Source organism: Bos grunniens, chromosome 1 (assembly GCF_055505025.1).
Source record: "Bos grunniens cultivar Pamir isolate PY7600 chromosome 1, Bosgru_T2T1.0, whole genome shotgun sequence".
Lineage (NCBI taxonomy): Eukaryota > Metazoa > Chordata > Mammalia > Artiodactyla > Bovidae > Bos > Bos grunniens.
Genome location: NC_141165.1, coordinates 151,832,382 through 151,904,470, shown reverse-complemented (window position 1 = coordinate 151,904,470; position 72,089 = coordinate 151,832,382). Strand labels below are relative to the sequence as shown.

Genomic DNA, 72,089 nt, shown 5'->3' with positions numbered 1-72,089 from the left:
CGTGTTGTACCCCAAGCTCTCCATTTGCCCCACCCTAGCCCTGGCCCTGATTTGCAAATAACTCTAATCTCCAATCATGCCCTGTGTTGAATGTCACAAGCATGCCACTTAAGCAGCGCTGCCATTTACAGTCCCTACCAAGCTGATGATATTGTGTCTAGGGACGCAATAGTTACCCCTGTGGGTTGTGGGCTCTCTTTCTACCACCCAACCTACTTTCCCTTTTAAGTTAATTTTTATTGGAGTATAGTTGATTTACAATGTTGTGTTAGTGTCTGCTGTACAGCAAGCAGAATCAGTTATATATACACGTATTTATCCATTAACAGAGTTACAAAGGAAGAGATAAAGAAGGTAACAAGCTGCTGCATGATCTCATTTTTTTCTGAAAAGACTACATGAGCTTCTATCATCAAATATGAACAGTCTCTTACTGGACTGTGGCCTTTTCCCTGGGTCAACTGTACTTATTCTAAGACATCCCCTATAATAGGACAAGCAGCATCTACCTAGAGAAAAGTCATCTTTGTCCATTAACTCTACCATTTGATTAATTAATTTGAAAATTATTAAATATTAGTGATGTTTTATTTTAAGGCTTATTTTTTGCAACAAAGGAGATCCTTACAGCAAGTAGAAAATGATAGAGAAAAGCAAGATTGTGGAGATTTAACTCACTGGCACTAACATTGTCATTAATGTGTATGTTCTGGTATGTCTTTTGAATGCTCTGGATTTTACAAAATATTCATTTTCCTGTGAAATATACATTAAATTTTCAACTTATAAGACTGTGGTCATATATAGGATTACTATGGGTAGATTTGGGGCTTCCCTCATAGCTCATTTGGTAAAGAATCTGCAATGCAGGAGACCCGGGTTTGATTCCTGGCTTGAGACAATTCCCTGAAGAAGGAAATGGCAACCCACTGCAATATTCTTGCTTGGACAATCCCATGGACAGAGGAGCCTGGAAGACTACTGTCCATAGGGTCACAAGGGTAGGACAAGACTTAGTGACTAAACCACCACACAGGTAGATTAGAGTTCTGAAATCTCTTAATTTTCACTTTTTTTTTTTAATGTCATCAAAAGGAAAATAAAGTAAAACCATATGTTAAGAGTTAAGTTCTATTTGTGATTCTCCCACTAGCAAGATTTTGATTTTATACACATCACAACTTCTTTGAGTATCTTTCTTACATGTTAGATGAGATGGTCCTTGATGATTTGTGATCCCTAAGATTCCAACAACACTGACCTGCACGTGTGTGCCCAGTTGCTTCATTTGTGTCCGACTCTTTACGACCCCAGTGATTGCAACCCGTCAGGCTCCTCTGTCCATGGGATTTCCCAGGCAACAGTACTGGAACGAGTTGCCATGCCCTCCTCCAGGCGATCTCCCTCACTCAGGGACTGAATCCACATCTCTTCATCTCTTGTACTGTAGGAGTATTCTTTATTCACTGAGCCACCTGGGAAGCCCATTACTGACCTATCCATATATTATTTAGTAATAATACTAGGTTAATAGCAGCATGTGAAAGATAGGCTGTTAATTCCTCCTGTAATAGTATAATTTTTTCTCTGTGGACTGGGAAGGGAAAAACAGAAGGAAAATGTTTTAAAATATTATACAATATAAAACATAATAGTGTTAAGAGAGACTTTTTTTAAAAAAGTAGAGTTATGATCTTCATGCAAATAAAACAAAACATACTGAGTATTTTATTTAGCTCATTAATGAATAAGGGGATCACTGATAAGAAGTCACAACTGGCTTAAAGGAGAACTTGAAGAACACACTTACATAGGCTATCAGAGCCTATGAAATGAATTTACAAAGAGAGATGCAAAGCTTTCACTGTACACAGAGGGAAAAGTCAATGGAACTCCAGCAGACAGAAATCATTTTTACTTCAATGAACCAGAACCATTTGCGTTATTATCAATTTTCTACAATGTATAGAATTATATAAGAGAAGAAAAGCAATGACAAGTGGAGATACCCTGAAGAGTGAACTAGATAAGCTACAGAATTACTCATTCCAATGCCCCTTATTTCAAAGTCTAGGAAATTTTTTCTGACAGCAGAATGTGGGGTCAGTAATGTTCATTGTAAAACAGCAATACATGATCTACAACTGTGCGAGCACCATTTTTTCTTTAATGTGGAAACTAAGAAGAAAAAAATTACACAGTATCATAGAAGGATCTGGTCTGTTTTATCAGTGTATGCTTTTCTAGGGTCACTGCATCTGCTTGTAATCTGAAGGAAAAGATTATTACATTTGGTACAATATTTTGACTTCGTCTTTCTTCCTTCTCTGCTCCATTCTTCATGTCACCTCAATTGCTATACCACTACTATGACCTTTGCGTGCATGCTAAGTCACTTCAGTCGTGTCCTACTCTTTGTGACCCTAGGGACTGTTGCGTGCAAGGCTCTTCTGCCCATGGGAATCTCCAGGCAAGAATACTGGAGTGGGTTGCCATACCCTTCCCCAGGAGATCTTCCCAACCCAAGGAATGAGCCTGTGCCTCCTGCATTGCAAGCAGATTCTTTAACACAGAGCCACTGGGGAAGTCTACTATGAACTTGACTTTTCTTTAAAAACCTCAGATTTGTCTCTTCAGTAAATGGTGCTGGGAAAACTGGACAACTATGTGTAAAAGGTTGAAATTAGAACACTTCCTAACACTGGACACAAAGATAAACTCAAAATAGATTAAGGATGTAAATGTAAGACCAGAAACTCTGTTAGAGGAAGCCAAAAACTGTTAGAGGAGAAATGTCTTTGACATTAAATCACAGCAAGATCCTTTATGACCCACCTTCTAAGTAATGGGAATAAAATAAAAAATAAACTAGTAAGACCTAATTAAACTTAAAAGCTTTTACACAGCAAAGGAAACTATAAACAAGGTAAAAAGACAACACTCAGAATGGGAGAAAATAATAGTAAATGAAAAAATTGACCCAAAAGATTAATCTCCAAAATATTCAAACAGCTCATTAAACTCAATACCAGAAAAAATACAAACAACTCCAATCAAAAAGTGGGTAGAAGACCTAAATATACATTTCTCCAAAGAAGACATCAGATCAGATCAGATCAGTCGCTCAGTCATGTCTGACTCTTTGTGACCCCATGAATTGCAGCACACCAGGCCTCCCTGTCTATCACCAACTCCCAGAGTTCCCTCAGACTCACGTCCATCAAGTCAGTGATGCCATCCAGCCATTTCATCCTCTGTTGTCCCCTTCTCCTCCTGCCCCCAATCCCTCCCCGCATCAGAGTCTTTTCCAATGAGTCAACTCTTCGCATGAGGTGGCCAAAGTACTGGAGTTTCAGCTTTAGCATCATTCCTTCCAAAGAAATCCCAGGGCTGATCTCCTTCAGAATGGCCTGGTTGGATCTCCTTGCAGTCCAAGGGACTCTCAAGAGTCTTCTCCAACACCACAGTTCAAAAGCATCAATTCTTCAGTGCTCAGCCTTCTTCACAGTCCAACTCTCACATCCATACAACACCACAGGAAAAGCCATAGCCTTGACTAGACAAACCTTTGTTAGCAAAGTAATGTCTCTGCTTTTGAATATGCTATCTAGGTTGGTCATAACCTTCCTTCCAAGGAGTAAGCGTCTTTTAATTTCATGGCTGCAGTCACCATCTGTAGTGATTTTGGAGCCCCAAAAAATAAAGTCTGACACTGTTTCCACTGTTTCCCCATCTATTTCCCATGAAGTGGTGGGACTGGATGCCATGATCTTCGTTTTCTGAATGTTGAGCTTTAAGCCAACTTTTTCACTCTCCACTTTCATTTTCATCAAGAGGCTTTTGAGTTCCTCTTCACTTTCTACCGTAAGGGTGGTGTCATCTGCATATCTGAGGTTATTGATACTTCTCCCGGCAATCTTGATTCCAGCTTGTGTTTCTTCCAGTCCAGCGTTTCTCATGATGTACTCTGCATGTAAGTTAAATAAGCAGGGTGACAATATACAGCCTTGACGTACTCCTTTTCCTATTTGGAACCAGTCTGTTGTTTCATGTCCAGTTCTAACTGTTGCTTCCTGACCTGCATACATTTTCTCAAGAGGCAGGTCAGGTGGTCTGGTATTCCCATCTCTTTCAGAATTTTCCACAGTTTATTGTGATCCACACAGTCAAAGGCTTTGGCATAGTCAATAAAGCAGAAATAGATGTTTTTCTGGAACTCTCTTGCTTTTCCCATGATCCAGCGGATGTTGGCAATTTGATCTCTGGTTCCTCTGCCTTTTCTAAAACCAGCTTGAACATCAGGAAGTTCACGGTTCACATATTGCTTAAGCCTGGCTTGGAGAATTTTGAGCATTACTTTACTAGCGTGTGAGATGAGTGCAATAGTGTGTAGTATTTTGAGCATTCTTTGGCATTGCCTTTCTTTGGGATTGGAATGAAAACTGACCTTTTCCAGTCCTGTGGCCACTGCTAAGTCTTCCAAATTTGCTGGCATATTGAGTGCAGCACTTTCACAGCATCATCTTTCACGATTTGGAATAGCTCAACTGGAATTCCATCACCTCCACTAGCTTTGTTCGTAGTGATGCTTTCTAAGGCCCACTTGACTTCACATTCCAGGATGTCTGGCTCTAGGTCAGTGATCACACCATCGTGATTATCTGGGTCGTGAAGATCTTTTTTGTACAGTTCTTCTGTGTATTCTTGCCATCTCTTCTTATCTTCTGCTTCTTTTAGGTCCATACCATTTCTGTCCTTTATCAAGCTCATCTTTGCATGAAATGTTCCTTTGGTATGTCTGATTTTCTTGAAGAGATCCCTAGTCTTTCCCATTCTGTTGTTTTCCTCTATTTCTTTGCATTGATTGCTGAAGAAGGCTTTCTTATCTCTTCTTGCTATTCTTTGGAACTCTGCATTCAGATGTTTATATCTTTCCTTTTCTCCTTTGCTTTTCACTTCTCTTCTTTTCACAGCTATTTGTAAGGCCTCCCCAGACAGCCATTTTGCTTTTTTGCATTTCTTTTCTATGGGAATGGTCTTGATCCCTGTCTCCTGTACAATGTCATGAACCTCATTCCATAGTTCATCAGGCACTTTATCTATCAGATCTAAGCCCTTAAATCTATTTCTCACTTCCACTGTATAATCATAAGGGATTTGATTTAGGTCATACTTGAATGGTCTAGTGGTTTTCCCTACTTTCTTCAATTTAAGTCTGAATTTGGCAATAAGGAGTTCATGGTGTGAGCCACAGTCAGCTCCTGGTCTTGTTTTTGCTGACTGTATAGAGGTTCTGCATCTTTGTCTGCAAAGAATATAATCAATCTGATTTTGGTGTTGACCATCTGGTGATGTCCATGTGTAGGGTCTTCTCTTGTGTTGTTGGAAGAGGGTGTTTGTTATGACCAGTGCATTTTCTTGACAAAACTCTATTAGTCTTTGCCCTGCTTCATTCAGTATTCCAAGACCAAATTTGCCTGATGGCTAATAAAAAACATGAAAAGATGTTGAACATTGCTCATTATTAGAGAAATGCAAATCAAGACTACAATGAGGCATCAACTCATTCGGGTCAGAACGGCCATCTTCAACAAATCTACAAACAATAAATGCTCGAGAGTGTTGAGAAAAGGAAACCCTCTTGCACTGTTGGTGGGAATGTAAATTAATATAACACTCTGAAGAATAGTATGGAGGTTCTTTTGAAAACTAGGAATAAAACTAACATATGACCCAACAGTCCCACTATTGGCCATATACCCTGAGAAAACTTAAAAAGATACATGTACCCCAATGTTCATTACAGCATTATTACAATTTACCATAGCTAAGACATGGAAGAAACCTAGATATCCATCAACAGATAAATGGGTAAAGCAATTGTGGTGCATACATACAATGGAATATGACTCAGCCATAAAAATGAACACATTTGAGTTAGTTCTAATGAAATGGATAAACCTAGAACCTATTATACAGAGTTAAGCTAGTCAGAAAGAGAAAAACAAATATCATATATTAACCCATATATATGGAATCTAGAAAGATGATACTGATGAACCTATTTGCAAGGCAGCAAAGGAGACCCAGACATAGAGAACAGACTTGGGGACCCACTGGGGGAAGGAGAGGGAGGGACGAATTGAGAGAGTAGCATGGAAACATATATATTAACCCATGTAAAACAGACAGCCAGTGGGAATCTGCTCTGTGACACAAGGAGCTCAAACTGGTGCTCTGTGACAATTTAAAGGGGTGCAATGGGGGTTGGGTTGGGAGGGAAGTTTAAGAGGGAGGGGGCATATGTACACCTAAGCTGGTTCATGTTGATGTATAGCAAAAACCAAGAAGACATTGTACAGCAATTATACTTCAATTAAAAATAAATTTAAAAAAACTCAGATGTAATTAAATTGAACATACTTAAATATACACAGATGTATAGAACAGTCTTTTGGACTCTGTGGAGGGAGGTGATTTGGGAGAATGGCATTAAAACATGTATAATATCATATAAGAAATGAATCGCCAGTCCAGGTTCAATGCAGGATACAGGAGGCTTGGGGCTGGTGCACTGGGATGACCCGGAGGGATGGTATGGGGAAGGAGTTGGAGGCGGGGGGGAGTTCAGGATGGGGAACACGTGTACACCCGTGGCAGATACATGTTGATGTATGGCAAAACCAATACAATATTGTAAAGTAAAAAAAAAGATAAAAAGAAAAAAATAAAAATAAAAAAGCAAAATGATGGCCCATATATCTGATTCATTACAAATGCTAATTTTTCTAACGTTGAAAAGTTAACCATTGATGAAACACTTCTTCACCTGCATTGTGGCTATGGGTATGGAAGACCTTGACATAAAGATACGGGTTTTCCCGATGGATCAGATGGTAAAGAATCTGCCTGCAATGCGGGAGACCTGGGTTTAATCTCTAGATTGGGAAGATCCCCTGGAGGAGGGCATGGCAACCCACTCCAGTATTTTTGCCTGGAGAATCCCCACAGACAGAGGAGCCTGGTGGGCTACAGTCCATGGGGTCACAAAGAGTTGGACATGACTGAGCCCCTAAGCACACAGACATAAAATACAATTACATAGAACTATACACATATGGGCTTCCCTGATGGCTCAGTGATAAAGAATCTGCCTGCAAAGCAGGAGATCCGTGTTTGATCCCTGGGTCAGGAAAACCCCTGGAGGAGGGCATGGCAACTCACTCCAGTATTCTTGACTAAAGAATCCCATGGCCAGAGGAGTCTGCTCAAACTCATATGGGCAAGAATATCTGAATTTCCAGATGAAGAGGGGATAATTATTGTTTCTGTCCCTCTCTTCTCCATGGTAGAGATGAAAGAGACCCAACATGAGTTTTTCTAAGTTTTTAGGTCCAGATAATATTTTAGTCAAAATTAATTTTAATCAAAACCTGTGCATGCTGTCATTCAGTTGCGTCCAACTCTTTGAGACTGCGTGGACTGTAGCCCGCCAGGCTCCTCTGAACATGGGATTCTCCAGGCAAGAATACTGGAGTGGGTAGCCATTTCCTTCTCCAGGTATTCCTCACCCAGGGATCAAACCAGGGTCTCTTGCATTGCAGGTGGATTCCTTACCATCTGAACCACTAGGGAAGGAATGAGTTATTGCTCTTATTTCAGGGAATTTCTGCAAAGGGATAATAACTAAATTTGCTTTTGATATACACCCTTTTTGGTACTTTACCAGCAAAATAACTCCAGTCAGGTAATTGAAGAGGAAGCTGTTATTACACTTATAATCATAAAAAGAAGTGAATAGCAGCTGATTCTGTGTTTTTAACAGTTTACTCTTCCTGCTGAGCAAATGACCATGGAGGTTAATGTCTTGACTATAAAATTGATTCCAAGGGACTACACTTCCTGTGTCCGATGATATTGCAAGGTGAAATGGTGTCATTGATTGTTCATTTTCTCCAGCTTATAAACCAAATTTGAAAAATGCTTTTGCTTCAAAAATTTTAGGGTGATTTTTCACGGTCTATTATTGTACAAGGTAACTCAGGAAAAACAAACAGTCAAACCACATTTAGTACATCCTCAGGAGCTGCAGACTTCATTCTGGGAGAGTGATGTGGAAATGTTCTCTTAATCGATTGTCAACACATGGGAAGGAATGCTTTGTACAGCAAGCCTGTCTTTACTGAAGTCACAAGATGGAATTCTACTCAGCAAGTTTTTCACTTTCAAATTCTAGACAAGTATGTGATGTGAATTCTAAAATGACTTGCTTTTCCCTTTCCTACCCAGTACCTTTTGGTGTGTGGGTTAGCACTTTGCCTGGGATAGTATCATCCTCTTTTCCATTTTAATCCTATTTTAGAGGGGTTCTTAAGTGCTAAAGAGCTGAGTAATAAAAATTCGACACATCTATGTCACACATTTGGTTCTCAGCATTTGTTAGCTTATTGTTAGCTATTGTGGCTTAACAAACCAGAGAGTGCTGGTGGTGGTGATTTTAGTCACTAACTCATGTACATGGACTTGTATGTGTCCATGTACAAGTCACTAAGTTGTGTACTAGTCACCAAGTCATGTACATGTACACCAGTCACTATGTGACTTTAGTCACTGGGTCATGTACATGTACACTAAGTCATGTACACGGACTGTAACCCAGCAGGCTCCTCCATCTATGGGATCCAGGCAAGAATATTGGAGTGGGTTGCCATTTCCTTCTCCAGGAGATCTTCCCAACTCACGGATTGAACTTGTGTCTCTTACACTGAGCCACCTGGGAACCCTAACAAACAGAAGATATGGGTAATGAAATATTTGAAGGCAGAGAGATTTTATCTAACCTTTTGCTTTTATAAAGTGTTTTATTAAAATAATTTGTACACATTGTTTAACATATCAATATGCTTTATTCTGCAAAGTGAAAACAATACTAGTTAATTCATTGAGCTATGATGAGGACCAACTATGAGAATTAGATAATTAGAATAGGAGGCTTTAGGTTTCAGTTTTAAGAAAGATATTGTGTCTCAGTCATCTTTGTCTTCTAAACCCATTTCCTTGATATATGGTGTGATTATCATACGTTTGGCAATTAGTGTCAACATATGACTCTCTTTTAGCAAGAAGCAGTATACAGTAGGCTTTGGTCTGCATTACTGAGATTAAAAATATATTCAAAGAGCATCACTATTTCAAGCATAAGCAAAGCAACTACTGCTTTCTCAAATATGAAGAAAAATAAATGTGCATTCCAAAGTTTACTTGTAACTAGTTTAATATCTTTTTTGCCTAAATACTCACTGATTGCTATATTGTCTGAGAGAAAAACAGCCTAAAAATGTGCAAACCTTCCTTAAAAGCATTCTCACCTGATGAGACACTACGTTGCATAATTCTATATAAATCACTATCAGTTCAGTTCAGTTCAGTTCAGTCGCTCAGTTGTGTCCGACTCTTTGCGACCCCATGAATCGCAGCACGCCAAGCCTCCCTGTCCATCACCAACTCCCGGAGTTCACTCAGACTCACGTCCATCAAGTCAGTGATGCCATCCAGCCATCTCGTCCTCTGTCATCCCCTTCTCCTCCTGCCCCCAATCCCTCCCAGCATCAGAGTCTTTTCCAATGAGTCAACTCTTCACATGAGGTGGCCAAAGTACTGGAGTGATGAAAGACACCAAAAAGTCAGAAAACATGGCTAGGGAAACAAAGTTCCACCTGGCACCCTTTAACCTACCAGATTCTATTCTGGGAGTAACAGTATCAGTTATGCCAGTATCATGATTCTTTTGGGAATGCCAAACAGAAAACTGCTTACTAATGGTCTTAAAATTTGAAACAAATGTGTACCATAAGTTATTATCTTTGTTTCTTAAACTTTGAAATCTTGCTGATATGAGTAGAGAATGAAGGTCCATTGTCTCCAAGCTGCTAAAACCATGAAGAACTGATGCTGTCCTAAGAATTCCTGTCTGTTATTAGGCACATGGATCCTGAACGGTGAGTGTCTTTAGTCATAATTAGATTATCAGCAGTGACTCCTTCTTCCAAAAATGCAAATGGAACTTGGAGAGCTATCTGATATTAGGTACAGAGTTGTCAGGGTCAAGCCCAATAAGACGAAAGAGTCAGGAATGTTCTGTGAGACAGCTGGGCCTGAGCTCCCATGCCACCCTCCAGATAATGAGATCACTTGATCTTTAGGGCGCTTCATTCTGGGTCCCCACTTTGGTTTCTCCACCTAGAGAATTTCTGAATTTTCATGTTTCAGCATGTGTCCTTAGACTGTGTAAGCATTTAGATTTTTTTTTTTTTCACTTGGACATTAGTTTGTCTGCTGTGAGAATGAACTCATTTAAACTTTAAACTACATTTAAGAAGAAACCCTGTATATTTAAAACCTCTAATTCTAATACTTAATGGCTATTTGCAGAACGTCTCAAAAATTAAATTTCCTTAAATGTAAAAGGGAGATAATAATATTTATATCACGATAAGAAGAAAGTGATATGTGAAGTAACTAGAAGTGTTCCTTGAATACAGAAATCATTCTATAAAGGTTAACTATTACTAGGCTAGATGCATGTGACTTATATCCAAAAAATTTTGATGCCTATGGATTCCTTGACCTAACTATTCAGTTCAGTTCAGTCGCTCAGTCATTTCTGACTCCTTGCGACCACATGAACTGCAGCACACCAGGCTTCTCTGTCCATCACAAACTCCTGGAGCTTACTCAAACTCATGTCCATTGAGTCAGTGATACCATCCAACCATCTCATCCTCTGTCATCCCATTCTCCTCCCACCTTCAATCTTTCCCAGCATTAGAGTGTTTTCTAAGGAGTTGTTTCTTTGCATAAGGTGGGCAAAGTATTGGAGCTTCAGCTCCAATATTCAGAATATTCAGGACTGATTTCCTTTAGGATTGACTGGTTGGATCTCCTTGCAGTCCAAGGGACTCTCAAGAGTCTTCTCCAACATCACAGTTCAAAAACATCATTTCTTCTGTGCTCGGCCTTCTTTATGGTCCAACTCTCATATCCATACATGACAACTGGAAAAACCATAAGTTTGACTAGATGGAACTTTGTCGGCAAAGTAATGTCTCTGCTTTTTAATATTCTGTTTAGGTTTGTCATAACTTTTCCTGCAAGGAGCAAGTGTCTTTTAATTTCATGGCTGACATCACCATCTGCAGTGATTTTGGAGCCCAAGAAAATAAATCTGTCACTGTTTCCATTGTTTCTCCATCTGCTGAGTTTTAAACCAGCTTTTTCACTCTCCTCTTTCACCTTCATCAAGAGGCTGTTTAGTTCCTCTTCACTTTCTGCCTTCAGGGTGGTATCATCAGCATATCTGAGGTTATTGATATTTCTCCCAGCAGTCTTGATTCCAGCTTGTGCTTTGCCCAGTCCGGCATTTAGCATAATGTACTCTGCATATAAGTTAAATAAGCAGTGTGACAATAAACACCCTTTTCATACTCATTTCCCAATTTGGAACCAATCCGTTGTTCCATGTCCAGTTCTAACTGTTGTTTCTTGATCTACACACAGATTTCTCAGGAGACAGGTAAGATGGTCTGGTATTCCCATCGCTTGAAGAATTTTCCAGTTTGTTGTGATCCACACAGTCGAAGGCTTTGGCATAGTCAATAAAGCAAACTATGACCTAACTAATGTAAGCCATAAACATCAAACTCTTTCATTTGACCTAAAGCCAAATATTTATACTCTCAATCTGTAAACATTTTAAATACACAGTAACGTAGACAATAGTATACTCTGTTCCCTCTCAACCTCACAAACATGCAAATAAAGATGTTTTAATCCATTTTCTTTATAATTTTTTACCCTGGGAGTAACCTAATTTGGCATTTTCTTATGTACACAAGTATATAGATATATTTATGTATTTATTTAATGTTTCTTTTATGCTGTGGTTTTTCTGGGCAGTCTTATCTCTGTGTGTTGAACTTTTGGTCTTCACGAGCGTCTGTCTACCCTTCAAGCCACCACATTACTATAGTTAGGTTAATCAAGAGTCTTTAGATGTAATGCCCACTGTCCCACACAATAGAAATGTGATTATCTGTAACATTGCTTTGGAACTTTTTATCTGTTCAGCAATTTTCAATGTGCTGGAAGAAAATAATTTGGTATTTGCTTTACTGCTTATAAACATAGCCTCTAAGGGGCCATTAAAAATTTACACGCTATAAATTTGATAGTAGATTACTTTTTAAAAGTATCTGGGCTAACATCTCCATCTTCTTAGCTAATATAATTTAAGTCCACTTATATGAGGCATTCCATATTCATCCAGCTGGTAAAAAGAGAGCCGAGCAAAATTATTTTTCCATAAAGCTGATTTGATTCTTACAGAGTATCATGATCAGGCAATGATATCATTGTCTTTTATGCACCATTTATATCATACATATCAGTTGTTACTAAGCATAAATACACACTTTATAATATGGCAAACCACATCAGGGATGGCTGAGAAAAGAATTGCAGTAAAATATAATGCTGAATGCAGGGAGGAAAGAAAAGAGCCATATCTCAACATCCTTCAAATGACCCTCTGAGTCACAAATTAAACCAGGGATGATGACCAACTGTTCTGAGCATACAATGATGCCTTAAATCCAAGGCCATATAAACTATAAACTGTCTTCGACTGTAAAATACAAGTAAGCCTATTAACCATGCTGCTAATCTATCTGATTGTAATTAGACAACACATTAAAGAGATTGTCTTCTTTTAATTTTTAAAACTTATTTATAGATAATTTTTGACTGGGCTGGGTTTTGTCACTATGCCAGGGCTTTCTCTAGTTGAGGCCAACAGTGGATTACTCTCTGGTTGCCTAGTTGCAGGGGCAGGCTTCTCATTGCCATAGGTCCTCTAGTTGCTCAGATCTGCTCTAGGGCATACAAGCTTCAGTAGTCATGGTGCTCAGGCTTAGTTGCTCCATGGCATGTGGAATCTTCCCAGACCAGGGATCAAACCCGTGTCCCTTGAATTTATTGGTGGATTCTTTACCACTGGACCATCAATGTATTCCTAAGGAGATGTTCTTATACAACTTGTAGTGTACAAAGACATTGAGATTGGCTGTCAAGAACATCTCTCCCACAGGTGCAGTGCACATAAGCCTTCTAGGCCAGCAGGGATATTTAGATCTTCTCTGATGCTGTTGGGCTTCCCTTGGGGCTCAGCTGGTAAAGAATTCGCCTGCAAATGCAGGACACCTGGGTTTGATCCCTCGGTTGGGATGATCCCTCGGGGAAAGGAAAGGCTACCTATTCCAGTTTTCTGGCCTGGAGAATGTCAAGGGGTCACAAAGAGTCAGACACAATAGAGCAACTTTCCCTTTCACTGATACTGTTAACAAATGAAGTAGATATAGTGATAACATGTTATAGCAGCTAGACTGGAAACTACTTCTCCGGCTTTCTTAAAGACTTCCTGGTCTACCCACTCTTGTCCTGTGGTGCCTCTTATCTCAGCCACTTCTCCCCCACTGACCTCTGTTCTCCCAGTCTCTTCCAAGATGCGTTTCTGTCTAATGACTCTCTGGGGGCTCAGTCAGTAAAGAATCCACCTGCAATGTAGGAGGCCTGGGTTTGATCCCTGGGTTGGGAAGATCTCCTGGAGAAGGAAGATACCCCAGTATTCTGGCCTGGAGAATTCCATGGACAGAGGAGCCTGGCAATCTAAAGTTCATGGGGTCACAAAGACTCGGTCATGACTGAGCAACTTTCACTTCACTTTACTTCTAATGACTCTCAAAAGACATGCTAGAAGCCTATCAGCAACCAGAAATCATCTTTTTTCCAAATAATATGAATTAAATGGCTTCCAATTTTTAAATTCATCCTCTAATTCCCAAAATCTGAATTATCTTCCCAGGTTCTATTATGAAAACTACTTTCTTATTAAAGTATCCTGCCAACTTAATAGAGACCAGCCTAGAGGCCTGAATTCTATAGAGCAGTTTAATGCCTCTTCGTGCCTACATGAAATACTATTTTCTATTTTTTTCATTTACTATAACCCCCACTTTAGGAATTGACTGACTACTAACTACTTTTTTTTTCTCTCAGATATAGATGTTCTGTCATCATTACAGAATCAGAGTAGTCAAAATTGGGAAACTATCTTTGAGTTTTATATCCTGTATATTAAAAAAAATGAAGCTCCAATAGTTTGGCCACATGATGTGAAGAGCCGACTCATTGGAAAAGATCCTGATGCTGGGAAATGTTGAGAGTAGGAGGAGAAGGGGGCGACAGAGAATGAGGCGGTTGGATAGGATCACTGATTCAATGGACATGAGTTCGAGCAAACTCCAGGAGATGGCAAAGGACAGGGAGGCCTGCTGTGCTGCCATCCGCAGGTTCGCAAAGTGTTGGACATACCAGAGAGATTGAACAACAATTCATAAAAGAAATCAGAAGGTTATTTCATATATTCTTGCTATCCTGCAATGTGATAGAAATGTTGCTCTTGAATAAACTAATCTTTTAAGGAATTCCAAATACAATCATATTTCCTTGAATTTTTAAAGAGTTCTTGGCTTCCTGGGGTTGCATATTTTAATAAGATGAATAGTATATGGATAACTTTGGTTATTGATTTTGTAAAAAGCAACCCATAAAATCAGAGCTAGCATAATCCTTCTGCAGAAGTAGTAAAATATTCTAGTCTAAGAAAACTTCTAATCAGAGAATTATTATTTCCTGTGTAAAACATAAAATTCAAAATAGTTCACATTATGTAAATAAAAGGGCATATGATTTTATTCAGCTTTGTGTAGTTGCTGAGGTATCTGAAGGAAGAACAAAAGTTATTGGATTTAATTGCCTGTGGTGTTGGAGAAGACTCTTGAGAGTCCCTTGGACTGCAAGGACATCCAACCAGCCCATTCTAAAGGAGATCAGCCCTGGGATTTCTTTGGAAGGAATGATGCTAAAGCTGAAACTCCAGTACACTGGCCACCTCATGCGAAGAATTGACTCATTGGAAAAGATTCTGATGCTGGGAGGGATTGGGGGCAGGAGGAGAAGGGGACGACAGAGGATGAGACGGCTGGATAGCATCACTGACTTGATGGACGTGAGTCTGAGTGAACTCCGGGAGTTGGTGATGGACAGGGAAGCCTGGCGTGCTGCAATTCATGGGGTAGCAAAGAGTCAGACACAACTGAGCAACCGAACTGAACTGAACATATTCTAAAGTCACTTATCTTCTCTTGATATACTTCTCATTTTCTAGAGTTTTAACTTTTTAAAAAAAACCTTTTATTTTCTATTGGAGTATAGCTGATAACAATGTTGTGATCTCAGGTGGACAGCAAAGGAACTCAGCCATACATATACATGTATCCATCCTTCCCCAAACTCCCCTCCCATCCAGGTTGCCACACAACATTGAGCAGAGTTCCCTAGGATCTTATTGGTTATGCACTTTAAATATAGCAGTGTGAGCATGTTGATCCCAAACTCCTTAACTGTCCCTTCCCCTCATCCTTTCCTGCAACCACAAGTTCATTCTCTAAGACTGTGAGTCTGTTTCAGTTTTGTAAATAAGTTCATTTATCATTTCTTTTTAGATTCCATAGAGAAGTGATGTCATACAATATTTCTCATTCTCTGACTTACATCACTCAGTATGATAATCTCTAGTTCTATTCATGTTGCAAATGACACTATTTTATTATTTTTTATGGCTGGGTAATATTCCAGATTGGGGGCAGGAGGAAAAGGGGACAACAGAGGATGAGATGGCTGGATGGCATCACAGACTTGATGGACCTGAGTTTGAGTGAACTCCAGGAGTTGGTGATGGACAGGAAGGCCTGGAGTGCTGCAGTTCATGGGGTCGAAAAGACTCGGACATGACTGAGCGACTGAACTGAACTGAACTGAACTGAATATTTCAGTGTATATATGTACCACTTCTTCATCCATTCCTCTGTCATCAGTGGACATCTAGGTTGCTCCCATAAGGCATGGATCCTTTGGATAAGGCCCTTTCCTAGTTCCCTCCTCATCCTCACCATCGGAGAAGGCAATGGCACCCCACTCCAGCACTCTTGCCTGGAAAATCCCATGGACGGAGGAGTCTGGTGAGCTGCTGTCCAAGGGGTCGCTAAGAGTCAGACACGACTGAACGACTGCACTTTCACTTTTCACATTCATGCATTGGAGAAGGAAACGGCAACCCACTCCTGTGTTCGTGCCTGGAGAATCCCAGGGATGGGGGAGCCTGGTGGGCTGCCGTCTGTGGTGTCGCACAGAGTTGGACACGACTGAAGCGACTTAGCAGCAGCATCCTCACCATCCAGGACACGCCTTGTCCTCTAATATGTGCTTGCTGAATCGACTTGAAATGAATCTCTTTAGGTTCAAATGCCATGCTAGTATATTAAGAAAGTTGTACAAGATGGTTTAGTTTAACAAATGGGTTTTTTAGCATCTATTGCTTAAAAAAATAGCTAATCTATATTTAGCAAGTTTTTTAACATCTGAAATAGCACTGGGCACTATTTAAATGGTGGTCATTTCCAAATTAAATTACAACCCCCCAAAATAAATAATATAGATACAGATATAGATATATAATATGTGATAATGAGATGCTTAAGATCTAGGAGGACCATCTAACTTGACCGCCCTCTAATGCTGGATACTTTTGATTGCTTTTGTTTATTTACAATGCATTAATAATGACTTTGTTAAACTCCCAGTTTTCTTTAAACTTTACTGGCTATTCCTTCTCAGTCTTTTGTGGGCTGCCTTTAAACTTTGCCAATTCTTTAAATGTAAGTTTTTCTCAGGGTTCCATCTGAGATTCCCTTCTCATTTTACACATATTTCTGAGTTTTAATAATCATTTTTATGGAAGACAGCCACTCACTGTAGTTAAGAATACAGGCTATTGAATCACACTGTCAGGGTCTGAACCTGGGGACCCACTCTAACTCCTATGTGACCCTTCAATCCATCACACTGCCGCCAGAGTCATTTCCTTAGGAGGCAAATTTAATCTAGTTATGTCCATATTTATAACCTATCTGTGGCTTCTCATTGTTACAGGTCTCCATTCTCTTGTCTAAGCCAAGGGGGACGGAAGATTTTTGAAATCCAGTTTTTCAGATTTTAGAATGATAATAGAATGCATAAACTGTATGTAATATTGTGAAAGCACCCTATAATCAAACATATTGATCTATTCCTGAGGCACAATATATCTACACTAAGAAGAGAAAGAAAAAGAAGATGCACAAATACCATTCATTTGATCACATCATTCCATCCAGAGAATAGATAATGCCTTTTGTCACCACCAAATTAGTTTTAAGGGAAGTTTTTGATTTTCAGAGTATTTTGGACCTTTGAAGAATGTCCAGGAGCCGCTTGTCATCTAGTTCCTGTCTGTCTCCAGCCTCACCTTTCATCTCTTCTCTTCTGATACTCACTGTGGATGCTGAGCTTGAAATAAGACCTTCTCACCTAACTTTTTTGCTTTCAACCTTAAGCTGCATGGAAGCAATCTGGTATCTTTTGAAGATTCAAATTAGGGCATGGAGATACCAAGTATGAGATAATTGGGGGTCAAATCATAGGATGACTCGGATCAAAGACTTCAGAAATTGAATTTGAGTTTGAAAAGGCCAATATAGACTTTAGAAAAAGCATTCTGATAAATGTATAGGACATGGACCTCACTAGTCTCTCGGATGGTAAAGAATCTGCCTGCAACAACAGATAGGACATAGGCAAGACCAGAGACTCTGGGGACCACCTGCAATAACAGATAAAATGGCTGAATTATGGCAAAATAGAAAAACAAAGGTTTTATCATTTTTCAGATTTAAAAATAGCAAGGTATGCTTATCAAGACATAGGAAATGAGGAAAAGGAAGGTCATACATGTCTCCCAGACCCTGCTTAGAGGGTACACAATAACTACAGTAGTGTGCAAAGGAATTAGAAGCTGGTCTAGTTTAGAAGGCTTAAGAGAGCAGTTGAGCTTCTTTGGGTTTCCTGTTTTGTGAATCACCCAAGGGGATATGAGGATCAAGCAAAATTATGGATTTAGAGAGACAGACAAAAGATGGGTGATGATAAAACCATCAAGTCCCTGATATATCCATTGTGTTCATGCTTAGTTGTGTCCGACTCTTTTCGACCCCATGGAATGAAGTTCTTCAGGCTATTCTGTCCATGGGGTTTTCCAGGCAAGAATGCTGGAGTGGGTAACCATTCCCTTCTCCAAGGGATCTTCCCAACCCAGGGATTGAAGCTGCATCTGTTGTATCTCCTGCATTGGCAGACAGATTGTTTACCACTGAACCACCTGGGAAGTCCTAATTTATCCACTAAGTAAATATTTATGGGGAAACAACTATGTAACTTTGATTGTTCTTAAGCTGAGTATTCACTGTTGAACAAGAAAGAATGTAGTTATTGTCTCTCCCAAGAGATAACAGTCAGAGATGTGCCACTAACAGTGGGTCGTACTCACAGATGTAGAGAATGAATTTATGGATCCCAGTGGGGAAGGATGGGGGAAAGGATTGTTAGGGAGTTGGGGATGGATGCATACACTTTATTATATTTAAAATGGATAACCAACAAGGAACTACTGTATAGCATATGGAACTCTGCTCAAAGTTATGTGGCAGCTTGGATGGGAGGGGAATTTCGGAGAGAATGGATACTTTTATAAGCTGATAAAGAATCCACCTGCAATGCAGGAAACCCCAGTTCGATTCCTGGGTCAGGAAGATCTGCTGGAGAAGGGAAAGCCTATGCAGTCCAGTATTTTGGGGCTTCCCTTGTGACTCAGCTGGTAAAGAAACAGCCTGCAATGTGGGAGACCTGGATTCAATCCCTGGATTGGGAAGATCCCCTGGAGAAGGGATCCCACTCCAGTATTCTGGCCTGGAGAATTCCATGGACTGTATAGTCCATGGGGTGACAAAAAGTCGGACAAGACTGAGCGACTTTCACTTTCAATTTCTGTATGCCTGGCTGAGTCCCTTGCTGTTAACCCAAAACTATCACAACATTGTTAATTGGCTATACTCCAATAGAAAGTAGAAGTAAAGAATAAAAGAGTGGGTTATAGACCAGGTGAATCAATGGTGTTACCAAGCCTATAATTTAGTTAAGCTGATACTTTTAATTATGCCAGAGTTCTTCATGAAGGAACTAATGCACTAATTTACTTGATACACATTATTTATCTCACGGCAGCCGGTAACAGACTCTCACAGGATGGTTCATTAAGGTTACACTGCTCTAGCTTAGAGGACAATGTACAAAATAAATATATAAAAATATATTTAAAAATAACTATTATAAAAATAATAAAATTAATTATAGGGATGATAGTGATCATAACAGGGGAACCTAATTTATCCTGGGATAAAGTGGTTAAGTAGTGAGGAAAGGCTTAATTATCTTAATTATCCAGATGAAGAAAGAATATTCAAGGTAGAGGAAAGAGCAAGTCCCAGTAGGGAAAAACTTGAGCTGTGTTAATTGCAGGGCAGAGACAGTGTGTTTGGAAGAGAGGAGGAGTAAGGTGTGAAGATGAGGTTAGAGACAGGGGCAGAGACAGGTTAAGGCAACCTTGCAAGTCAAGTAGAGGATGTGTGTTTTATTGGACATGTGTTAGAAAGCAATGGGAAAGCTTTCATTGGGACAGTGATAGGGCCAGTTTTTTTGTTTCAGAAGATTGATCAGACAGGGATAGAAAGAAAAGATTGGAGGAGACATTTTCTTTTTGAAAATAAAATAAGCCACGTTGAGCTGATCTCAGGTGACCTTGGCTTGTAACAGCTTGAAGCACAGCTTTGGTTTCCGGCCAGAGACAGAAGTCAAGATCAAGGCGGGGGGAACGCTGAATCCTAGCCGCTAAACCACCAGGGACCAGGGATCAGTGACCAGTGACAAGGCCCTGGCCTGCCAGCTGTGTTGAAATGAATTTCCACATAGAGATGGGAAATAGTGAAACAACTATTTATTAAGAAAGAGAGTACATGTAGATAGACACATGGGCTGACTCAGAAGATCGCACCCTCATGGTAGTTTGAAACACCAATGTGGGGCATTTCTTCTGGGCTCCCTTTGACCAGTCATCTTGCTTTGCCTGGTTCTGAATCCATATTTGCTTTATCTTAAGGTCTCCTGTGTGTGCACATGCATCTCTGAGCCATGGTGGATTCTAGCAAAGAGGCCAATAGTTAGTTTCCATCACTTACTATGAGGTGAGGCCCACCACTCTTTAGATCTCCAAGGAGCCCTTCTGTGCATTTGTAGTTGAAAAAGTCTCCTTCTCCCTGAGAATGAGGACTATGTGGTCTTTCATCTCTTCTTTGGGCAGGAATTTCTATTATGGAATTTCTTTCCACAGGTGAGAAACTGGTCAGTCTGGAGTCCATTTATCTCCTGCCTCAGAATCTTTCAGTAGTTCCACCAAGAGAGGAGATTTCCTTGCTCTAGAATAATGGTTCTGCACCAGAACTGCTTAGCCCTCAAGCAATTTTTGGAGACATTGTTAACTGTTATAGTGTGTGTGTGTGTGTGTGTGTGTGTGTGTGTGCGTGCGTGTGTGCGCGCGCGCATGCGCACAATAGACATCTAGTGGCTAGAACCAAGGACACTGCCAAATACCTCCTAAATGAACAGGATACTCCCCACAACAAAATGAGATCCAGTTCAAGATGTCAGTGATGACAAGGTTGAGAAGCTCTAGATTAGAAAGAAGACAGTAAGATGACTGGGGAAATTTATGATAAACTTGGAAGACAGAATGGGTAGTATTTAGAGAAGACACATATATTAAGAGGATTCCACGGTTTCTGAGTTTAACTACTATGTGGTTCAAAATGCTGCTTACTCAGATGAGAAAAAGTATTTTTTATTCTTCCCTAGGGAAGAGAAAAAGTTCAACTTTATACACATACAATTTTGACAGTCTTATTAAATCTCCAAGTGGAAATGACTAGTGACTGGATATCTGGGTCTAGAATTTGAATTAAAAAGATATTTGTGCTGGAAATATACATTTGATGTAGACTATGGATAGTATTTTAAGGCATAATGGCAAAGTGTCTTCCCCACAGATAGAACCAGCGATGAGATCAGTGCCAAGCCTCAAGAAACATTATATACAGGAAACCAAACTAAGGACAAATTGAACTAGGGGAAAGTTAGATAGAAAATCAGGAGTGTGCTGCGGCAGAAGTACGTAGACGAACATATTTCAAGATCAGGGACACAGTTACCTAGGTTGAATGTAGTTAAATATTTACATCATTTCAGTTCAGTTCAGTTCAGTTGCTCAGTCATGTCCGACTCTCTGCAACCCCATGAATTGCAGCACGCCAGGCCTCCCTGTCCATCACCAACTCCCGGAGTTCACTCAATCTCACATCCACTGAGTCGGTGATGCCATCCAGCCATCTCATCCTCTGTTGTCCCCTTCTCCTCCTGGCCCCAATCCCTCCCAGCATCAGAGTCTTCTCCAATGAGTCAACTCTTCGCATGAGGTGGCCAAAGTACTGGAGTTTCAGCTTTAGCATCATTCTTTCCAAAGAACACCCAGGACTGATCTCCTTTAGAATGGACTGGTTGGATCTCCTTGCAGTCCAAGGGACTCTCAAGAGTCTTCTCCAACACCACAGTTCAAAAGCATCAATTCTTCAGTGCTCAGCTTTCTTCACAGTCCAACTCTCCCATCCATACATGACCACAGGAAAAACCATAGCCTTGACTAGATGGACCTTTGTTGACAAAGTAATGTCTCTGCTTTTTAATATGCTATCTAGGTTGGTCATAACTTTCCTTCCAAGGAGTAAGCGTCCTTTAATTACATTTGCATAAGATCATCCTAAAACTGTCCACATTTAGTAGCATAAAGGCCACTGCTGACCACGCTAGTGAAATTTCAGGAGAATGTTAAACCAGAGAAAAACAGTATGTTTATTGAAAAGGCCGTAAGAATTTAGATAGTTGACAAACTGATCACACAAATCTTTATAGAGAATTTGGTCCTCAAAAACAGAAAAGCTATATAATCATGAAAGAAATGACACTAAGATTTTTTAATTGAAGAGGTTGACTATATGTGAAGTCTGAGAAAACAGAACGATTAGAATGGGTTGGACAGAGAAGCTTTTGGAGAGAGAAAGGAATAGTTACTGATCAAGGCCACAAAGTCAACTTTTCTTGGGTTGGAGGTGAGGGACAGAGATCTAGGGTCACCTCAAGTACTAAACTGGTTATTATTAACTTGGGGATTATATTTAATTATGAAAGAAATGTTTATATTCACTCAATGTTATATTAAAGTTAACTTCTAAAAGATAAGCAATCACTGTCATACAAGGATTTATGCAGAGTGGTTTAGTCACTAAGTTGTGTCTGACTTTTTCTGACCCTAAGGATTGTAGCCCACCAGGCTTCTCTGTCCTTGGAGTTTCCCAGGCAAGATTACTGGAGTGGGTTGCCATTTCCTTCTCCAGGGAATCTTCCCAATCCAGAGTTCAAATGTGCATCTCCTGCATTGCAGGGGGATCCTCTACCACTGAGCCATCCTGTGAAAATAAAAAGTTAAGGACTTGATATATTCCTTCATTTTGTAAATTATTTAGAGCACCCACAGTGTGCCAGATGCTGGTTCAAAGAAAATTAAACCCTTTGCAGATCCTGAGGAACTTCAGGGTATTCCACTCTTACAAAACATGTGCCTGTTCAGCAAGTTCAAGTGACTGAAATCTTAGTCTGCATGATTCATCTCAAAAGACATCTCTTTTAACTCCTCCATGTTGTGTGTGTGTGTGTGTGCATGTGTGTGTGTGTTTATGTATGTTTGATCACCCAAATTGATAATTGGTAAGATACTAAGAGCCTTATTGTAGAAGAATTTTAAACAGTTGAGACGAACACCTCTCAAATATGAGGAATTTGATTTCAGGTTTGAGGAATGAGAAAGATTTGAGGAAGTGAGCAAGACATTTGGCAGAAATTTGTAAATAAAACAAAGGGCAAACAATTCCACTGGTGCCATATAAGCAAATACTAGAGGAGGCTAGAGAAAACAATCATTGGGAAACAAATATAAAAGATCAAATTACATAAATGGCTTTTTTGTTTTCCAATTTCTAGAAGATGCTTTAAGACAGGAGGTGGATATACAATAAATGGAAAAAAAAAAAGATTTCTCTAATTCCAAGACTTTCTTTCTACCATTGATTTTTATAGTGATAGGATAATTTTAACTACTTAAAACGGAGGTAATGTTTTGCTTCTTTATATTTCTAGAAGGCTGAGACAAAGGGAAGCTCAGCAGGGAGTGAAATGAATCACTGTCTAAGGTGTCTCATTTCTCACTCCCGACTGAGTTGGCAAAGGTTAGAACACTATTAAAATTCAAGCTTTTGCAAATGTATTTCATTGGTAGTCAACTCACTCACGGTATATCAGTTTTTAGCAATTATTCTCAGTGATAGTCTACATGACTGCCAAAGAATCTCTGCCTCAAGTGGAAAAAGAATTCAATAATTCCATACAGGATCAAGCATGAATTATTTAATGATGATAAGGTAAATGAGAAGACAAATAGAAGAATAGTTTGAAATAACCATCTCCATGGTAACTTTGAATGCTGAAAAAAATAACTAAAATAATTAAGAAACTTTTTTTTTTTTTTTGGTGGCTGTATTTGGTTTCTAATAAAATAGGTAAGCTCCAAAATCACTGCAGATGGTGACTGCAGCCATGAAATTAAAAGACACTTACTCCTTGGAAGGAAAGTTATGACGAACCTAGATAGCATATTCAAAAGCAGAAACATTACTTTGCCAACAAAGGTCCGTCTAGTCAAGGCTATAGTTTTTCCTGTGGTCATGTATGGATGGGAGAGTTGGACTGTGAAGAAGGCTGAGCACTGAAGAATTGATGCTTTTGAACTGTGGTGTTGGAGAATACTCTTGAGAGTCCCTTGGACTGCAAGGACATCCAACCAGTCCATTCTGAAGGAGATCAGCCCTGGGATTTCTTTGGAAGGAATGATGCTAAAGCTGAAACTCCAGTACTTTGGCCACCTCATGCGAAGAGTTGACTCATTGGAAAAGACTCTGATGCTGGGAGGGATTGGGGCCAGGAGGAGAACGGAACGGCAGAGGATGAGATGGCTGGATGGCATCACTGACTCGATGGATGTGAGTCTGAGTGAACTCCGGGAGTTGGTGATGGACAGGGAGGCCTGGCTTGCTGCAATTCATGGGGTCGCAAAGAGTTGGACATGACTGAGTGACTGAACTGAACTGAACTGAGGTAAGAATATACAGGCAGGCACATCAGATAAAATGCAAGTATTATCACAGTGAAATGACTTCTTCATGTGAGTATTCCAGGAGACACACAGATTCGATCACTGAGTCAGGAAGATTCCCTGGAGGAGGAAATGGCAACCTACTCCAGTATCCTTGACTGGAAAATCCCATGGACAGAGGAGCCTGGTGGGCTACAGTCCATGAGGTTGCAAAGAAATGGACATGACTGAACAACTGAGCATGGGCATTCATTGTTTATGGATCCCTGGAGCTGAAAGGCTATGCTTCTGGAGTTGTCAGCACAACATTGCTGTTCCTGGTGGCTTTGGAGGCAGTCACATCTGGGTTATTAAACTGGTGACCATCTCCTAAGGTTGTTGCCAGGATTAGATGATCCCACAATCTGCCGTGTTTTACACATAGTAAGGGCTCCATAAAGCATATATAAATAGCCGAGAGATAACTGCGGACGACTGTTAGGAGTAATCATTTACACTCTCAGGCACAAAATCCCCACAGTCAAGCTCAGGGGCAGCGAGGGCACTGTCTGTATGCATCACAAACAACGTCTTTGAAGGCAAACAGCAACTTATTTCTGGAGAAAGAAAGAAAAGAGAGAGAAGCAGAGTGGCTTCTATAAACAAGAATAACTGAACTGCAATTAAGAAAACATACATGTGTTCAGTGATAATTATAGCCTAGGTTAATTAGCCATTTTCATGACAAGACTTGTACAAGGAGGAGGAGGAGGAGGGTCTGCATCACACCCAACGGAGTGAAGATATATCAGTTCAGTTCCGTTCAGTCACTCAGTCATGTCCAACTCTGTGACCCCATGGATTGTAGCACGTCAAGCTTCCGTGTCCATCACCAACTCCTGGAGCTTGCTCAAACTCATGTCCATTGAGTTGGTGATGCCATTCCACCATTTCATCCTCTGTTGTCCCCTTCTCCTCCCAAGAAGATATTTATTTATATATAAACATGCCTGGGAGAAGCCAAGGATATCAGAGCATCTTTTCACAGTAATTCAGCTGAAATCACATCACTTCTACAACTGCTGTTCTGGAAATTTTTCTTCCTGCTCCCTTGGGGACCATCTGTGCTACCAGGCTCCTCCTGTGACTCCTCCTTCCTTAGCAACCTGGTCTACAGCACTGACTTCTGCTTTCCCAGCTCCTGCCAGCTGGACTCTTCTCTCAACAGTCAGGAGATGCACTATGAACCCATCTGGTGTAAGATGCCTTTCTACCACCCAAGGACCTCCACGCTCTGCAGTCCTTGCCAGTCAATTCACACTGGATCCCTGAGCCACAGGTTCAGCAGAGGCTACTGCTTGGGCTATGAATGTAGAATCTGCTACTCACTGGGCTTTGGATCCCATGGCTTCAGACCCTTGCTTAACGGAGTCTGTGGCTTCCCTTCCCTGAGCCACAGATCCCAATTCTACAACCCAATGTACGTGGCTTCTGGGAGCTGCCAAACTTCTTGTGATCAATCAACCTTCTATATCTGGCTTCTACTACTGTTCAGCTTCTTAAGGGTTCTAGACTGTGACTTCACAGTTATATCCTTCAAAGTGAATCTTGGCTATTATTAATATCTGGCCAGAGTCTATATTCTACTACCTAGATGAGGGATTATTTTGTTAAATCCTATTAATATTAAAATGATTCATCTCAGAGAGTACACATTCTGTTTTCTCCTATTTCCTCCCTCACTTCTCTAGTTAAAAATAGAACAAGAGGTCTCTTTTCCTTTCAAGTAAACTTATTTAAGCTGATATCAGTTCATAAATCTTACCATTCAATTTTTTTAAGAGGCTGTCTGTTGGGAATTACAAACCTCCTGTCGTTTGACTAAAAAGAAGTATTTAATTTATGGAGCAGACACCCTGGTTGGCAGAATTACCTGCTAATACAGAGTTGGTTCCTTGGAATTTGGAGCAAGTGGACTCAGAGCGTGGGCAGGAGATTATCCTAAGCTCTCTTGTGACCACCTTATCAGGACACCTTAACTTTGGTTAAACTAGTCATAGGTCTGAGTCAAGCAGAAAAGTTCAGGAGAAAGCAGTGATGCTTCAGCAAGTACTAGCTTGGCTGTTTTAAAGAACTGTCAAAATACTTTTATAGGACCCTTTTACAGATTTGCATTCTAGGTCAATTCAGTCGTGTCAAACTCTTTCTGACCCCATGAACAGTAGTCTGCCAGGTTTCTTTGTCCATGGAATTCTCCAGGCAAGAATGCTGGAGTGGGTAGCTATGTCCTCTTACAGGGGATCTTCCAGAAGCAGGGATTGAACCTGAGTCTCTCATGTCCCCTGTATTGGCAGGAGGGTTCTTTACTACTTTTATAGACTTCAGTTCAGTTCAGTTCAGTCACTCAGTTGTGTCCGACTCTTTGCAACCCCATGATCCACAGCACACCAAGCCTCCCTGTCCATCATCAACTCCCGGAGTTTACCCAAACCCATGTCCATTGAGTCAGTGATGCCATCCAACCATCTCATCCTCTGTCATCCCCTTCTCCTCCTGCCCTCAATCTTTCCCAGCATCAGAGTCTTTTCCAATGAGTCAGCTCTTCGCATCAGGTGGCCTTATGTAAGCTCTAATGAAATTCTGAGGTCATGATATTAACTGACAGCAGTAACCCAGGTAATGAAACAAATATCTTAAGTATGGATGAAATTAACCACAGATTCATCTTATTGCAATAAAAAGATTAGAATTTCTGAGTCATGTTGATGCTCAGACTTCATTCTCTCTTCTATTTGGTCAGTATAAGGCCAGCTGTTTCACAGAAATCTCCTGACAACTTCTGGAAACATGGCAGCATCATGAGTAGGAAATACTAGCTGAGAGGGAGGACTTGATATCTTGGGCTTATATTTGGATATGATAACAGAAACTTTACTAAGTTTTCTTGTTTCATGAAATGCATACATCTATATTTGAAATACCTAATTGGGAATAAAATATTGATATCTAGATGGATGTGGGTAACATATTGTTCATTGGCCTCGTAGCTGTTTTCCTCTCCTCTCTTCTTCCCACAAGAACTGAATTTTGCTTGTGTATCCTGTTTTATCCACCTATTCTTTTATATTAACATAGCTATGGCCCAGGTTTCAGGACTGAATCTGGCAATCCCAGTTCCTACTGAAACGAAATGGTTCAGAATGGAGCATGTGGTCTGACTTAAGCCAATGAGAAACAGGGAGTAATCTTAAGAGATGTTTTTGGTTAAAATCTTCTTACGGAGTTTTTTGAAGACAGCATGTCTCCATTTTATCACATCATATGTGGAAAGCTGCATCCATCTTGCATATGGCCTGAGAACTAAACCATTGTGTGAAAGAGGGTAAAACCAACAGGAATGCTGAGGAACAGAGCCTGGACCATCTTACTTTTGGACTTTGGTCGTGAGCTAATACATGTTATTATATAAGCCATGCTGAATTACAATTTCAGCTGCTTGTAACTAAAGTTTTCCTAAATGAGACAGTCCTTTAAAACCTAAAACGATCTCCTTCTCAATGAAAAAATTAAAAAAAGTGAAGGGGAAAGTATTAGTCCCTGAGTCGTGCCTGACTCTTCATGACCCCATGGACTGAAGCCCACCAGGTTACATACTGTCCAGGGTATTTTCCAGGCAAGAATATTGGAGTGGTAGCCATTCCCTTCTCCAAGGGATCTTCCCAACCCAGGGATCGAACCCAGGTCTCCTGCATTGCAGGTGGATTCTTTACTGGCTATAAAGACTCCTTAATATAATATTAAAGACCATTTGCAACCCACTCTGCACTCTCCCATTTTCTCTTCTCATCACACTCCATAAACATACACTCCACCAACATATACTCCATCGATGCCAACTACTCACATTTCCGGGAACACATGGTACAGATCTGAGTGCCTACATGGTCTAATATTTCTAAAATCAATGCTACATCTCTCTTAACCTTCAAAACCCATGAAAACGCTATCTCTTCTCTCATTTCTTTTAAATAGACTACAAAATCAATAGAGTTGCTAGCATTATACATGCTTATATTTTGCTAATTACAAAGTCACTAGTTTTAATATTTCATTTTAACTATTATTTTGTTTAGTACTTACACTTATATTTTCAATATATACAATAGGATTTGGTCTAACAAAATTTTGTAAGTAGTAAAGACTCAGTAAAAGTTAATTTAATGAATGAACTAATGAGATGAGGGTGACAGTCTGAAGAATATATTATGTCAGTGACAACAAGCATGTATTCATTTTTGCTGCTGCTGCTGCTAAGTCACTTCAGTTATGTCCGACTCTGTGTGACCCCATAGATGGCAGCCCACCAGGCTCCCCCATCCCTGGGATTCTCCAGGCAAGAACACTGGAGTAGGTTGCCATTTCCTTCTCCAATGCATGAAAGTGAAAAGTGAAAGTGAAGTCACGCAGTCATGTCTGACCCTCAGCGACTGCTAGTTAAACTCTATTTAGGTAAGTTACTCGTTATCAAAGTCTTCAATACTTTGTTCATCATTATCATCAGAAATGATTTAGCACCATCTCAATGGCATATTACCATGAATTCATTACCCAAAGGATAACTGGAAGAACTCAAAAGCAAATTCACATTTTTGGATTGCACAAAGGCAGAAAAATAACTTCACCGTATGCTAACCTCAGAGGAAGGCCAGAGGAAGAACATCTGAGGATAGGAACAAAAGCAATTGCATAATTACTGTAATAAACTGTAACACTTTCACATCCAAGACATAATGAACAAAGGGGTGGAAAATATGAAAGTTAACATTTATACACTTAAGACACTCTGGTTCATTCTTTTTTTTTTTTTTAATTACTCCTCATTAAAGTTTTCATAGACACTGTGTAATCATCTAACTTTTCTCTTTTTTAAATTTGTTCTCTTTCTAGCTCTTTGAATCAAAATCTGATGTAATTGAATTGTGAATGGCTAAGAATTATTCCAGGAAGCAAAACTATTTAGAAATAGTTTCAGAGAAGAAAGCCTGTTATGTGTGAATCCTTTTATGATCATATTCTAAGAGAATCTATTTATCATTAGAAACAGAGAGTGTTGGTGAAAGATTATTTCCATATTGCACATAGGATCAATATTATGTTTGCTGCTGCTGCTGCTAAGTCACTTCAGTAATGTCCGACTCTGTGTGACCCCATAGACGGCCTGCCACCAGGCTCCCCCATCTCTGGGATTCTCCAGGCAAGAACATTGTAGTGGGTTGCCAGTTCCTTCTCCAACGCATGAAAGTGAAAAGTGAAAGTGAAGTCGCTCAGTCATGTCCAACTCTTAGTGACCCCATGGACTGCTGCCTACCAGGCTCCTCCATCCATGGGATTTTCCAGGCAAGGGTACTGGAGTAGGGTGCCATTGCCTTCTCCAATGCATGAAAGTGAAAAGTGAAAGTGAAGTCGCCCAGTCATGTCTGACACCTAGCAACCTCATGGACTGCAGCCTACGATGCTCCTCTGTCCATGGAATTTTCCAGGCAAGAGTACTGGAGTGGGTTGCCATTTCCTTCTCCAGAGGATATTCCTGACCCAGGGATCGAACCCAGGTCTCCCACACTGTAGGCAGATACTTTACCGTCTGAGCCACGAGGGAAGTCCCATATTCGTGTCATAATTTTGAATATTCCAGAGCCTAAAATTTTACCATGTCCATTTCATTGCCTGAGGAGGTTTACATGGTACTTGACTTAGTTTGCAGAAAGTGATATCTAAAGGAGCTGGGCACAGCTTAGCAACTCAACAATAACAATATCTAAAGGAAGCAGATCATTCTCCTTAACACACTCTTCTGAGGTGGATTCATGCATACAAGGGAAGCCCTGACTCAGTCAGTAAAGAATCTGCCTGTAGTGCAGGAGACCCGGGTTTGATCCCATGGTGGGAAAGATCCCCTGGAGAAGGAAATGGCAACCCACTCCAATCCCATGGACAGAGGAGCTTGTTGAGCTGCAGTCCAAGAGGTCACAAAGAGTCGGCCATGACTGAGCAACTAACACTTTATTTCTTTCTTCATCTGTTTCTGTCCAGAGAAGCAAACTTTTTATTTACTTGCAGTCCAGTTCAGTTCAGTTGCTCAGTCATGTCCGACGCTTTGCCACCCCATGAACCGCAGCACCCCAGGCCCCACTGTTCACCACCAACTCCTAGAGTTTACCCAAACTCACGTCCATTGAGTCGGTGATGCCATCCAACCATCTCAACCTCTGTCGTCCCCTTCTCCTCCTGCCCCCAATCCCTCCCAGAATCAGGATCTTTTCAAATGAGTCAGCTCTTCGCATCAAGTTTCAGCTTCAACATCAGTCCTTCCAATGAACACCCAGCACTGATCTCCTTTAGGATGGACTGGTTGGATCTCCTTGCTGTCCAAGGGACTGTCAAGAGTCTTCTCCATCACCACAGTTCAAAAGCATCAATTCTTTGGTGCTCAGCTTTCTTTATAGTCCGGCTCTCACATCCATACATGACTACTGGAAAAACCATAGCCTTGACTAGATGGACCTTTGTTGACAAAGTAATGTCTCTGCTTTTTAATACACTGTCTATGTTGGTCATAACTTTTCTTCCAAGGAGTAAGTGTCTTTTAATTTCATGGCTGAAATCACCATTTACAGTGATTTTGGAGACCTCAAAAATAAAGTCAGCCACTATTTCCACTGTTTCTCCATCTATTTGCTATGAAGTGATGAGACCGAATGCCATGATCTTAGTTTTCTGAATGTTGAGCTTCAAGCCAACTTTTTCACTCTCCTCTTTCACTTTCATCAAAAGGCTCTTTAGTTTTTCTTCACTTTCTGCCCTAAAGGTGGTGTCATCTGCATATCTGAGGTTTTTGTTATCTCAAATATAACAGAACTACTAATTTATAGCTTCTCTAGGCCCTCTTGCGCCTGCGCAGCCACTGCTCCTTGGACATGGGGTTGGTCCTCCCAGCTGCTGCCCCTGGTCTCGGGCATGGGGTGGCTCCGCCCAGCCGCTGCCCCAACCTCAGACGCGGGGTAGCTCCTCTCAGCTGCTGCCCCTGACCTCGGACTTGGTAGCTCTTCTCTGCTGTTCCTGCGCCGTTGCAGCCTGGCACTCTCCGCCACTGCCCCTGACCTCAGATGCAGGGTAGCCCCTCTTGGCCGCTGCGCTTCGGGCATGGGGTCCTCCCAGCTTCTGCCCCTGACCTCGGAAGTGGGGTAGCTCCTCTTGGCCGCACTACTGCGTCGGTTGCAGCCACCGCCACACTTAGTGGGCCACAAGAGGGCCTAGAGAAGCTATCCCACGTTGAAGGTCAGGAAGGGTGGTGGTGAGGAGATACCTCTCGTCAAAGGTAAGGAGCAGCAGCTGTACTTTGCTGCTCCAGCAGCTGTGAAGAGATACCCCACGCCCAAGGTAAGAGAAACCCAAGTAAGATGGTAGGTGTTGCAAGAGGGCATCAGAGGGCAGACACCCTGAAACCATACTCACAGAAAACTAGTCAATATAATCACACTAGGACCACAGTCTTGTCTAACTCAATGAAACTAAGCCATGCCTGTGGGACAACCCAAGATGGGTGGGTCATGGTGGAGAGATCTGACAGAATGTGGTCCACTGGAGAAGGGAATGGCAAACCACTTCAGTATTCTTGCCTTGAGAACCCCATGAACAGTATGAAAAGGTAAAATGATAGGATACTCCCCAGGTCAGTAGGTGCCCAATATGCTACTGGAGATCAGTGGAGAAATAACTCCAGAAAGAATGAAGGGATGGAGCCAAAACAAAACAATACCCAGCTGTGGATGTGACTGATGATAGAAGCAAGGTCCAATGCTGTAAGGAGAAATATTGCACAGGAACCTGGAATGTCAGGTCCATGAATCAAGGCAAATTGGAAGTGGTCAAACAGGAGATGGCAAGAGTGAATGTCGACATTCTAGGAATCAGCGAACTCAAATGGACTGGAATGGGTGAATTTAACTCAGATGACCATTATATCTATACTGCGGGCAGGAATCCCTCAGAAGAAATGGAGTAGCCATCATGGTCAACAAAAGAGTCCAAAATGCAGTACTTGGATGCAATCTCAAAAACCACAGAATGATCTCTGTTCCTTTCCAAGGCAAACCATTCAATATCACAGTAATCCAAGTCTATGCCCCAACCAGTAACACTGAAGAAGCTGAAGTTGAATGATTCTATGAAGACCTACAAGACCTTTTAGAACTAACATCCCAAAAAAGATATCCTTTTCATTATAGGGGACTGGAATGTAAAAGTAGGAAGTCAAGAAACACCTGGAGTAACAGGCAAATTTGGCCTTTGAATACAGAATGAAGCAGGGCAAAGACTAATAGAGTTTTGCCAAGAGAATGCACTGGTCATAGCAAACACCCACTTCCAACAACACAAGAGAAGACTCTACACATGGACATCACAGATAGTCAACACCAAAATCAGATTGATTATATTCTTTGCAGCCAAAGATGGAGAAGCTCTACACAGTCAACAAAAACAAGACCAGGAGCTGACTGTGGCTCAGATCATGAACTTCTTATTGCCAAATTCAGACTGAAATTTAAGAAAGCAGGGAAAACCACTAGACCATTCAGGTATGACCTAAATCAAATCCCTTAGGATTATACAGTGGAAGCGAGAAATAGATTTAAGGGCCTAGATCTGATAGATAGAGTGCCTGATGAACTATGGAATGAGGTTCGTGACATTGCACAGGAGACAGGGATCAAGACCATCCCCATGGGAAAGGAATGCAAAAAAGCAAAATGGCTGTCTAGGGAGGCCTTACAAACAGCTGTGAAAAGAAGAGAAGCAAAAAGCAAAGGAGAAAAGGAAAGATATAAGCATCTGAATGCAGAGTTCCAAAGAATAGCAAGAAGAGATAAGAAAGCCTTCCTCAGCGATCAATGCAAAGAAATAGAGGAAAACAACAGAATGGGAAAGACTAGAGATCTCTTCAAGAAAATTAGAGGGATGTACCAAGGGAACAATTCATGCAAAGATGGGCTCGATAAAGGACAGAAATGGTATGGACCTAACAGAAGCATAAGATATTAAGAAGAGGTAGCAAGAATACACAGAAGAACTGTACAAAAAAGATCTTCATGACCCAGAGAATCACGATGGTGTAATCACTCATCTAGAGCCAGGCATCCTGGAATGTGAAGTCAAGTGGGCCTTAGAAAGCATCACTACGAACAAAGCTAGTGGAGGTGATGGAATTCCAGTTGAGCTCTTTCAAATCCTGAAAGATGTGAAAGTGAAAAGTGAAAGCTTTGAAAGTGCTGCACTTGATATGCAAGCAAATTTGGAAAACTCAGCAGTGGCCACAGGACTGGAAAAGGTCAGTTTTCATTCCAATCCCAAAGAAAGGCAATGCCAAAGAATGCTCAAACTACCGCACAATTGCACTCATCTCACAAGCTAGTAAAGAAATGCTCAAAATTCTCCAAGCCAGGCTTGGAACAAAGCTAGTGGAGGTGATGGAATTCCAGTTGAGCTCTTTCAAATCCTGAAAGATGTGAAGTGAAAAGTGAAAGCTGTGAAAGTGCTGCACTCAATATGCCAGCAAAGTTGGAAAACTCAGCAGTGGCCACAGGACTGGAAAAGGTCAGTTTTCATTCCAATCCCAAAGAAAGGCAGTGCCAAAGAATGATCAAACTACCGCACAATTGCACTCATCTCACACGCTAGTAAAGTAATGCTCAAAATTCTCCAAGCCAGGCTTAAGCAATACGTGAACCGTGAACTTCCTGATGTTCAAGCTGGTTTTAGAAAAGGCAGAGGAACCAGAGATCAAATTGCCAACATCCGCTGGATCATGGGAAAAGCAAGAGAGTTCCAGAAAAACATCTATTTCTGCTTTATTGACTATGCCAAAGCCTTTGACTGTGTGGATCACAATAAACTGTGGAAAATTCTGAAAGAGATGGGAATACCAGACCACCCGACCTGCCTCTTGAGAAAATGTATGCAGGTCAGGAAGCAACAGTTAGAACTGGACATGAAACAACAGACTGGTTCCAAATAGGAAAAGGAGTACGTCAAGGCTGTATATTGTCACCCTGCTTATTTAACTTACATGCAGAGTACATCATGAGAAACGCTGGACTGGAAGAAACACAGGCTGGAATCAAGATTGCCGGGAGAAGTATCAATAACCTCAGATATGCAGATGACATCACCCTTATGGCAGAAAGTGAAGAGGAACTCAAAAGCCTCTTGATGAAAGTGAAAGTGGGGAGTGAAAAAGTTGGCTTAAAGCTCAACATTCAGAAAACGAAGATCATGGCATCCGGTCCCATCACTTCATGGCAAATAGATGGGGAAACAATGGAAACAGTGTCAGACTTTATTTTTGGGGGCTCCAAAATCACTGCAGATGGTGACTGCAGCCATGAAATTAAAAGACGCTTACTCCTTGGAAGAAAAGTTATGACCAACCTAGATAGCATATTCAAAAACAGAGACATTACTTTGCCAACAAAGTACTTTGCCATCTAGTCAAGGCTATGGTTTTTCCTGTGGTCATCTATGGATGTGAGAGTTGGACTGTGAAGAAGGCTGAGTGCCAAAAAATTGATGCTTTTGAACTGTGGTGTTGGAGAAGACTCTTGCGAGTCCCTTGGATCAAGGAGATCCAACCAGTCCATTCTGAAGGAGATCAGCCCTGGGATTTCTTTTGAGGCAATGATGCTGAAGCTGAAACTCCAGTACTTTGGCCACCTCATGCGAAGAGCTGACTCATTGGAAAAGACTCTGGTGCTGGGAGAGATTGGGGGCAGGAGGAGAAGGGGACGACAGAGGATGAGATGGCTGGATGGCATCACTGACTCAATGGACATGAGTCTGAGGGAACTCTGGGAGTTGGTGATGGACAGGGGGGCCTGGTGTGCTGTGATTCATGGGGTCACAAAGAGTCGGACACAACTGAGTGACTGAACTGAACTGAACTGAACTAATTTATAGTTGTGTATTTCCACCTACATGCATGGCATCTTGTGTTTGTTGGCTACGTTGTGCCTGAGTCTTTGTAACCCCTTGAGCTGCAGCATACCAGGTTTCCCTGTTCTTCAATATCTCTCGGAGTCTGCTCAAACTATGTCCACTGAGTGAATAATGCCATACAACTATCTCATCCTCTGTCATTTCCATCTCCTCCTGCCTTCAATCTTTCCTGACATCAGGGTCTTTTTCAATGAGTCAGCTCTTAGAATCAGGTCGCCAAAGTATTGGAGCTTCAGCTTCAGCATCAGTCCCTCCAATGAATATTCAGGGTTGATTTCCTTTAGAATTGAGTGGTTTGATCTCCTTGCAGTCTAAGGGACTCTCAAGAGCCTTCAGCACCACAGTTTGAAAGCATCAATTCTTTGGCACTCAGCCTTCTTTACAGTCCAACTCTCATATCCATACATGACTACTGGAAAAATCACAGCTTTGACTATACAGATCTTTGTTGGCAAAGTAATGCCTCTGCTTTTTAATAAGGCTGTCTATGTTTGTCATAGCTTTTCTTCCAGGGAGCAAACATCTTAATTTCATGGCTGCAGTCACTGTCCACAGTGATTTTGGAGGCCAAGAAAATAAAGTCTTTCATTGTTTCCACTTTTTCCCCATCTATTTGCCACGAAGTGATGGGACCAGGTGCCAAGTTCTTTACTTTTTGAATCTTAAGTTTTAAGCTAAGTTTTCACTCTCTTCCTTCACTGTAATCAAGATGCTCTTTAGTTCCTTTTCACTTTCTACCATAAGGGTGGTGTCATCTGCATAGCTGAGGTTATTGTTGTTTCTCCTGGCAATCTTGATTCCAGCTTGTGCTTCATCCAACCTGGCATTTTGCATGATGTACTCTGCATATAAGTTAAATAAGCAGGGTGACAATATGCAGCCTTGATGTTCTCCTCTCCCAATTTGGAACCAGTCTGTTGTTCCATGTCTGGTTCTAAATGTTGCTTCTTGACCTGCACACAGATTTCTCAGGAGGCAGGTAAGGTATTCTATTATTCCCATCTCTTTAAGAATTTCCCACAGTTTGTTGTGATCCACACAGTCAAAAGCTTTAATGTAGTCAATGAAACAGAAGCAGATTTTTTGCTGGAATTCTGTTGCTTTTTCTATGATCCAGCAGATGTTGGCAATTTGATCTCTGGTTCCTCTGCCTTTTCTAAATGCAGAAGGGTGACTTTCATTTGTAATTTTTGTTTACCTTGATACAGCTGTACCAGTGATTAGAAGTCTGATGTAGCAACATAATCAATATAAAAACAATATAAAAAACAATATTTTTTTGTACTCAACCTTACAGCAACCATGTGCTAAGTTCTTGAGAGATGGAGACAGAATGGCTAGACATTTAATGAAAATGATAAACACAATCCAACCCTTAAAATGATCTCAGAATGTGTGACCTTTACAGCCATAAACAACATAATCTCAAAAACACAAAAAAGACTTTTATTTTACTTTATAGTATGGTAGCAACCCCAGACTTATGTTGTCATAGAGCAACATCTTGGTCTGAATGATGGTCTTTAATTTGATTAGAAATACTTTCACTCATTTATCACTCAAAATGTGGCAGGCAATCTGGTTTCATATTATATATGATCTCAGTAGGAAACGGCAACCCACTCCTGTATTCTTGCCTGGAAAATTCCATGGACAGAGGAACCTGACAGGCTACAGTTCACAGAGTTGCAGAGTTGGACACGACTAAAGTGACTTAGCAAGCCACTGCAGATGTTGATATTCCACCCTCTGGTGGGTAGGAGGTGCCACTGCATCTGCAGTCGTGTAGACTTCAAGACCAGTAAATTGCTGTTCAACCCTTTAGTAGCAAAGAATCCAGTCACCATAAGCCATCAGGTAATTATTCTACTTATTTCTCAAGAATTCTAGGAAATAGACTACATAATTATCAGTTTCAAGTGCCTACAGTACTAATGCTTAGTTGTCAGTGAGTTGAATGAAAATGATTCCAAGGTGACTAGTTGTCCTAACCTACGTCATTACGTTAAAATATGCCAGGCCACTCCCTCTATAAACTCAGCACCAGTTAAAATCAAAACTGTATACTGGAACACCTGTTAATTCAACACTTAATTACACAGAATGTTCAAGTTAATGCCTCATCCCAAAGAGAAAAGCACTCACGGAGCAGCCTTCTTCACAAATGACAGACCTACTCACCACGGACACTGTCTTCATGTGGAGATTTGGAACTGGACGGGTATGCCCTAATTTACTACACATTGTGAGGTTAATAAAGAGGTCAACTGCTGGAGACAATTGTGTGAATGTTGGCCAGGATGGTGTCCTGTCTCTGCCCCTCAGAATTTGGCAAAGGACTCTGCTGACAGTGGAAAAGTACTGCCGTTTTGCTTGGTAAAAGCTTTCAAAAACATTTGCCTGTGTTGTTTCTACGGGCAATCAAATGTTATTCTAAAATAATTGATTCAGCTAATAAGAGCCTTCCTTAATGATTTTCTTCTTATTTCACTGACTTTACTTATTTACCTTTCAGGTAGGCATGGTTGTTATTATTTCTTTTTTATAACCCCTGTGCCCTTGCCAGTTCTTGGGTATGTTCTGGTTTCAGAACTGTATACCTTAAGACTTTTAGCTATAATTTGAGTGAATTTTTACTTAGCAACTTCTACTCATTAATGTTTCAAAACACATTGATGGAGCTCTTATTATGTACCAGCCAGGCACGGTGTTTAGAGTTAAGGATATAGTAGTGAGAAAGATATGTACTTCTTGCCTTTATGGAACTTAGAGTCTAATGACAAAGACATAATGAAGAAACAAAATCATTATAAGCTGAGATAAGTAAAGGGGAAAAAATGATTCTCTGAGAATGTGATTTTTTTTCAACTGGAAAATGAAGGAAAGAAGAGGAGCATTTAAGTTGAGACACAAAAAATGAGGAAGGGAGCTGTATATGGAAAGGGAGAGGGCAGTGAAGGAATGAAGCAGATAACTGCATGTGCAAAATACGGAAGCAAGGAAAGGCTTGGCATGCTCAAGGAACTAGGTAAAGACTTGGGAGCATTTTGGGCAGAGGAAAGTGATGAGATTTGGAGGAAAAAAAAAAAAATTAGGCAGTAACCAGGTCTTAGATGGTGTTGTAGGAGAATGGGTCTCATTTTTAAGAGCAATGAGAATCCACTTACTGCTTTGAAGAAGAGAAGCTTTTGTGTGATGATGAATACAAATGTGCATAAACATTAAATGGTTTGTTGTAGGGTTCATGAGGAGGGCATAATGCGATCTTTCATCTCAAAAAAGTGCTCATGCAAAATTATAAATAATTTGCCAGTATTACAAAAACATTATACACAAATTGAGTGTACAACCTGTCAAGCTGAATGTGGACACTCAGAGGTATCCTTTTAAGTATATAATATCCTTGGTCCATCACATATTAAAGAGGAGCTTGTATAAGGGTTGTTCAAAGTTCCTGAGTGTTCTTGGTTTGCTTCAGACCAAGAGAGGTAGACCCGAGTGCTGGTCTAAAAATATACTTCTGTCATTCCACTGTCATAAGCTGAACTAAATAAATTACAGAATGTGTTAGAGAAATCGTGTTGCTAGGTCTCGGGCTATGAGTATGAAACTACCCTAAGTACAGCATAATAGCATGATAAATGTAGGAGCTGATCATTCTTTCATCAAAAACGAAACACTGAGTTAAAAAAAAAAAGTAAAAAGTAAATCATACTTGAAACAAGTTTCTTACCAAGGCAGATTATCAAGCACAAAGATAAATAAATATACTACTTGGTGTAAAATATAATCAAAACAACGAAAGTGTCAGAATCCATTGCTAATTCAGAGGAATAAGTAATAACATCTGACCAGGAAAATCAGAGGAAAGCTTTAAAAAGAGTTAACATTTAAATTTCACTTTCAGTAAGATGAAGGGAATGAAATGTCAGACAAAGGGAAAGATGTTTATAGAGCAATGGTCAGATTCAGTACTTTGGGTGAAGAGTTCAAAGGAGAATGAGGGCAATTTCAATCAAATCAGCCTCTTACTGAAAAATGTTTTGATTATATTATCAAGTTCTTCTTAGGTGCCATTTCTCAAAATGCCAGTGCTGAATATTAATCATTATTCAGTTGGCTATTTCTACATATATTACTTATAGTCCATTTACCAATATAGAGAGGCATGGTGACTAAGGGGGAAAAAAAAAATGTTAGCTTCGTGACCTGTTGGGACTCATATTTGACAAGCCCCACCCAGATGAGTCAGCTTTGGGGCTAACATGAAAGCTAACATGAAGTTTCAAAGTGGACCGGCTTCTTTGCTAATAAAACATCGTCCTCATATATAAGTAAGTAAAGTGTTAATGAGATACTATCCTTCTAATAAGCTTAAGCAATGAAGTAGCAAGAGTCATGAAAAGAAGCCAACACCCAGTTTTCAGAGTATATAACCTCCTCAGTAATGAACTGGATCTTCAGACCAGCATGTTGGGTCCCTGGGACCAACTCAATCAAGGATTTTCACAATATGACCCAGAGACCTATCCACTCACTCAAGAACTTCTACAATGTCCCACCTCTCTCTGCCATCATACATGAATCGAATGTTATAAACTTTGAAGATGGATTCTTTTTACCCAGCAGTTGCTACAGCAGGACCTGGCTCCTGGACAGCTTTCCAGAAACCTGCAGGGAAACCACCAGCTGCATAGTACCCGAAGGTGAACGGGAATTACACACAGAGGAGAGCTGTGTGCAAAACGTCTGTCTTTCCAGAGTCGTCCAAACAACTTGTTCTAATTCCAGGCCCTGTGAAAACACAGCATGCCAGTCAAGAAGTTCCTTGGCAGTGTTGGAGTGTGTTTCTCAGCCTTGCCAGTCAGGAAGTAGCCAGCAAATGTGTTCTGTAGTCCAGAGTTGCCAACCTGTGAGCAACATGGCAAAGTCATGTGCACCCAAGACTTGTGTGTCTAAGAGTTGCCAGACTCTGGAATGTGACTGTAGCCAGTGCCAAGCTCAAAGCCTTGAATCCAGTTCCTGCAGTTCTTTGGTCTATGTCACACCAGGGTCACAGCTCCTGGAAACTTCTTCTAACACTTATGAGCCAACTTGCTGTGTTACTGGTGGTTTGTAATTGCATAGTGAGTGAAGAATCTGCAGAATGTGTAGAGAGACTCAGATTTTAAGTTTCATAAATTGAGTCCTGAAAAATAGGATCTTTTCTTTCTCTAAACACAAACTATTTCTGCCTGTGTTTGTGAGTGAATGAACTATCCTGTACTGTCTCCAAAGAGAAAATTTTTTACTTTTTTTTTCTTTTTTGAGCATTTCTGGTGGTAAGCTAGGCTTCTCCAGTGGTTCAGTGGTAAAGAACCTGCCAGCAGTGGAGGAGACATGGCAGCAGCCTCGGGTTTGATTCCTGGGTCAGGAAGACCCCGTGGAGAAGAAAACGGCAACTCACTCCAGTATTTTTGCCTGGAAATCCCATGGACAGAGGGACCTGGCAGGCTATAGTCCATGGAGTTGCAAAAGAGTTGGACAAAACTGAGCGACTAAAGATACTGTTGGTAAGCGGATAGGAAAGTATGCTAACTATTTTAGGTCACTAGGACACTATTTGTTATAGAGCAATAAGAATTGCTACCAGGGACTAACATGAATGCTTAAAAACTCCACATTACACTTTGACTACTGATTATTATCAGTGGAAACACTAATCATTGAATCTGGCTTGTTATAACATGCTTTAATAGAGAAAGGTAATGGGCTACTAATATCAGAAATACATATAGTACTAGAGTTTAAAGATGCCTTGAAACCCATTTAGTCCTGTGAACTCTGCTGGCTTCAACTGTACCAGAGGTTGCTCATATAGTTAATAACATCAAACCACAAGTCAAATCTGTGTCTCCTCACTGTCCATCATTATTCTATTTACTGTAATACAGCATTCTTTTAGTTAACTATTACCTTGAACCTATTGTTTGACAGGTGCAAGACAGTTTTGAATTTCACCTCTATAAACTTCATAACCATGGACTAGTCAGAGACATTTGAATATGATAAGTTCAGGTTGAGCATATTCACTACAGTTCTGCTATTCTGGTTCCTCTTTTCACTATTTAAGTGTTTTGGGGTGTGTGATTTGGGAAAATATTCTTTGTAGTAAATAAATTTACTTTATATCACAAGCAATTGTTACTATTATTTTTATTTCACATTTTTATGGGTTTTAGGTTATAATTACCCCCGCGTTCCACCCAATTGGATTAAAAGTGTAAATAGTTGGCCAAAAGTTGGCCAAAAACTTCACTCAGGTTTTTCTGGAAGATGTTATAGAAAAATACAAACAAAGTTTCTGGAAGCCAACTCAGTATTTGGAAGCATAAAAGAGAGCATGATCCCTTACCATTGTTTGTATAGCAGATTTTGTTGTTCAGTTGCTTAGTCGCACCTGATTCTTTGTGTGCAGACACCATGAACTGCAGCTTGACAAGCTTCCCTGTTTTTCACTATCTCCCAGAGTTTTCTCAGATTCATGTCCATTCATGTCAGTGATGCCATCCACCCATCTTATCCTCTGCCGCCCCTTTAGCCTCCTACCCTCAATCTTTCCTAAAATCAGGATTGTTTTCAATGACTCAATTCTTGTCATCAGGTGGCTGAGGTATCAAATCTTCAGTTCAGCATCAGTCCTTCCAATGAATATTCAGGGTTGATTTCATTTAGGATTGACTGATTTGATCTTTTTGCTGCCTAAGGGACTCTCAAGAGTCTTCTCCAGCACCGCAATGTATAGTATGGATCAGAGTAGGAGAGCACATTGGTGGTAGCCAACCATCAGTCAAAGCGGAGGTGCATGCTAAATATGAAGATGATGAAACCACAGGGTTCAAATATGTAAAGACTCACTAACTTTGTTCAGAACAGCTTGGCTATTAAGAAGCTGTGGATGTGGTCTTAATGGATCTCTCATTTTCAGGGCAACATAAAGTAGTGGTTACGAGGGTGGATTCTGAAATCAGATTTCCTTAGCCGTGTTGGTGAAGGATGTGTGAATCCCAGCTGTGTGCTATGTGCAAGTTTTTCAACCATTCTCCACTTCAACTTATTCATCTCCAAAACCGAGAGGATAATGGTATGACCATTGTGAGACCTAATAAGTTAGTAGTTTGAAAGTGATCAGCACATGACCTTGTGTATAGAAAATGTTCAGTAAAATTTAGCAACATGATTCCCCAGCTCAGAGACTCAATATGAAGGGTGAAGGCAGGGATGTGTAGATAAAGTCGGAAACCTATGACATATTAGGAAAGCTATTCATCCAAAACTGAGAAATTAACCTGTTTTGTATCTGGAAAGACACAAGCTGTATCTTACACTAACAGACAAGCTTAAAAACCAAGTGTTGCCCTTTGTTGAAGTGGGCTGGCAAGTATGTCTGACAAGTATCTCTCTGACAGAACTAGTGTTGATTTACCTGTCAGCTCTGTGAATAGGTTACCCAGAGGTCATCCCAAAGAGGAAGATTTAAAATCCATAAACCACCACTTACACGGGTGCTTCTGTAAAGCCGCACAGCTGAGAGGTAGCTGATGCAGGTCTGAAAGAAGCTGAATGAACACTTTGATTCTGTTAATAGCAACAGAGCACATGGAGATCACATCAGAGTATTCCTGTTGCAAAAAAAAAACATTGACATAAAGCTTCTGTCTGAAGCAGCGATGGCAGCAACAGTGTTGACAGCAATAAGGAGACCTCTTCCTCATGGTAGCTTCGAGGGATTCCAGTCACAGCCAATCATATGGACATAAATGAAACTCGGTAGAGCAGACTGTCACTAATGTAACTCAAATAGGGAAGGGTTCAACTACTCTGGGCCACACATTCTTTCTGGGATGAGCATGATAACTCTCCTAAGGAGAAGTTAGCTGAAGAAGGAGCCAGTATATAATCTACCCCTGTACGAAGCACATTGGAACTCTTTCTAGAAAGAAACTCTGTGAACTCAGGGGCTACAGACTCTTGGTACTGGAATGGAGCCTGGTGTGGATGTGAAGAGATGCTCCATATTCAGTTTAGTGTAGTGGGAATTGGCCTTGGATTATCACTAGACCTAGTTCAAATGGTGGCTCAGATAGTAAAGAATCTGCCTTCAATGTAGGAGACCTGGGTTCAATCCCTGGGTTAAAAAGATCCCCTGGAGAAGGGAATGGCTACCCACTCCAGTATTCTTGCCTGCAAAATCTCATGGACAGAGGAGCTTTGTGGGCTATAGTCCATGTGGTCACAAAGAGTGGAACATGACTAAAGTGAGTAATACTGTCACTTGTTCAAATACAAATTCTGCCATTTCCTAACTATGTGCCTGGGACAAGTTAATATTTCTGAGATTCAGTTCCTTCATTGTTCAGTTCAGTTCAGTTGCTCAGTCGTGTCCAACTCTTTGCGACCCCATGAACCACAGCACACCAGGCCTCGCTGTCCACCACCAACTCCTGGAGTCCACCCAAACCCATGTCCATTGGGTCAGTGATGCCATCCAACCATCTCATCCTCTACTGTCCCCTTCTCCTCTTGCCCTCAATCTTTCCCAGCATCAGGAAAGTTTATCCCTGACTCTTTTCAAATGAGTCAGCTCTTTGCATCAGGTGGCCAAAGTATTGGAGTTTCAGCTTCAGCATCAGTCCTTCCAATGAATATTCAGGACTGATCTCCTTTAGGATGGACTGGTTGGATCTCCTTGCAGTTCAAGGGACTCTCAAGAGTCTTCTCCAACACCACAGATCAAAAACATCCATTCTTCAGTGCCTAGCTTTCTTTATAGTCCAACTCTCACATCCATACATGACCACTGGAAAAACCATAGCCTTGACAAGACGGACCTTTGTTGACAAAGTAATGTCTCTGCTGTTCAATATGCTGTTGAGATTGGTCATAACTTTCCCTCCTTCATTGTAAAATGCAGATAATACCTAATTCATTGGATAATTGTGACAGCTAAATGGTGTCATGCCTACTAAAGGCTCCTTGGAATGTTTGTGTCAAAATATGCAAGAAACCATCAGGTACTTTACATGATATTTGCTTCTTGGATCTAAGCCACATTTTCATGATTTCTCTGTACTGAATTTAAATTTTAGGTTAGTGATCAAGAAAAGCTATTCATGATAGCACAATGGACATAGGTAGTATGGAACATGACTCAGTCTGTGTAGTATTCTTAAAAACTGTAGAAATGATTCAGTGGGTACATGCTACAGAACATTCTTCATAGTTCAAGGAATTCCTTCTTGCCTGAACAGAAAGCCTTTGTTAGAATTTGTGTATTGACGTCACTTACCCTACCTTTTTCAAAATGTAGGTAGCTTAACAGCATGTTTTTTTTTTTTTTTTTTTCTTCCTAGAAGCTGTGCTGTGCGGTGCTTAGTCACTCAGTCTTGTCCAACTTTTTGCAACTCCATGGATTGTAGCCTACCAGGCAAGAATACTAGAGTAGGTTGCCATGCACTTCTCCAGGGGATATTCCCAATCCAGAGATTGAACTCAGGTCTCCCGCATTGCATGTGGATTCTTCACCATCTAAGCCACCAGGAAAGACCAAGAATACTGGAGTGGGTAGCTTATCCCTTCTCAAGGGGATATTCTAGACCCAGGAACTGAAACAGGGTCTCCTGCATTGAGGGCAGATGCTTAGAGAATTTAAAGGACATTTCCTTGTCTATGCCTACACCAAGAGGCATAAAATATCTCTTATTAATTTGATCCTAATGAACTGTGACTTCCAGATGTTCAAGCTGGTTGTAGAAAAGGCAGAGGAACCAGAGATCAAATTGCCAACATCTACTGGATCATAGAAAAAGCAAGAGAGTTCCAGAAAAACATCTACTTCAGCTTTATTGACTATGCCAAAGCCTTTGAGAGCGTGGATCACAATAAACTGGAAAATTCTGAAAGAGATGGGAATACCAGATCACCCGACCTGCCTCTTGAGAAATCTGTATGCAGGTCAGGAAGCAACAGTTAGAACTGGACATGGAACAACAGACTGGTTCCAAATAGGAAAAGGCGTACATTAAGGCTGTATATTGTCACTCTGCTTATTTAACTTATATCCAGAGTACATCTTGAGAAATACTGGGCTGGAGGAAGCACAAGCTGGAATCAAGATTGCCGGGAGAAATATCAATAACCTCAGATCTGCAGATGACACCACCCTTATGGCAGAACGCAAAGAAGAACTAAAGAGGCTCTTAATGAAAGTGAAAGAGGAGAGTTAAAAAGTTGGCTTAAAGCTCAACATTCAGAAAACCAAGATCATGGCATCTGGCTCCATCACTTCATAGCAAATAGATGAGGAAACAGTGGAAACATTGGCAGACTTTATTTTTGGGGGCTCCAAAATCACTGCAGATGGTGACTGAAGCCATGAAATTAAAAGACGCTTACTCCTTGGAAGGAAAGTTATGACCAACCTAGATAGCATGTTCAAAAGCAGAGACATTACTTTGCCAACAAAGGTCGGTTCAGTCAAGGCTATGGTTTTTCCAGTAGTCATGAATGGATGTGAGAGTTGGACTATACAGAAAACTGAGCGCCAAAGATTTGATGCTTTTGAACTGTAGTATTGGATAAGACTCTTGAGAGTCCCTTGGACTGCAAGGAGATCCAACCAGTCCATCCTAAAGGAGATGAGTTCTGAGTGTTCATTGGAAGGACTGATGTTGAAGCTGAAACTCCAATACACTGGCCACCTGACGCAAAGAACTTACTCGTTTGAAAAAACCCTGATGCTGGGAATGATTGAGGGCAGGAGGAGAAGGGGACGACGGACGATGAGATGGTTGGATGGCATCACCGACTCAATGGACATGAGTTTGTGTAGACTCTGGGAGTTGGTGACCGATAGGGAGGACTAGTGTGCTGCAGTCCATGGGGTCGCAAAGAGTTGGACACGACAGAGCGACTGAACTGAACTGAATGATTTAACAAACACTGTGCACGTATACTTCATCACTGCAAACTCAAACTGTCCAGTTGGGGAAGTATGATTCATTAAGTTCCTTTTTTAAGTGAGGATGAAAATCCAGACAAATGAAGTAGGTTGTCCAAGATGATACAGAGAGTAAATGTGTGGCCAGCATTTTAATCCAGTGAATTGGACTTTGGAGTTTGAAGTATAAGTTCTAACAACCTGATTATATTAATATTAGGCTTTTTATCTCTAGATCGGCTCAAATGTGGGGAAAATTTCTGTGTCATATGAAAGGTTTGTACAAATAATTTGATTGAAAATACTTGGTCTAGTATATTACTTTGCTATGAGTCTATAGAGGCTACAGTCAGAGAATTTAGTATAATTGATTGGATGGTTTATTTATTTATGACCCAGGAATAAATGTTAGAAATAAATTAAGTATATTTCATTGGAGTTTATAAAATTTTATAGATTTTTTAACATCTGAGAAAAGAAGAATAGCTCCAAATCATGTGAAATCAACATAACCTAGGTGTCAGGGAAAGTATTTGGATGGTACGGAGTCCAAACTATATTTTCGACAACATAAGCTCAGTTGTCTGAATGATGTTAGCAAGTTCGTTTTTCATAATCAATAGTTCCTACCACTTTTTAGTTAAATAATTATCCTTTTGAAAATGTTGAGCAATTTGAAGAATCTAACAGGATATGAGACAGTAATTTTGTGTTCTGTTGCATCCCAGTCACTGACACCTTTCCTGAAGCCAGAATATTCTTCTGTAGTTCTGCTTCCCATTTCTACCTTCAGAGAATTCCTATTACTCCCTCCACTTGAAATTCTTTTGTGTCAGGAGCTTCCATATTCTTTCTCTAGGACCCAAATGGAAAGAATGATAATTGATTGAAAAAATAGACTCACAGGCTTAGAGAACAAACTTATGATTGCTGGGGGGGCAGGTGCAGGGGAAAGGATTGGGGGGAATGGAGAATTGGGGAGTTTCAGAGGGACGTGTACACACTGTGGTATTAAAAATGGATAATCGACAAGGACCTACTGTATAGCACACAGAGCTCTGCTGTATGTTATGTGGCAGCCTGGATGGAGGGGATTTTGGAGGAGAATGGATATATGTATATGTATGGCTGAGTCTTTTTGCTGTCCACCTGAGACTATTAAAACATTGTTAGTCTAATTGCTGCTTCTGCTGCTAAGTCACTTCAGTTGTGTCCAACTCTGTGTGACCCTATAGACGGCAGCCCACCAGGCCACCCGTTCCTGGGATTCTCCAGGCAAGAGTACTGGCGTGGGTTGCCATTTCCTTCTCCATTAGTCTAATTGGCTATATCCCAATACAAAAGAAAAAGTTCTTTAAAAAAATAGCTGAGAAAGAACAACCAACACAAAGAAAAAGCTCTATACTTCATAAGACAATTGATAACTCATCACTACTGGTTGTATTGAGCTACAGCTTTGCTATGAAGTGAGCTACCCCATAGGCAGATAGGTACAAATAGACTAAACATTTGTAATTAAATTACATTTTGAATTAAAAAATGCCTTTTTGTGGTTCCATAGTACTAAATCATTTGCTGACTTTTTGTACAGTTTTCTCTGGCTCTGTAAAAACAAACTCATTAATGACATTCAAAGAGAATAATTATTCCTCAGAGGCAAGAGGCAAACCAGTGTGAATGCAGCCAGACACAAGAGCAAAGAAACCTCAAAAGTAAATACTGAAAACGGCCCGTTACTATTCTTCCATCACCCAGTACGGCATTGCTTCAAGTCCTGGACGAATGCCTGTGCAGAGATTCAGTAACGACTAATTGACAAAGATAACGAGAGAAAGAAGACTGCAAATTAAATAAAAGGCTAAGAAGAGCGCCTCCCTTAGCAGTTCACTGCCTTGTCACTGTTACTTCATGGACTGTAGCATGTTGCTTATTTAAATTGAGTGTGCAGAGTGTAACACTTGGATTTAAAAGCCCTCTTCCACCATAAACCCTGTCAACCTTTACAGTAGGGTTATTAACTACTGTTTTTTTTTCCCCCTTGGAATGAACTACATTCACTCTGACACTGTGTAGCAGGAAACTGATGTAATAATGCATGTTGAAATTCTCAAGAACAAAGTATCTTCCTCTAGATTTTATTTTTTTATTAAATTAAGCTGCAGGAGTCAGTGAAAGAACCACATTTTAAATTTTAGCTATATTGATATTCACAAGTGCTATACTGTATTTATTTAATGATTGGGTTTATAGTAAATCACAGTAAAGTTTTATCATGATCACAGGTGTACTTATCAGATTAAACTCAGAATATCCCCACTACTACCAAGTGAGATATTTTTTGGAAATATTTCTCGGGAAACAGAACTAGGCATAGGTATAGTTCTTTCATTTTTCAAGTCTGTATTAGTTTAAAGTGGGCCTGCTCTCTCCTATTTCCCAGAGGCTGTGGTTGATGGTGGCTTGGTCTCTAGGAGTCTGGTTTAATTTCTTGCAGGGAATGACTGTGGCAATCAAAGCATTGACTTTGAGGTGGTCCTGGAGGGGCTTCTAATGGAAAGCTGTAGCTCTGGGGCCCTCAGGCTACACATGGAATGTCAGGCAATCTAAAAACAATATGCTCTACTCTGGCCCACTGAGCCACTCTGGAGGACAAATACCATCTGAAACTCTGTTATGTGTTAAAGGTGTTCCATCAAGGTTAAGTGTCTGCCATGCCTCCATCAGGTAGCTGAGTGAAATATTGATGTCTTAAATATTCCTGGTAAGGACCACTTGCCTATTCATCCTCCTTACTGTGGATCTTCTTATGCTCCCTCATTGCTATCACAGTTACATTTCCATAGAATCATAATTATTTCTAAGTGTTTAAGAGATGTTTAGTGAATTTCATTAATCAGGCAGTTAGTAAATACACTTGCTGAGGTTATGTGATTTACACAGAGTCACGGCTAGAACTCAAGCGTAGTGACTCTCATTCTGGTGTTCCATTGGACATAATCCAAAGTATCCCTTGTAAGAAGCTCATTAAAAGTGTTTAAATATACTAAACACACTAATTTTAATGACCCGTATAAGTACGTTAAAGGCCACACGTAACACATATGCTGTGTGCTAAGTCGCTTCAGTCGTGTCTGACTCTTTGACTCTATGGACTGTAGCCCAGAGGTTCCTCTGCCCATGAAATTCTCCAGGCAAGGATACTGGAATGGGTTGCCATGCCCTCTTCCAGGGGACACATAACACATAAAAAAAAACTTTTATTTTGTAGTTTTTCAGTTGCTAAATCGTGTAAAAACCTTTATAATGTGGCCTACCTTAAGTTAATATGGCAGATGTAATAAACATTAATCTCTCCTCAGAATTTCAAGTATCTTTTCATGAAGGTTGGAATATTGCTTCTCTAGATGCATAATTTGCTGAATTGTAAATAAGACTGTAGTTTCTTTGTTTTAGAGACTCAGTGCATACTTTTCCATGGTTGTAATTAGCCATTTTTCCTGAATTCTAAATACCTGTGTTTATCAACATTTTTGAAACAGAGAGTCAGGATAAAGTCTGCACTGGTTACCAATAATCAACACTTAAAAACTTCTAGCTGAAGCACTAGAGGAACTCCCTGGTGGTTCAGATGGGAAAGAATCCACCTGCAGTGTAGGAGACCTGGGTTCAATCTGTGGGTTCGGAAGATCCCCTGGAGGAGAGCATGGCAACCCATTCCAGTATTCTTGCCTGGAGAATCCCCATGGACAGAGGAGCCTGGCAGGCTACAGTCTATGGGGTCACAAAGAATCGGACATGACTGAGTGACTAAGAACAGTAGCACAAGAGGGAAGGATCACTAAATGTGAGTGTTTGGCTTAGAATCCACATTAAGGTCATCTTGTCCTTCGAGACTTGCTCAGCTCAGGGGTTCCACCATCTCCTCTAATAACTCGTCCTCTATGTGATTCTCATCGGTGTTGAAGCTGAATCCAGCCTCTGTACCCCAACACCAAATTAAATCTTGGACACAGAGTTTTGGGTGAGGTAGAAAATAACAACTTTATTGCTTTGCCAGGCAAAGGCAGACACTGTGGGCTAATGCCCTCCAAGCTGTGTGTCCCAACCTGGAGCGGGTAGTGAGAAGTTTTACAGTATGGTTCAAAGACGGTTGATCAGCTTGTGGACATTCTGATTGGTTGGTGGTGAAGTAAGTCGGAGTCAGCATCACCAACTGCCTGGTTCCAACCAGTTGGCTGTCTCCTCCAGGGGATTATGAGCTTATGAGCAGCATACCATTAACTTCCCCCATCTGGTAGGGGTTTCAGTATCTGCCAAATAGCTCAAAGATTCTGTTATGTGTATCCGTTTAGGGGGAACCAAGATCCGGGCCCAAGGCCACACTGTTGTTTCTTTTGACTATTCTTCCCTTGTCTCTGCATTCCCCCCGCCTTCTCTAATTAACAACAGTTTGAATCTGCTTGTTGGAACTCAGCGAAGATCTTGGACGCCGAATGAAGCCTGTAAGCAAGAAATGGAGGAAACAGAAAAACTTTTGTGCTCAGGAGCCCCACAAAGTCCTTGTAGGCCTCTGCTGAGCCAGTTGCAGTCATGGCAGAACTCAGCTGTTAAAGGATTGATGAGAAACTGGAGCTACCAACCAGCATGCCTGTACCCAGCGCCTGTGAAACCACCCCCTGTGCTTCTCGGACGGTGGTATGTCCATACCATATGGCAGAGCCTGTCATACAATCATCAGTTGCTTTTTTTTTCTGAAGTCTTTAGTCCCTGCTATCCAGAAACCTGCACCTAAAGCTTTGTGCTACATGGATAGCACAGAGCTACATACACAGGTCTCACGGACATTCATCCTTTGGGCTGTAACTTAAGGTGTACCTGTGACTGAGGTTCAGCAGTGCTGACCCCTAGTGGAGAGCCTTTTCTCGATAACAAATGAGCTACATTGTTCATCAGCTTTTACCCCTGAGTTCCGTATCTTACAAGGCTTCCCTGGTGGCTCAGTAGTAAAGAATCAACCTGCTAATGCAGGAGATGTGGGTTCAATCCCTGGGTCGGAACGATCCCCTGGAGGAGGAAATGGCAACCCACTCCAGTATTCTTGCTTGGGAAATCTCGTGGACAGAGGAACCTGGTGGGCTACAGTCCATACAGTCACAAAAGAAGTTGGCTACTACTGAGCATACACACTCCAACTCCAAATCAGTATCTTATACCTTATTGTTGAGAATTCCTAAGTAAAGGACCTACACAGTACTGTCTAGTCTAGTTGAGAGAGGCGGGCAGTCTTTTAAAAGACATGTTATATGGTTACATTGTTTTAAAGAAGAATTTGCCTTACCCAACTGCTGCTTTACTATTTAAGCTTAAGACTATTAACTAAGTCGTGGTTTACGGTTCTTCTGATTTTATTATTGTTATGTATTTTAACTTATTTTGGCTATGCTGGGTCTTCATTGCTTTACCCAGGCTTTCCCTAGCTGTGGTGAGCTCTTCACTGTGGTACAAGTGCTTCTCATAGCAGTGGTTGCTCTTGTTAGTGAGCACAGACTCTAAGTACATGCCCTGCAGTAGTTGTGGCTCGTGGGCTCAGTAGTTTGGGTGCATGGGCTTAGTTGCCCAGGGCATGTGGAATCTTCCCAGACCAGAGATCGAACCCGTGCTCTCTGCATTGGCATGCAGATTCCCACCCACTGCACCACCAAGGTAGTCACTTGTTCTTTTAATTTGTCTGATTTTTAATGTCCTTTAAGCTTTTAAGATATGTTTTCCATATAGCAGCTGTTTACTTCATCTAATAACTTTGACTGATTTCCACTAAGTGCTGCATAAATTTGTCATCATTATTTCAATATTACTATGATTGTTGCACTTCTATTAAAATTTGTTTTATTACAGGCTTGCTGAAATGAATAGAGTTCCAACTACAAAGGAGAGACTGGTCAGAAACAGCAATGAGAACCGTGTAGAAGTGGAGTCAGTCGCTCAGTCGTGTCCGACTGTTTGCCACCCCATGGACTGCAGCCCTCCAGGCTCCTCTGTCCATGGGCTGCTCCAGGCAAGAGTAGGGTGGATTGCCATTCTCTTCTCCAGGGGATCCTCCTGGCCCAAGGATTGAACCCAGGTCTCCTGCATTGCAGGCAGATTCTTTACTGTTTGAGATACAGGGAAGACCTAATAAGAACCATAAAAGGTTCAATATTTTACCCTATTTGCAAGCTAACAAGATAGCCTGTCACAGCTTCATGGAAGCTGGCAGAAGACATGGGACACTTGGATCAGAGACAAAGATCTTATTATGCATGGCAAAAGCAGAAGCCAGAGTGTTAGCATTTGCAGTAATTTCCTGAGCCTCAATTGCAAAGGCCACTAGTAAGATGGGCAGATGATATCTGCATACATAGTGAGTTGTTTTATAGAAGAGGAATCTTCAGCTCAGAAGCCTGAATCATGGACATGAGAATGGACAGAAAGCATGCCTGTCATTTGCCCCAAAGAGAAACACTGTATCTATTTTCCTATGCTGTTTGCTATACAGATATGCTTGCAAAGTTAATTCAGAACAGAGGGGACCTGTGACTGCTTTAAAGACATGCAGAAATGCAAGAGACCTATGGGGACTTTTTACCCCCCAATATCCAACACTTGTCTAAACTGCACTGCTTCTAATGAATTTTCCTGTGAGAATGCCACTCCATTGGCTACTCTGATTAATCTGACCCACAGAGATTACAACCAAATCCATTCAATATATCTTACTCGGTGTTTCAGTAAGATTAATATTAAAAGGTCTCCAAGCAGCATTAAATGGGTAGAGATTTTCTTTGACAAAGTCTTGAGTCAGCATAAGCATCAGTCACAGAATCTGGTAGCTGAAAGGGGTCCCAAAGCTACCAGCACTTCTAAATGTGCAGCTCTTCCCAATTAAGGGGAAATCTCCTCTGGACTTGCCGAAATGGGGAAGTGTAGGTCTCTAACACTTGAAAGAACAAAAGTACCCTGAACGGATCCAAAAGGCTCCACCCATAAGGTCACATTATCCTCTCTTTCTTTCGGTTTCTTCATTCTTTGAAAAATTTTTTGCATGATCACTAAAACCTGAAGTCAGTTCACTCACGCTCAAGCCTAATGTTGAAATGCCAGGTAATGGATGGTAATTACAAACAGTACTGCTTTATTCATCATAAAATTAGGTCTTCCATCATCTCAGTGATGTTTTATATCACTTTCAAGGAACCTACTGATTTTAAGACCTTTAGTAAAGCACCATTTGCTACATGATCCAGTCCACAAGTATTTTAGATAGGAAAATTTCCTCCATCTTTTTCAGAATGAACCGTCATTTCTCTGGAAAAGAACTGGTGATAAATGAAAACGGGACATCTCTCCCTTTCCTACTCCCAACATGGAAAAATATAAACATACAGTTACAATTAGTAACTGTTACTAATGTTAACTGTTATGAATAGTAACACACGGTTACTATTTACAGTAACCAATTATCAGGTTTTCAGAGAAGCCTGGTAGGCTGCAGGCCATGGGGTCGCACAGAGTCGGACACGACTGAAGCGACTTAGCAGCAGCAGCAGCAGAGTATTTCATCACAGATTAACTGAATTTATAAAATAAGGCCATCTCTAGAGGTATAGTCAAGGAAAAAGATGAAAGATTTTAAAATATTTTGAGAACAATACTAGGGGAAAAACAAACAGACTCTTAAGCTTGGAGAAAAAAAAAAAAAGGCATGAATCTATTCTATCAGAACCTGGGAATAGACTATTATAATCACCAGGATAAAGAATTGAATCACTTAAATGTCAGTCTTTCAACTGAGGAAGTGAGGATTCTCTATCTTTTATGAAGTGTTATAATGCTTCGGAGGAAAAAAAATGTTACCGGGAACTCAGAGTCTTCACTGGTCCCTGAGTGCTATTCTCTCTGGCAGGATAAAGGTTTGCTAGAGCCCAAATCCCAGAAAGCACCTATTGATTTTAGTGAGACTGCTGAGTTGCTGACAGTCATAGCATTGCTATTTTGATCTCATGTTCCATTAGAAAGAAAGAAAAAAAAAAAAAAAACTAGAAAACCTTTGCACTCTAAAATGACATTTTTGCTTGTAAATTCTTCTTCTAGAGTTCTTGTATGTCTAGAGAGTCTGCGGTAAAAAGAAACCAGGAGAGATACTTATCCTATGCAAGGCAATAGCTGAACAAGGGGCTCCTGTGACCTAGAGGTGAACTGTGTACCCCTGCCTTTAAAGTGCATTATACAAGAAAACCCAAGACAAGCACTATGACAGACCTATACCTATTTTTTTCTAAGAGGTTTAGAGTAAATCTGCTTTCACTGTGAAAAGCTCTCAAAGAGCCAAAAGCAACAGTTGGTTCTAATTTATAAAACTAATGGCCAAAAGGGTTAAAGATATATATCCACATACAAATATATATCTATATCCTTGATAGATTAGAAAATATCAGAAACCATGACGTAAGACAAATTCTGCCAATCCTTGGTAAATATTCTCAACAGCCATTTGCCATCAGACACATTGATCTACATGTAAGTCTTCAATCTGATATAATCTTATAAAGGAAAGGACTCTGAAAGTGTGAATATATGTGTTAATCATATATTTAATATATATTAATAAGACGATAAAGAATCTGCCTGCAATGTGGGACACCAGGGTTCAGTCCCTGGGTTGGGAAGATCCCCTGGAGGAGGGCATGGCAACCCACTCCAGTATTCCTGCCTGGAGAAACCCCATGGACAGAGGATCCTGGTAGGCTGCAGTCCATGGGGTCACAAAGAGTTGAACACAACTGAGCGACTAAGCACACATACACATAGGTATGCTTATTATATATTATTTAATACATAACATCTGAACCACCAGGGAGGTCCCATAAGTGAAGAAGAATATATATATTTAATTGAATCACTTTGCCATACACCAGAAAACAACTCAATATTGTAAATCAACTATACTTCAATAAAAATAGAAATATTTGAAATAAAGTAAGAGATAATATTTTGGGGGCTCCAAAATCACTGCAGATGGTGATTGCAGCCATGAAATTAAAAGACGCTTACTCCTTGGAAGGAAAGTTATGACCAACCCAGATAGCATATTCAAAAGCAGAGACATTACTTTGCCAACAAAGGTCTGTCTAGTCAAGGCTATGGTTTTTCCAGTGGTCACGTATGGATGTGAGAGTTGGACTGTGAAGAAAGCTAAACACCGAACAATTGACACTTTTGAACTGTGGTGTTGGAGAAGACTCCTGAGAGTTCCTTGGACTGCAAGGAGATCCAACCAGTCCATTCTGAAGGAGATCAGCCCTGGGATTTCTTTGGAAGGAATGATGCTGAAGCTAAAACTCCATACTTTGGCCACCTCATGCGAAGAGTTGACTCATTGGAAAAGACTCTGATGCTGAGAGGGATTGGGGTCAGGAGGAGAAGGGGACGACAGAGGATGAGATGGCTGGATGGCATCACCAACTTGATGGACTTGAGTTTGGGTGAACTCCGGGAGTTGGTTATGGACAGAGAGGCCTGGAGTGCTGCGATTCATGGGGTCGCAAAGAGTCAGACACGACTGAGTGACTGAACTGAACTGAAGAGATAATAAAATGTATGAACGGAATAGAGAAAAAATTCACTAAAACATTTTCATCCTTTTTTTTAAAATAAATATGTGCAAAAACAGCACATTGGGCATATTTAGCAATGCAAACACAAATAGACTATACTGTTTTTAATATAGAGTTATAAATATAAGATATAAAATAATAAAATGTAAAGTATGAAATGATCAGTATGATAGGAGATCAATTCTTCAGTGCTCAGCTTTCTTTGTAGTCCAACTCTCACATCCATACATGACTACTGGAAAAACCATAGCTTTGACTAGATGGACCTTTGTTGGCAAAGTAATGTCTCTGCTTTTTAATATGCTGTCTAGTTTGGTCATAGCTTTCTTCCAAGGAGCAAGCATCTTTTAATTTCCTGGCTGTAGTCACCATCTGCAGTGATTTTGGAGCCCCCCAAAAATAAAGTGTCACTGTTTACATTGTTTTGCCATCTATTTGGCATGAAGTGATGGGACCAGATGCCATGATCTTAGTTTTTTTGAAAAGGGAAGTAGATACAAAGAAAAAAACAAGTATTCCATGGGATAGAAAGAGAATCATGAGATTAGAGGGTTGCTGAAATAGAAGCAAAACAATGTTTCAAAACAGAGAGCATGGACAGCAATGTCAAGCCTGCGTGAGTTTAGAACAAGGGCCCAGACTGGGTAGTGCATTGGCTAGAGAAGTAATCATGTATGGTCTTTAAGATAAGAGCTTAAAATATTGGCCAGCACGGAAATTAGATTTCAAAGAAACAGATGGAAAAAACAAGGGAAAATATTTTAAGACTTGATTTTAAGCAAAGATTTCTTAAATACAGAATCAAAAACACAATCCATAAATTAAAAATTAATAAATTGAACTTCATCAAAATTAAAAATATAAGTTCTTCAAAAAATCATTATTACAGAAATAAAAAGACAAGCTACAGACTGGTAGGGAATATTTGTAAATTCTACATCTAAGAAAGAAATTGTCTTTAAATGATTTGAAGAACATGCCAAACTCAACAATAAGAAAGCAAATAAGCCAAGAGAAAAATGGACAAACCATGGAGCAATTTCTTCACTAAAGAAAATATACAGATGGAAAATAAGCAATGCTTATTCTCAGAATCATCAGTTACTAGCAGATTAAAACACAATGAAATATTACTATATATACTTAATAGAATAAATAAAAAATTTACAAGTATGCCTATAGCAAATGTTAGGGAGAAAAAAACAAGCACCTTGAATTCTTATACACTACTAGTGGGAATATAACAGTCACTTGGAAAATAGTTGGACAGTTCATTAAAACTTAAACATTGACTATCATATGATTACCTCCTTCCATTTCTAAATATCTACCCAAGAGAACTAAGCACATATGTCCCTTTAAGAACTCACACCCAAATGTTTATAGCATATTTGTGTTTGTAGTTTCCAAAAATTGTATACAACACAATTGTCCATCAATACATGAGTGAATAATCTTGCTGTATTATATCCAGGTCAGGGAACACTACACAGCAATACAAGGAACAAACTACCTCATGGGTGAATCTCAAAGCAAGTATACTTAGTAAAATAAAGAAAAAAACAGAACATATGTATACCATTTTATTTCATGTAATAAAATGTTAGAACATACAAAGTAATCCAAAGGTAGAAGGAAGATAAATGGCTGCCTGGGGATGGGGTAGGGGTGGAGTGAGGGGGAGAGAAATGGGAGGGAAGAATACGTGGGACACGAGGAGATTTTGGGGGGACAATCTTGATTTTGGTGTAAACAAAGGTCAAACTTATCAAACCGCACTTTTTAAATATGACCGGTTTACTGCACATGAATTATATCAATAAAGTTGATAAAATATATTGACAAAGAGAATAACTAAAACATTTGAATAGAGACACTGTGAGGATTAAATCAGTTAATACATGTAAAACGCATAGAACCATGTAAGGAATGTAATAGTGAAAGTGAAAGTTTCTCAGGTGTCCGACTCTTTGCAACCCTATGTACTATACAGTCCATGGAATTCTCCAGTACCAGAATACTGGAGCGGGTAGCCTATCCCTTCTCCAGTGGATCTTCCTGAACCGGGAACCAAACTGGGGTCTTCTGCATTGCGGGCAGATTCTTTACCAACTGAGCTACCAGGGAAGCCCCAAGAAGGGCTCGGTAAATAGTCGCTATTAAGGTGAAAGGGACACAGCATAACTTAAGCATGAATTGTGAAAGGGGAACCTCCACCTGCACTCTCTTTAATACAGGTATGAAAGGGTGTTAACAATTTTCTAACACCATTGAGGGAAAGTTGTTGTCTATGAATAAAGTAGGAATGAGTATAGCAGATTTTGTGCAAATCATGTATAAACCATAGCTTCCACTTCAAGAATATTTTAGTAAAAATTCAGCTGAAAGTAGATTACAGTCTGACGACTTTATCAGTTACCCCAAACTCTATATCTGTTCGTTCGTGCATGCTCAGTCATATCCAATTCTTTGTGACCCCATGGACTGTTGCCTGCCAGGCTCCTCTGTCCATGGAATTTTCCAGGCAAGAATACTGCAGTGAGTCGCCATTTCCTACTCCAGGGAAACTACATCACTTCTTTCAATTGATTATAATTTAGTGATTTTACACAAGGTGCCCAACAGGGGGTGCTAAAGTTAGGACACCTTACTATGTGGCAGATCGCAATGTACTGACTCCAGACAATTAACAGGTTATCTTCTCTATACCATGTTAAGATGAATACTATTCAAGAATATTAGGATGGGAAGGAGAAAAAAAAAAGCTTGGCAAAAGGGTGTTCCATCCATCTGAATCTCTCTGTCTTCATGTTCTTTTATGTTCCTTGAAAGTTGACCTTCCCTAATTAAAAAAGGGGAGACAGTGAGAAAAGGGTAGAAAGGAGATTCTTACTTAGGTAAAGTTTGCTATTTAATTGATAGAGAAAATCTGGTAATATTTTGTAAATGCTATAACGTCAGTCAGAAATATTTGTTAAGGATCAGCCAAGTTTCTTCACGCCTATTGAGACTAACAATTGCACCTACTTGAATGAGATGTAGTGAGGATTAAATCAGTTAATGCATGTAAAATCAGGCCTGGTATTTAATAAAAGCTCAGTAAATAGTAGCTTGTAAGGGTTCTGCAATATATATGCAGAAAATAAAACAATGTTTTAGAATGCAAAGGAATCTGTATGTGTGTGTGTGTGAATTAGGTGATGAAAATTATACAAATTTAAGACTGAGAGTCTTTGGTTGGTAGGAAAGTGTTTACAAAGACAGGATCTTTTAATTTAATTTGTCTTTTTAATTTAATCTTTTAATTTATCTGAGTTCTAAATGATGAAAAAAAGTAAAGAATTATTCCAAAGGAAGAATGAGATGATGTGAAACATGGAGTAATTAGAGACATGAAGAGAATAGGCAGAATTGATACTGAGAAGTAGGAGAGAGTGAGTCAAGTGTTTGGACAATTCTCTGCAGGCAAAAGAGAGTCACTGACATTTTTGAGTAAGTGAATCATATGAAGAAATTAATTTTAAGGCTGTTAATTTAAATGTAGAATTTAAACTGAAGCGAAGAGGGTAGAGAGAGGAGTCAGTAAGAAATGCACGTATTCACCAACAGGGAACAAAACCCAACTTGAGTGATGGCAGTGATAACAGAAAAAGTAAATGGGTAAAACAACAATTTCGGTGGATCAACAGAGAAGAGCATTACAATAGGCTTTCCCTCTTACGATTTCATCACAGCAGTCTCTTTTTTTTCAATAGCATGGTTGAAGATATTTATTGTAAAAATTTGATCACACATAAAAGCAGAGGGATAGTGAAGTCCCATATATTGATCACCCAGCTTCAATAATCATCAGTGTTATGAATGCCAATATAGCTTCATCTATCTCCACCCCTCACCACCCTTTCCCTATGGACTAATTTGAGGCACATTCCAAACATCACATTATTTTAATCTCCAATAACAGCAGTCTTGTCTTGAAATCAGTTACTAGATGACTTTCCCTATAGAACAAAGTCTTAGCTACTTCCTTGACGATTGAATTAGATGAAGCGTGTGAATCCAAGTTTTCTTACTACACCTTGCCCCTAAGAATCTCCTGCTGAAAATATTGTCATCGTTTTTTTCTGTCTTTATACCTTTTGCCACACCCTGAAGTGTCTCCATCTTTCCCCAGGCCCCTGCCATTTCGTCTCATCCCTCAAAATTGATATCAAAAGCCAACTTCAGGTAAGGCCTACAAACAACATTTGCCCTTCTCTGTAAACATTTTAGAGCACTTAGCAAACACCAGCATGGACTGTGTATCCATCTCATCTTGTATCCATCTACAAGATCGGATGTCTAGGAGCAAAAATCAATGGTATCTTGACATAATTGTCAGCATCTGTCATGTTTTGCACATACAAGATATTCAATAAATATTTGCTGAATGAATAAATGTGATGTTGTCATTTATTGGCATAGCTTTATTGTTGCAGTGCTCCGAAGAGTCTTTGTGTCTAAGGAAGAGAGAAATTGGGTGTTGCCTCTCCTAGACTAGGAGAGGTAGGGATCCCTAGTTCATTGAAGAAAAAGAAACAAAGTGGGTAAAACTGGAGGAACACACAGAATATCCAGTCCCTCCCTGGGCTCTTGCATCAGAAGAAGAGTCTGAATCATATTTATGGGAGACTGATAATGAGATACCTGTTGTTATGCTCACATGAGCTCTTATTTTATGGTAAGAGCGTCACTTTCAAATACCACCAGTTTAAGATTTGTTATTAGGGGACAACTTACATTTAAGGCACTCTAATTTTTGAATTCCATGAATATTTCTGCAGTATCATGACCCACAGTAGAAAAAATGAGAGTCTTGTGGAGGTGTTCTAAAGGAATTAAACCCAAGGTGGCACTCTTTGGAATGGGTTAAGAAACCACCTGCCAATGCAAGAGATGCTAGAGAGTGGGTTCGATCCCTGGGTCAGGAAGACTTCCTGGAGTAGGAAATGGCAAGTGTTCAGTATTCTTGCCTGGAAAATCCCACGGACAGAGGAGCCTGGTGGGCTACAGTCCATGGAGTTGCAAAGAGCTGGACATGACTGAATGACTGAATACACACACACAAGAATTCCAAAGTGAGAAAATTAATTTTTCTAGTAGAGTGCTTTGCAATTTATACTTAACTGTTTCTTACATATCAGCATATCCTAAAATGAAACTGAAAATAGATATTATTAATATTTCCATTATTTCAAGAAAGGATATTGATAGCAACTGGGAATCAGAGTGTGCAAATTGTCCAGAGTCACACAGTTAGTGAACGATGGTATCAATGTATCTCTACATACAGTCATATTCGATAATGGGAAATTAAAAAAAAAAACATTTTAGGGGTCAAGGACCACAAAACAAATATTAAAACATTTGACCCTTTGTTCAGATGTTTCTCTTCATATTATTTATGGTAACTTTCTATGTCTCAGGTTTCCTCACATGAATACATGAGATTTTCAAATGTACTGTAAAGACCTGTGAGGATCAATTGACAATTCACCTGTGGTATGCACGCTTCAAGGTGTCGCCCAGAATAGACGCTAGATGAGTGCCAGTTTCCTGTTATTCCACAACCCTTCTCTTCTTGGAAAACATTCATGGATGCATACACCAGAAACAACGCATACGCACACATACAGACATATTCATGCAAATGCTGGGCTAGTACTTATAAAAAAGAAGAGCTGCTATATAGAGCATCGACCTATAAAATTGATAAGCATTCAGTTAAGCATGGCTGTACCTATTACTAATGCCACTCAGCTGATGCATCCAGGATTTCACAAGAGGACTCTTGTGATGTGTACAAACAACATCGAGTGACTGAAGCTGGAAGGGTGTGTGTTGGATTGGGTGGCTGGGGGCAGGAGTGGACTCAAACACATCCAGTACAAATCATCAAAGGGTAATGTGCTCTATCCTAAAAATTTGTGATTATTTCTAGTTTGCATAGGACCTCAGAGACTATACAATTTCTTTTCATATTCCTTTGTGTATTAGTCACTCAGTCCTGTCAGACTCTGTGATCCCATGGACTGTAGCCTGCCAGGCTCCTCTGTCCATGGATTTCTGTAGGCAAGAATACTGGCATGGGGAGCCATTCCCTCCTCCAGGGGATCTTTCCAACCTGGGGATTGAACCCAGATCTCCTGCATTGCAAGCAGATTCTTTACCATCTGAGCCACGAGAAAAGACCTCATATTTCTATCCCTGGTAGTAAAATAACCCTATATGGGCTCACAGAGAAACCAACCTTATATTTCACAGATTCTACTCCAGGATAGAGGGAGAATTAATAAGCCTAGCCATTGAACATAAAAATAGGAGAAAGTGCTGTGATTTACACTGAATTTTTAGGTAAAGATAATTGAAAATTAAATCCAGTAGATAATTAAAATTTCTGTTAAAATAGCCCTTCGAGCCACTAGATATGCTGGTAAATGAAAAATTCAGTGAGATGGTTGAGATTCAGCAGAATCCTGCATCTTTTGAAACAATTTTTTACCAGAAAATATATCCCAAAATAACCTTTGAAGTATTTGTACTTAGAAAAACTCTGCATTAATTCTGATGCTATTGCCCTTGTACAGCAATTTAAAAGCTCCTCTTTGGATACTGATATCAGAATCAGTGTCAAAAGCAAAACCAAATCCATCTATATACAAATCATTGTGTCTAATTTTTTTAACCAAGTATATTAGTTTTCAGTTGGAATATGACTAACCAGGGCATGATAAACCTATAAAAACTATGAAAATTGTCATATTGGCTGACTTTTTAAAAGAGATTTTGCTTATTTCCTTCTGTTCTCAGTAAGAACCATAATTAAAACTGAGCCCAATTTCCTTCTTTGTATTAAGAATACACATAAATCAAACTTTCAACTTGCCTCAGTTTACTTATTTATCAAAACGAATCAAATGAGCATGACTTTTTAAAATAAAGATTTTTCAGTGGGGAGTCACTTTCCGCCAGAGTGCTGAAATAAAGCAAAGGACAATTTTTTTTCACATTGCTATTTCCTATCTTATACTACTTTTAAACACTCTCTACCCCAAATCATGTAGGATTTTTCATTCATTCACAACCTAGTTGCGTTCTTTACTTTTGGCAATTTTCAAAAAGCATAGAATTCCCCCTCAAAGAGAGATAATTCGCCAATGTTTCAAAGAAGTTCACTACAACTTTTCAGAACAAGAATTCCAAGAGAGGAATTCTAAGAATGTTTATGGAGTTCAGTTCAGTTCGGTTCAGTTGCTCAGTCCTGTCTGATTCTTTGTGACCCCATAAACCGCAGCACGCCAGGCCTCCTTATCCATCACCAATTCCCAGAGTCCACCCAAACTCATGTCCACTGAGTCAGTGATGCCATCCAACCATCTCATTCGCTGTCATCCCCTTCTCCTCCTGCCCTCAATCTTTCCCAGCATCAGGGTCTTTTCCAATGAGTAAGCTCTTCACATCAGTTGGCCAAAGTATTGGCGTTTCAGCTTCAACAGCAGTCCTTCCAATGAACACCCAGGATTGATCTCCTTTAGGATGGACTGGTTGGATCTCCTTGCAGTCCGAGGGACTCTCAAGAGTCTTCTCCAACACCACAGTTCAAAAGCATCAATTCTTCTGCATTCAGCTTTCTTTATGGTCCAACTCACATCCATACATGACCACTGGAAAAACCATAGCCTTGACTAGACGGACTTTTGTTGGCAAAGTAATGTCTCTGCTTTTTAACATGCTATCTAGGTTGGTCATAGCTTTCCTTCCAAGGAGAAAGTGTCTTTTAATTTCATGGCTGCAATCATGATCTGCAGTGATTTTGAAGCCCAGAAAAATAAAGTCAGCCACTGTTTCCCCATCTATTTGCTATGAAGTTATGGGACCGGATGCCATGATCTTAGTTTTCGAATGTTGAGCTTAAAGCCAACTTTTTCACTCTTCTGTTTCATTTTCATCAAGAGGCTCTTTAGTTGTTCTTTGCTTTCTGCCATAAGGGTGATGTCATCTGCATTTCTGAGGTTATTGATGTTTCTCCTGGCAATCTTGATTCCAGCTTGTGCTTCCTCCAGCCCACCATTTCTCATGATGTACTCTGCATATAAGTTAAATAAGTAGGGTGATAATATACAGCCTTGACGTACTCTTTTTCCTATTTGGAACCAGTCTGTTGTTCCATGTCCAGTTCTAACTGTTGCTTCCTGACCTGCATACAGATTTCTCAAGAGGCAGGTCAGGTGGTCTGGTATTCCCATCTATTTAAGAATTTTCCACAGTTTATTGTGTTCCACACAGTCAAAGGCTTTGGCATAGCCAATAAAGCAGAAATAGATGTTTTTCTGGAACTCTCTTGCTCTTTTCGATGATGCCAGCAGATGTTTACAATTTGATCTCTGGTCCCTCTGCCTTTTCTAAAACTAGCTTGAACATCTGGAAGTTCACAGTTCATGTATTGCTGAAGCCTTGCTTGGAGAATTTTAAGCATTACTTTGTTAGCCTGTGAGATGAGTGCAATTATGTGGTAGTTTGAGCATTCTTTGGCATTGCTTTTCTTTGGGATTGGAATAAAAACTGACCTTTTCCAGTTGTGTGGCCACTGCTGAGCTTTTCAAATTTCCTGGCATATTGAGTGCAGCACTTTCAAAGCATCATCTTTCAGGATTTGAAATAGCTCAACTGGAATTCCATCAGCTCCACTAGCTTTGTTCTCTTATGGAGTGGCGGTTATAATTGAAATAAGGAGAACGACCTTCAAGATATCTGTCTTGGTTGAGTAATTTAAGGAGCACAGATAATATTAAAATCCAGTCACGCTGCTTTATAGATATCCTTAATCAATGGAAAGCCTTGCAAGGAACATCCAGTTTTATGGGAGGTGGAAGCATCACTTCCTGGACTCTAATGAAGAGTTGTGATGCGGCGTCACACAACGCAGAAGAGTCTGGGCAGAATCACCGCCTTCTTTCGGGGTATATAAGACAGCAAGACGAAGGAGAAACCTGAGACACTCACTTCTTTGCAACAGACGACAACCTGCTCCTGAAACCTCGCCATGTCTTGCCACAACTACTGCTCTGGAAACTACACCTTGGGGTCTCTCAGGAGTCCCTGTCACATTCCTGTCGCCTCCTCCGTCGGCCTCTACATTCCGAGTGTGAGCATCGGAGATGCTCTCTGCTTGCCCAGTAGCTGTCAGGACCGAACCTGGATCCTGAGCAATGGCCAGGAGACCTGCAGTGAACCTACCAGCTGCCAGCCAGCCAACTGCGAGCCCAGCAGCTGTGAAACTTCCAGCTACCCTTCTTCTGGTTGCTATGTGCCAAGACCCTGCCACGGAACCAGTTTTCCTCCAGCTTCTTCTTACCCCTCTGGATCCTGCCTCTCAGTGTCTTATAGACCGCTGACCTATGTGTCCAGCTGCTCGCGACCCTCGAGCCTTCTGCCTTGTGGATATCGCCCCTCGGGTTCTTTGCCCTGTGGTTTTCATCCCATCAGCATTGTGTCCAGCGGCCTCAGACCTCTGCGCCCTGTCTTCAGTGGATGCCAAACTCTGCCTTATGTGTTCAGTCCTTACCGTCCGTCTTGCTCTACCTAAGGAAGCCTGTAGCTTCTTTATTCCAGGCCAATACTCACGCTGAAGATCCAAGATGAAAATTCGAACTCCACGCTCTTCTGCTCTTTTCCTAGTAGTGACTGCTTTTTCTTGATTTTTCCTGTGCCTGATCCAATGAAAGCTGTTCCTTTCCCATTTTCATCTTTTTTTCATCTCTCCTTAGCATAAAATTATGGTTTGCAATGCTCTTCAGTGTTGATTGGGTGTGGGAAGAATTTATTCGGTTTGGATTATAATAAATGCATTTAAGTCAGAACTAAGAACCTGGTGCTTCAGTTTGTCTTTAACACATGTGTGACTAACCTCAACTGCCTGTGAGAGAAGTGGCTAGGACTTGGTACACTCAACTATGTGATTTTACCTCACAGTAGTGGACTAGCTTGATGGTTTATTCCTCAAACTGCTTTCTAGATCTCTCTGATCCTACATCCTTAAGAGACCCAAAAACCTTTAGTGGAAGTTATTTTGAAAAGACAAAACTAGGAATGATCTCCCTATATTTCTCTTCCAATGAATATGCCTTGACCAGAACATGCTTTCTAATCGAAAACTGAATTAATTTCACTCTTGCTTAAGCCTTTGATGGCTTCTTACGACTGATTCCTATAAAACGAAAATACAAACTTCTTATCATTACATTTGTTTGTTGCTTCTTCTTCTTCTTTTTTTTTTTATCATTGACTCTCTCCTTCCCACTTCTTTGGCTTCACTTTTCTTCTCAATCCTGCAAATTTTAAGGTCCGATGATTCTGACATATACACAGCTCCTCAACATGCTGGTTTTTTGTTGTTTTTTTTTTAAAGCCTCAACCCTTTTTATGTATGTTATCAACAAGACCAGGATGAACTTCTAATCTATCCACTTTGAAGACTCATACACATTTTTAAAAACACACTCCAACTCTATTAAACTGTTGCTTTATTCAGCTAAATTTTGAATCAGAGGTGAATAAGACAACTTTGGACTATCTCAGTACTTACCAGAAGTCATATACTACGGGACATACCCATATTAAAGGTACAGGTTTTTTCTTCATTCAACATAAAATATGTAGAGATACATATTTCAAAAAATAAAATAAGGGACTTCCTTGGAGGTACGGTGGTTAAGACTGTGCTTCCAGTGCAGAGGGCGCTGGTTTGATCCCTGATTAGCAATCAAACCACAACTGGCAACACAAATCACAAACCACAACTGGCAACTACAGATTGGCACTTGCCATGTTGTTGTTCAGTCGCTAAGTTGTGTCTGACTCTTCGCAACCCCATGAACTGCAGCATGCCAGGCTTCCCTGTCCTTCAGTATCTCCTGGAGTTTGCTCAAACTCATGTCCATTGAGTAGGTGATGCCACTTGCCATCTACCACTACAAGGATTAGCTCACGTGCTGTTGCAGCTGCTGACCTTCAGTACTCCGGTGGAAGGAGTCCAGGGTGGAGAGAAGGGGTGAGGCACTCTCTTCTTGGAGGGGTGGGGGAGAGAACTGGCCCGATAGGACTTCACATAGCTTGATATTTTCAGGAGCTGATTTTATGAGCCCAATTTTTATATCTCCCCGTATCTAGAAGAGCACTAAAATCCTTCATGGCGATGACTGTTCCTCATGACTAACAGAAATCTTCATGAGACTAGTAGAAATCTTCTGAAAAATATGTACGCCATTGTATGTATTCCCTCTTCACCAAAATTGCATATATACTGACCTTTGCCCCTGCCTCTTTGGAGCAGTTTCTCAGAGCTATGGGAGGTACCGCCTTCCGGGTGCAGTCCTCATTTTGCCCCTAATAAAACTTAACTCGCAGCTCTCATGTTGTGCATTTTTTAAGTCAACAGAACTAAGATCCACATGCCACAGAACATAGTCATAAATGAATAAATAGTAAAAGTATTGCTTTATCAGCAATCAGAAATATAAATTTAATAGGTCGGTGAAACTATAAATACATAAGTTGACTAAAAACTAAAGTGTAAAGGCATGAATATTCACCTTTTTGAAGAACTGTAATAGCTAGAAGCTTCATCAATGACAAGCAAGAAGACAGTGATCTCTAGGTACTAACTAGTGGCTGATCCCTTTAGAGAAGGTATATGCCTCTGGTTATCAGAACTCATCTCTCCTATGGACTTTCTGCTGTGCAAGCTGAATGGTGCTTCCTCTTATCACTGTGTTCATACTGCTGTTTCCAATTCCATTCTAGTTCTTACGTGGCCTTGCTTGCCTGACTCTTCTAGATATTTTGAGTCTGTGACATCTGGACCTTTATGCTTTGAAGATGTTCCCAGGCCCTCCATATTCTAATGAATAAATCACAGCTTGACTTAGCCTGTCTTTTATCTCAGACATATTTCTATTGCTGATCTTGTTGGAGTAAATTTTAAAATAATTTTAATGAGATTTTAGTTGAACTTGTAATGGAGCAGGACCCTAGGGGTCTTCCCAGAACAGGCCTTGCCCCATATCCTCTGCCTTACCTCCTCTCTGAAGTACCTAGATAATAGGATTTGATGCACATTTCCTGAGTTGTTTTACAGATGTAAAATAGCTCCCCTCTCCAACAAGTGGAAGATGTTGACTACTTGAGGACCACATAGCCCAAGCCTCCTCAGGGCTGCTCATGTTAACCCCTGTGACATCACCCAGCTATCTCACCATCAGACAGTTGTGCACAGGCTGATCACAGACACTGGGACCCTTTTCCCTCACCTGGCTCTTAAAAAAGCTTTGCCAAAACCCTTGGGTGGGATGAGCTCAAGGTATTTTAGGGCATGAGCCACCACGTCTCCTTTCTTGGCTTGTGGCAAATCTTTCTTTGCTCTAAACTCCAATGTTTTAGTAAGTTTGTCCTCACTTTACATAGGGCACATGAACTTCTGTTAACAAAATGAGACATACAAATGAATTTATACACAGATTATTACTCTACAGATATAGCCTTTGTTCTTATTTCTAACCCATATATTAGTTTTGCCTGTTTTTGACATTAAAAATGAAATTATATAATATCTACCCATTTGTCTCTAGCTTCTTTTATTAAAGATTGTGCTTGTGTGATTTTTCCATGCCGTTAAACATGCCAGTAGTCTGTTTATTTTCCTCTTGTATAATATTCACGATGCTAAAACATCAAAACGCATTTATGCCTTCTGCCGTTGCTGATCAGAAGAGTCGTTTCCAGTTTGGATCTGCTAGAAATAATGTATGAAATACTCTTTTATTCTTGCACATATCTTTTGATATACAAATGGAGGTATTTCTATTGGGTAATATATTTAGGAGTAAAGCTGACAAATTATATGAAATGTACCTGTTCAGCTTTATTTTATACCATGACAAAGTTATGCCCTGTGGTTATACTAATATTGATTTCTTCTCTCAAAAGCATAAGGATTCCAGTTGCTTTACATCCTCATCAATATTTATAATTGTTAGTTCTTTTAAGTTTAGCCATTCTAGTAAGTATGTAGTTATAACAAATATTGGTTTTAGTTTGAATTTCCCTGATGACTTATCAGGTTGAGAAAATTTTAAAATCTCTCTTGGCCATTTGAATATCCTTTGTGTGCCTGTGTGTGTGTGCATGTGTGTGTGTGTGTGTGTGTGTGCACATGCATGCACAAAGTAGACAGTGAGGTCCTTAGCTCATGGTTTTATTTGATATTTCTGCTTTTAGTATAAGAATAGTTCATTGCATAGTATAGATATTGAGTCTTGTTGAATATACATATTTTTGTTTGTTTGCTTTTAAATATATTCTTCCATATCACTGCTTACCTTTTCACTTAATTGTGTCTTTAGACTGAAACAGTTTACTTACTTACAGTTAGTTCAATTTATCAATCTTTTGTCTGTGGATAGTTTTGTTGTTGTTGTTGGCGGGGGCGGGGCGGGGGGGCTGGTGCTTCAAAAAGGTGTGCACATCAATGCTCAGTCTCTCAGTCTTGTTCAGCCCTTTGTGACCCCAAGGACTACAGCCTGCCAGGCTTCTCTGTCCATGGTTCAGTAGTCAAGTATATGCCTACCAAGGAGGGCATGCGGGTTTGATCCCTGGGTTGGGAAGATCCCCTGAAGAAGGAAATGGCAGCCTACTTCAGTATTCTTGCCTGGGAAAACCCATGGACAAAGGAACCTGGCAGACTACTGTTCATGGGGTTGCAAAGAGTTGAACACAACTTAGTGACTAAACAACAACAGCAACTATATGGTAACTTTATAAAAATGCTTTCCCTCCAACATTTAAATATGCTCTCAGTGTAAAATGACGTATGTGTATGTGTGTGTTTGTGTGCATGTCCTGAGGGTCAAATTCCATTTGATCCAGCCCCATCTCCCCCAAACTTGCTTCATTTCCTACTACAGTTCAGTGCCCTTAGGACATAAATCAAGTACCTATATATGGGTGTGCTAATATCTAAACTCTTTGTTCTGTTCTATTCACCACTTGTCTATTATTCCATCAATGTCATGCTTAATTTTTCATTGTTTTATTTGTATTTCTGAGCTCTTCTCCAGAAGCTCTTTGAAGTTTCATTTTGGTTAATATATGGTTAGTGGTTTAGTCGCTAAGCTAGGTCTCACTCTTATGACCCCATGGACAGTAGCCTGCCAGGCTCCTCTGTCCAAGGGATTCTTCAGGCAAGAATACTACAGTGGGTTGCCGTTTCCTTCTCCAGGGGATCTTCCCAACCCAGGAATTGAACCCAGTCTCCTGCATTGTAGGCAGATTCTTTACCAACTGAGCTACGAAGGAAGTCTAATATATGGCTAAGATCTCCATAAAATTTAGTTGATTTGAGTTTAAGTAAATTCTGTTTTTGGAGAAGGAAATGGCAACCACTCCAGTATTCTTGCCTGGAGAATCCCGGGGACAGAGGAGCCTAGTGGGCTGCCATCTATGGGATCGCACAGAGTCAGACACGACTGAAGTGACTTAGCAGCAGTAGCAGCAAATTATGTTTTAGATCAGATGGTAATGAAATCGAGGGAAAGAAGTATTCAATTTAGGATAGTACTAATGAGAAATTCTATATATTATATGTTTTTTTCATTTGGAGTTTTATTCTGTGTGTCTGAAGACAAATATTCATTTCTCATCTCCTCATAGTTCACAATTCTAAGAGCTGGAAATTAAGGGAAATTTAATATCCAATATTCCATGACTAGACAGGACCTGCTGATAGCTATACATTAATCCACATGTGATAATTTTCTGTTGCCAGTTGTGGTTCTTTTTCTTATTTAATTAATTTAATTACCTTAATATCTAGTAAGATAGTAATAATTGTTCCTAATTTAGCCAAGATCGTACAGATTATAAGTTACTAATCTGAGATTTATTTCCAAATTGTCTCAAAATTTGTTTCTTTAGTGAACTACATTGTGATTATAGTTCAAAAATGTGTTTACTTTAGCCAATTAATTCCATATCAATATATTGTTGCTCTTATTATTTAGTCACTAAGTTGTGTCTTTAGTGATGCTTCCTAAGGTCCACTTGACTTCACATTCCAGGATGTCTGGCTCTAGGTGAGTGATCACACCATTGTGATTATCTGGATCGTGAAGATCTTTTTTGTACAGTTCTTCTGTGTATTCTTGCCACCTCTTCTTAATATCTTCTGCTTCTGTTAGGTCCATACAATTTCTGACCTTTATTTAGCCCATCTTTGCATAAAATGTTCCCTTGGTTTCTCTAATTTTCTTGAAGAGATCTCTAGTCACTACAAACAAAGCTAGTGGAGGTGATGGAATTCCAGTTGAGCTATTTCAAATCCTGAAAGATGATGCTGTGAAAGTGCTGCACTCAATATGCCAGCAAATTTAGAAAACTCAGCAGTGGCCACGGGACTGGAAAAGGTCAGTTTTCATTCCAATCCCAAAGAAAGGCAATGCCAAAGAATGCTCAAACTACCACACAATTGCACTCATCTCACACGATAACAAAGTAATGCTCAAAGTTCTCCAAGCCAAGCTTCAGCAATACATGAACCATGAACTTCCAGATGTTCAAGCTGGTTTTAGAAAAGGCAGAGGAACCAGAGATCAAATTGCCAACATCTGCTGGATCATCAAAAAAGCAAGAGAGTTCCAGAAAAACATCTATTTCTGCTTTATTGACTATGCCAAAGCCTTTGACTGTGTGGATCACAATAAACTGTGGAAAATTCTGAAAGAGATGGGAATACCAGACCACCTGACCTGCCTCTGGAGAAACCTATATGCAGGTCAGGCAGCAACAGTTAGAACTGGACATGGAACAACAGACTGGTTCCAAATAGGAAAAGGAGTTCGTCAAGGCTGTATATTGTCACCCTACTTATTTAACTTATATGCAGAGTACATCATAAGAAATGCTGGGCTGGAGGAAGCACAAGCTGGAATCAAGATTGAGTGGAGAAGTATCAATAACCTCAGATAGGCAGATGATACCA

At 40.3% G+C, this 72,089-nt stretch overlaps 2 protein-coding genes and 1 pseudogene across 2 annotated transcripts; all 3 read left to right on the top strand.

Annotated features, from left to right (window-relative positions):
• The first annotated feature begins 25,350 nt into the window (after window positions 1–25,350).
• LOC147380309 (keratin-associated protein 13-4-like) lies at window positions 25,351–25,959 on the top strand (annotated as a pseudogene).
• Window positions 25,960–39,899: 13,940 nt separating this feature from the next.
• On the top strand, window positions 39,900–40,505 carry KRTAP27-1 (keratin associated protein 27-1). Its single transcript, XM_086414525.1, has one exon. It carries the CDS (start codon window positions 39,900–39,902, stop codon window positions 40,503–40,505), a length of 606 nt encoding a protein of 201 aa, XP_086270651.1.
• A 24,594-nt stretch (window positions 40,506–65,099) lies between these two features.
• KRTAP26-1 (keratin associated protein 26-1) lies at window positions 65,100–65,682 on the top strand. Its single transcript, XM_086414518.1, has one exon. It carries the CDS (start codon window positions 65,100–65,102, stop codon window positions 65,640–65,642), a length of 543 nt encoding a protein of 180 aa, XP_086270644.1. The 3' UTR covers window positions 65,643–65,682.
• Window positions 65,683–72,089: the final 6,407 nt, after the last annotated feature.

Bases quoted from the DNA above. Each gene is read 5' to 3' on its own strand.
- KRTAP27-1 (XM_086414525.1), top strand. From the start codon at position 39,900: ATGACCCAGAGACCTATCCACTCACTCAAGAACTTCTACAATGTCCCA.
- KRTAP26-1 (XM_086414518.1), top strand. From the start codon at position 65,100: ATGTCTTGCCACAACTACTGCTCTGGAAACTACACCTTGGGGTCTCTC.